Below are 72,089 nucleotides of genomic sequence, written 5' to 3' on the forward strand. Positions count from 1 at the left end.
ATACAAGTTCATATTAAGACACTTGAAAAAAAAAAACAGAAAATATGCAAGAACAATTTAAAGAAAAGGCCATTAGTCTAGCCAATAAAATAAACAATATAAAAAACAGTGAACATCTTAAACAAGCATTAAAACAATTAAACTCTTTAGAAGCATTCATTGATGCAACATCAAATAATGACGAGACACATGAAGATTTTAGTAAGATAGTAAATGAACCACCAAATAAAAAACTTAAAACTCAAGACACATTCTCTACATAAAAAAAAAAAAACAGGAAAAACCTAACGAATTAATAAAACCAACGAGAGTTGAAACTGAACAGCTCAATACTATACTACTAAAAAAAAAAAAAATATATTTTAAGTTGTGACGAAACTGAACATTCTTATTTTAAGAAGTAAAATTAATAGATGTTTTTTGATTTTTTTTTAGCACTTTAAATATTATTATTATACTTTATACATTTGACATGTTTTTTAACAACTAAAATGAAATGACAAACTGTAAATTATTTTAACACTTAAATTGTTATTATTATATTATTTATACAACATGTAGTAAACGGAAACAAATTCAAAATAATTAACTTTTCAAATATAATACGTGGTATGTATTGATAACAGCCTAACAATGATAGTGGTGAATAAATTACGCGCATGCGCAGAGTGCATAAGGTGCATTCCTGTGTTTATACGCTCCTCCGGTGCGTGCGTGCGGCCGTTATCTCGTTTTCGTTTAAAATGTTTTTCGTTATTTCGTGTCATGTGTGTGCGGTTGAAATAAATTCGGTTATGTTTTGTGTATTTTTTCAAGTCATTCACCTCAGTGTCACCGACAGTTCCATAAGTTCGCGTGTTTTCATTTGTGTAGATGGCACTGAGCTTTCGTTTCGTACTTCTTTTGTCTTCGAGACCGGTTCGTTAAAACCGTGTGACAGACCGGCTCGTTCTCTTTTCTTTTCGTCGTTTTGCTGTGGTGAAGAGCTCCGTGTTGTCCATTGTCCGCTGTCGAAAACCACGTTGTCTGTGATTTCGTGAATTGGTTGTTGGTAAATATCGTTCGAACAATTTATATTGTCAACATTTTCATATTTTATTTCCCCAGTCTAGGGTAGTCATTATTGTTACCAACAGTCATTGTGAGTCGTGGTTTTCGTATTCTTCTACTCCTGCTGTGTGCACGTCTGTGCTTTGTGTTTGAATTCATCGTTGGTGGCTGTGGCTAGCTAATCGCGCACGCGGTTGTCATTTTTTTATTGTATTAAATTATTATTACGTAACCGGTGCGCGCATTACCTGACATAGCCACATGTGAGTATTGGTCGACCATTAATTGTGTTATATTATATATTTAATTTTTCTTTATAGCCGACGGGCTGTTACTTATTATTCACCATTAAAAAATTGTATTGTTCCTCATTACCTGAGCCATTGTGAGGCCTGATATTATTATTGTTTACAGTATTTACATTTATTTAATTAATTATACACTTTCACTGTCAAAACTCAATTATTATACATACTACGTTATTCATTTTTTTTAACAATTTACATCTGTTTAATTATACACTACTGTTTGCATAAAAATCAATTATTATTATACATACTATATTATATTATTACTTTTCACTATTCCTTATTATTTATCTGGTTGGTAGTGCAGCACCTTGGGTGGCCTACCTTCCTGCCGTAAAGGCGCCTTAATATTCACTACTATTTAATATTAAAGCCGAGTGCGGCTACAGTTGGTACAGGCAGTAAGGCCTTGGGCTGGGGCTATATATGGCATATTCCGCCGCGTTTTCCGTCGAATTCAAGATTCATTGTCTTATATCGGAGTAACTATTATACACGATGGGCGTAATACGCCGCGTTTTCATCCGAATACGCCATGTATAACCCCGGCCTAATGTACATCATAAAAAATTTGAGTACTGTAGAACACATTCTGTGATGTTAGTGTAAATTAGAGTATAGTTAATATTAGAGTAAATTTACCTATTATCAAATTTATAGGCAAGAATATTAGAAAATGACATAGGCTGCTTTTATTGATATTATAATTTTAAAGTGAATTATAGCTATGTAAAATACTACAACTTTTAAATTTTCATAATCTAGTAGGTTTCCTGATAGTTACCTAGTAGGCATGTACCTTTATGTGTCCATGTATAAATAACTAATTTTATAATTTATTGTATTATTAAATTTACATTAATTAATTAATTATTGTTGTGTTGCATTACATCATTGCTGATAGAAACCTATTCACTAATATATTGGATTAAATATAAATTCTTTCTATCTATTTTTTTAGATGAATAATCAATATAATAATAAGATAGGTGATATCACCGATCATCTAAACTTTAAGCACAATTTACTAACAATAATAACAATAGGTACTCGATGACAGTGTATGACGATAATGTCAGATGTACAAATAGAAATAAATACATCGTTTAAATTAATTAATTATTAAAAATCTACAAAAAAAGTTTTATGTATTTTAAAACAACTGGAAATAGTACATTTTATGTTACTTTAATTTCGTTTGTTATTATGTATATATATTTATAATATAGTGCAAACTGAAATAATATGAATATAGTTCGCTTTGTCAAAATATTAGGAGTTGGTGCGTTTTATCTCATTTTTATTATAGGAAATAGTACGATTTGAAATGTCACCTTTCATTTTTCATATACGCCGCCAATGATTTACTTTTATTTATACGTATTAACGTAAATACTTAACCAAATACCTACAAATTTTTTTTTATGTATAATTTACGAATAAAACACACTGTCACATTAATATTTAAGTACTATTATATTAGTGAAAAATTATTTGTTTTTAAAAGTTATTTGGTTAAGTTGGTGAACTATTAAAAGTCCTATATACCTAATATAATTCAAAGTGAATTTTTAAATATAGTTAATGGTAAATATTTTACTAAACTTAGAAGTAGGTACTATATTATATTTCTTTATAAAATGTGTTGTGAGTTTATAAATAAAAGATATACCTTGATTTTTTTATTTTATCTGAGTGTTATACTGCTGGGTAATTATTCTTTTTTTTCATCACTCATGTCTTTATATTGTAACTGTTATTACAGATTATATATTTGTCTTATAAATGTTAAAAAAAAATTTAATGACATTATTTGCAATTGAAAAGTAAATGTGACAATTATTTTTCGTAGAAATTCTAAGTTCAAATTTGTACTAAATTACTTATTTAAACGATAAATAACGATGTTTATTATATCGTTATAATTTAAAAACAGTATTCGTGGAAACTTAAAACTTTTACGTATATTATATTTTTATTTTTCAACTTATTTTTGCTGTGTTAAGGTACCTACTCGTACATAAGTTGATATTTTATAGTTTAAATATTATAATATATAAATATATAATAATAATGATAATAATAATATATTTATAAATGTAACACGATAAAAATAATAATATGTAATTTAGTATTCATACTGTAAGCAAACCATGTACTATTATATTAATTATCCTGTGTACGCATGCACTTAGCGTTGCTAAAATGTGCCCGTATTCTTTTACGGAACTTAAATTTCTATTAGACGACGTTTATATATAAGCGACTATATATTTATACACGCGTTATTATTTCTTGGGTATCCTTATCGAGCAAAACTTACTATTATATTTACATTAAATTCGTCTAGACAGCTAATGTAATGTGTATTTGACACACCCATGGAAACGTGATGGCAGTAAAACAGGAATTTTAAACAATTAAATTTAATTTCCAGTGAAAAACGCAATATATAAGTATGTTGTCCTCACGAATAAAATGTACAAAAATATTTCATTAAAACCGTATCTACGCCAAAAAAATATTTTATCCAAAAAGAATACAATAATGAACACAGTTGGCTATTTTTTCCTCTGATTGATTATCTATATGGGCACCGTTAAACAATATATTAGTCCTCGGTTATTATAAATCAAAAAACAATTTTTTAAAGCTGAAAGAATATTTAACTAAACGATAAATTCTTAAAAAAGATAAATTGAAGTAAAATATTAATATTTTAATATTAATAAAAACACGAGCTTAATCTTTTTATAAGTTGTACAGTTTATTATTTTAGTTATTATTATTTCTGTATATATATTAGTCATAGTGTAATTTTAAGTACTATCTACCACTGGGCCTAGGCCCGTTTTATTCAATTATTTAATTATTTGAATAAACATAATTATTATTATTATTATTATTATATTACTAAGAAGACGCTAAGTATACCCGCATATGTTGTCCCCGTCTTACAAATGTAAGACATGGCAAAAACTGTTTTGAGAAAAAACCGAGAAGGCTACAGTAATAACTAATAACTAATAACTAAAAAAAAAAAAACTTGCATCACATAAAAAGGAGAACTTTGGCTGTAAAATATCGTTTTTATTTTTTAAATATTGTAACTAAAAAAAAAGTTATACAAGTTCAAGAATAATGGATTTTGAAACAAGAAGACATTTTTTCGTATAAGTAATATTAAAAAAATAAAAACGATATTTCACAGATAATATTCTTAACTATATTATATATCAATTTGGCGGCTCGTAGTAGTTTAGCACAGGAGTGTGATGAAAAAATTTAAGAACTATAATACATCACACAAAAAATTAAAATGATAAAATAATAATTTAAAATTAAACACGTCGCGCGTCGTTGCCGTCCGATTTGAGCGACAAAATTCACCACACATCATAAGCTTCTATAGTCGCCGCGTCATCGTGATAATCTTATTATTACTTTATTACTCGTATATTAATATTATATCTATAGTTTATACGGGAAACCGATATTTTTATGTGCGATTCAAAATGTCGCACAAGCTGCAGCGTTGCATAGGCCTATATAGCTATCCAGTATGGCAGTATCCATATACACGTATAATAACATCGCGAGTTCGTAACGATATTCTAATAAATTATGAAAATAATTTTAATAATAATTAAAAATATATTTAAGGGGATCGGTGGCGGACATTTATTTTAGCCAAAACATCCAATTGTTAATGTATAATATACTATGTACTAAAATATGTACCTATTTATTTTGTAAATAATATATTTGTACTATAAATTCTTAATTTTTGTAGGGAGTGCGACATATGTACGAGCCGCCACTGCTTTCACTACAGTCTGAGTGCACACTTAGAAAATTGCAGTCGATTCAATACTAAATGGTGTTAACTGTTAATATTATACACATTTGCACGTTATTTTCCAGCTTAGACGAGTTTGGTGTTGATACAACACCAACACGTCTGCACTTAAACGTCAAGTGTAGAATAAACACTTAATTAATTCGTTTTGACCATAGTCATAGTATATTGTTAAAATAACAACAACTTATGTTAAAATATAGTATTATAACAGTCACATTAACTTTGAAACAATTAGTTACTACTATAGTTAAGAGGACGCCACACCCGTCTTTTTGCATCAAAAATAATGCATTCGTATTTCAAATGCTACGAAGTAAATAATGGTCGTAGACCCATAAGTAATACACTGTTTAAAAGGTGACAGTTTTTACTATGTTTTGTTGGAATCAGATATTTAAAATATAATTTATTTTCTAAAATACAAGCAAATTCGTTTTTATAAAACGATATTTTGTTATGCTGTTACGCTCGCTTGTTAATGCAAATTCCAGAAATCGGTTTCCAACAAAACATAGAAAAAATTATAGCCTTTCTAACAGTATATTTTTTATGAGTCTACGATCATTGAAGACTTCGTAGCATTTGAAGTACGTAGAAGGGTTTCCATTGTTTCCAAAAAAAATGTATAATTCCTTACACCGTCCACTGGCGCACCTAGCGGCTGCTTCATTGCAGTGAATTCTAGCGGCGGCGGCGCTGCCCCACTCTATGACACAACCAGACCAGTCCGTTCTGTGTAGTGTGTACTAATAAAAATAGCACTGCCGCCTGCCGGAATATAAATTAGCGATAACGTCGTCTACTCGTCTCTACGATCCCGTATTGGGTCGAGCAATAATAATAATAATAATAATATAATATACCTAATTATTTATTATTATAATTTGGTTTTGGACTCCTGCGTCTGAGTATCTGTGGTAACTCTATGTCTATACGCCCGGTGGTTTGCGTTGAATTATGAAAATACGTATACATAATACATACTACATCTACAATAATACAATTAAATTTTCGTTGTATGGGTTATAAAAATTATACAGTATACACATAGAGATCTATGGTATCACCATCAGTTATATCTGTCTTATATACGACAAATTCTAAGAATCGTCTACTACTAATATAATATATAAATTATAATATTTTGAATCAAAATAGTTTTGTTAGACTGCGGGCGCTGCGCCGGGGGGAACACTTAATCCAGACTTCAGTAATCAATTTACTATTTAATTTCAATCGGTCATCAGCGTTTATTAGCTATATCCGAAAATTATTACTTATTTGATTTTTGTGCATTTAATAAAAATGGATGACCGTCGGAATGACAAAAAGAAGCGTCTAGCACCGTCGAGATGTACAAGTATAAAAAAAAAAAATTTAGGTAGACTTAATAATTTTAAGAAAAAAACAGTGACATGGTAAGTATAATTATTTAATTATCATATTTTAGTACAGTTGAAATACGTAGGTATACTTTAAACAGGGAAGCGGAACCTAGCACATCATCGATTCACTTATTAGGAACTGATGAAATAGGATCTTTACCATCGTTATCGTTTATGCAAGTTAAAATAGATTAACTACATATATTTTTATTTAAAAAAATAAAAAACCATAACGTTTTATTATTTTATCTATAGAGAACCGATGCTAACTAGTACGCCAAAATTCGATTCTATGACACATTGCCCTAAAACGTCTTCATTGGATACAGAAATAGGAAGTAGTTTAGTAAACGGTATACCCTTTCATGTGTCTGGTGTCGAAAATCATCAATTATCTGTAGATTTGTCATCTGATGCTGATACAGTGATTTCTAAGTATATAAAATTTATGTTGTGTACTGTGTAGACTGTAGAGTGTGCACTATTGTCACTATTTACCTTTAATCAATTTATAAATATAAAATAACATAATATTATTTATTAAATTAAATGATTATTATATTAATATTTTTTTTACCTATAGAGAACCTATTAGATCTTCATTAGATATTACAGAAACAGGAAATAGTTTAATGTTCGGTGTACCCTTATGTAATGTGACTGATGTTGAAAATCATGAATTATGTGTAGATTCGTCATCTGATGCCGATACAGTGATTTCTAAGTATATTAAATTTATGTTATGTACACTATCATCACTATATTTTATAATAAATAAAAAAATATATAATATTATTTACTAAATTTATATTTTCTTTTTATTTATTATTAACGTAACAACGTATAATTAATTAATTACGTAGAATTATATTAATTATTTTATAGCACTCTTGAAGGCAGAAGAATAGTAGACATATCTCACTTATTCGATCAAATTAAAAACACCGTTCACGATTCAGCATTTGGCTGTACTTTTATAGATATGCAATTTCAGTCGGAATGTAGAAGAGGATATAAATCGGTTTTTATATTTAAATGTAAAATGTGTTGTAAAAGTAGTTCAATTACTACGGAAAAAGATGTACCAGAAAATAATTACTTACCAATAAATAAAGCGGTAGTTAGTGGAAGTTTATCTATTGGTATGTAAAGAAAAGCAATAAATAATAATCTGTAGAGTGACATTTTTAAATTATTTAAATATTATTACAAGGGTAAAGAACTTTTAGTATTTGTATTTTTGTTTTGCCAATCACAAAAAAGCAAAGTATGAAACAAATGTGTTTCATGCTTTCACAAAGCTATTTTTGAAATTTTATTTTGTATTTTTTTTTTTTTTTTTTTATTTTATATTTCGAATTATTTTTGATTTTAGGGCGTATTTCTTTCATTTTATACTATTAGATGCATATTTTAAAAAGTTTATAATTTTATCAATATTTTTGGTTACGGGACTTATTGATTCGGGGACATTTTGATCCGCTGGGGACAATTTAGTCCTTTTGAATCCGTTTTCTACAAAACATCAAAGCTTAACTGCAAATATTTATTGTTTAGTATTTGGAACGTAGTACATAGTATTTGAATAATTTTACTAAAATTTAAAAAAAAAATAGGGATTGGATTTACTCAATTAAATGAACTTTCGGCTTCCCTCGAAATACCTTGCCTCTCAGCTACTTCTTTTTCAAAATATCAAGTAAAAGTTGGAAATGCTGTTCAGGATACAGCATGGGATGAAATGATTAAAGCTGGGAACGAAGAGAGACAATTAGCTTTAGAATGCGGAAATACTGACGTTGATGGTACACCAATGTGCACTGTAGTTGCGGATGGCCAGTGGTCTAAACGCAGCTACAAAACTAAGTACGATGCATTATCAGGAGCGGTAAGATAATAACCATAATTTGTGCAATGATATGTAGGAATAATATATTATACAAAATTCAATTTTAGGCTACAATAATTGGGTACAAAACTGGTAAAGTTTTATTTGTCGGCATTAAAAATCGGTACTGTGCAGTGTGCCAGAGATCGAAATCTCTAAGCCAAGAAATTCCAAAACATAATTGTTTTCTTAATTGGAAACAAGCGTCCACTGCAATGGAGGCCGGTGGTATAGTGGAAGGTTTTTCAAAAAGCGTTGAAATGCATGGACTCAAATTTAATAAGCTTATTGGTAATATTATATATTATTTTAACTTACCATGTAATGAATTACAATTATTTTCCTAAGCTTTTGAATTCTGAGCTTAGCAATTGGTTTTCCAATTATATATGTGTTTTTATTTATAATTATTATTACTAGTTTATGTGTGGAGGGCAGACCATCAAAATAAGTTGCTATTAATTTTATAAATATTCGGGAAAAATAAAATAAACAAGAAAATTTATGCAAAACCCGTTTTTGATATAAATTAACAATATTTTAAAATATATAAGAGACAGTTTTTTTATTTGTGAGTAAAAAAGCTTGAAAATGCGTTATTCTGCAAGGTTTGCTGTAACTCAAAAGTGAAAAACTGTTTGTACTTGACATTTTTACTAAATGTTAATATTAGCTTTATATATATAATATATATACAATATACACGATAAAGTTTTCAAAATATTTCGATTTTTTTTTTATCTAGACAGTCTAGATAAGCGTTTAGAGTTCAAATTAATAATTATTAAAAACTAAGTCAAAATCGCAAACATTTTTACAAACGTATAGGCTCAGTCTCCGCTCAGAAATCGTTTTTGATTTTATACAATAAGTATGGTTTAGTTTTAGTATACTGACATTTTAAACAATATTCTTATGATTTTTGTAATAGGGGACGGAGACAGTAGTGTTGTGAAACGACTAAATGAGATTTTACCATATGGCCCTAGATTCATGATACAAAAGATCGAGTGTCGAAATCACTTGCTGCGCAATTATATAAGTAAACTTAAAATGCTGGCTACAAAAACTGAATATCCAGTAACAATACGAAAGTTTATCGTGACTAATATCCTAAGATTTCGATCTGATGTTACTAAAGCAATTAGTTATCAAAAAGATATATTGGATAAATCAAAGAATCAAAAAATTGCAGGTAATTCGTATATAATATAGTTGTGTGCGTTTTAAAATTAATCATACTAACGTTATAAAAATGTTTTCAGATCTTAAAAACGATTTGAAGAATGCACCTTATCATAGATTTGGACAGCACCAAGAATGTAATTCTTATTTTTGTAAAGGGTCAAAAATAGGTGAAATCAACATGGTACCAGAAGCATTACGATGTGGTATTTTACTAGAAATAGACAAAATTACATCTCGTTTAGTAAATAATAGCTCCAGCTTAATTGAAGATCTAGATAACAATATATGCGAGCAATTTAACTCAATTATCAATAAATACGTGGGTGGAAAAAGAATAAATTTTTCGCAAAGTAATAATTATTCGACCAGAATAAAAGCAGCTATTATTTCCTTTAATTCTAAAGCATATTTAAGCACAATCCATAAGAAAATTATGAATTTTAGTCCAGGTAATTAACCAATAACCATATATATACATTCTTTTATGCTATTGTACCTATTTATGTGAAAGTATTTAAATTTAAATGCATTATAAATAAACATATTTTATATTATTTATCATTCAATAATAACTATTTTATTTTAGATTCTGAAATCTGAAGGAATGATGAATGTATTGATTTTAAATGATTTGTGTTTTTTTTTTTATTATTTTTATTTTATTTTACATTTACATTACGGGACGAACCCTTTAAAACATTACAATATACAATAAATATTAATTTGTTTTATGGAAACGAGGCTCGATTTTAGAAGGAGAATGAAGAGTCAGTGTTATAATTTTTATTTTTCGTCTGACGCCTGACGGCACATTTTTGAGCGGTAAAACTGTAAAAGTGCTTCGATTTTTAGACTTTTCTCTACAGTAACTTTATGATACTATATAGTATACCTATGATAATATAAATAATATTATGATAACTACATGCAATATTTTTGGGAAAAAATTGATTAACCATATGCCATATTATGCAATCGCCAAACCGTCCTAATTGAAAAATAAATTACTTTTAATAAAATAAAATATATAACAATATTTAATTTAAATATAATATATACTAGACTGACAAATCATCTCCGTTCATAATCGTTTTTCGTATACAATGATACCTATCATTTCATTAAAATTTAATACACACATTATAGTGACCTATATACTCCATTTTATTTTGGTTTTATGATAACACTTTGGAGAGTAAAATAAATTGTACACAATTTAATATTTATTATACAAAACACTAATTATAGTCTTCATACTTATATATATTTGTATTACATAAATTTTAGGAACAATTGGTAAAAAGTTCATGAAAAATACTGATCGAATAAGACTAAATACTATAAACCGACGGAAATTGTACAATAGTAAAAAAATCCATAGGAAGAAAATGGTTAGTGCCCGATCAAAAGGTCCTGACAGTCATTATGGGTTAGCTGAACCTCTAATGGATACTTTAGATGAAGATGAACTACGAAAAAAGAAAAATTCATTTATTCAATATCTACATACAGTTGACTTAAAAAAAATTGAAATCGATACGAGGGATCAAAACTTGAATCCCAATTGGTTTCAAGAACGAAAAATTAGGTTGACAGCTTCACGATTTGGTGAAATTTGCAAAATGCGACCAAACACCAGCTGCAAGACCAAAGTCCATAACATACTGTATAAGCCTCCTGTTACATCTAAACAAATGAGTTATGGGCATAATATGGAACATGAAGCTAGAAAAAAACTAGAGGAGATCATTAAGCTGGACGTTCAATTAAGCGGGCTTGTTATAGATACTAATTTTCCATATTTAGCAGCAAGTCCAGGTTATTTTTTGTTATTAAAAATGTCGTAAATTAATTAAGTATTCATTTAGTACCGATAAAAATTACACATTTACCTATATAATTAATAATAATATCAATAATGAATAACATTATATTATAATATTTTTCATTTGTTTGTTTTAGATGGTTTGGTTGGGGATCATGCTATTGTAGAAATAAAATGCCCATACACAGCAAAAGATAGCGAAAACAGTGTTGATGCCGTAAATAATAAACTTGTAAGCTATATCTATGTGTTTTAATTATAGTACTATACTATTATATTTATACATATAAAATCGTGTAAATATTTATATGTAATATGTATCATAAGAATGAACCCTTTTTTATTTAGTTGTCATATTGTAATATAACACAAGAAAATAAACTTCAGTTAAAAAATGATCATCAGTATTATTATCAAGTTATGGGTCAACTTCATATAACACGTAGAAATGTATGTTATTTTGTTGTTTACGCCAAAAAATGGATAAGTGTGGAACATATTTATTACGACAAAACATTTTGGGAAGAAAAAATGATCAAAAAGTTAAATTTGTAAGGAATTTCAAATTTTATCGAGTTAAATGTATTTGTATCATGAAAAAATTATAAATGTATGTTTTTAGGTTTTACACTGAATGTATTTTACCCGAAATTGTTGATCCACTGTATGGGAAAAGACTTCTTATATCAGACATAAGAGAACCCACTTATATAAAAGAAAAAATAAACGAGCGACTAACAATTAAATAAAATATAAATGTACCACCTATATACCTGCAATAAGTAGACTAGCGACTAGGTATACTAATATACTATACTATAGTATAATATATTATTATATTATATTGTAAATATCTATACTATTATACTACTAATCTTTATACATATTAATTTCTTATTGTAATCTTGAATTTGGTGGGCTAATCTTTTTATGTTTTTAGTTTTAGATCGTTTTAACTCTTTATACCTACCTACATAACTACATAAAATAATGTATTTAATTTTTAAGTGTGTGTAAGTAAGTAGGTACAGGTTATTGTGCTCAATAGTCAATATTCTATTTTTCTTTGAATTACCAAAAAAATATGTTAGTGGCAACAGGTTCATGAACTAAAGTATAACGTAAAATGTATACGCAATAGGTACATTTACCTAAGTATATAACTATACTACAAAATTAATATTTATAGATATTTAGATAATATTAGTTTAGATTATTGTTATAAATTAGGTATTATTTAATGAATAAATATTTTATGAAGTAAGTATCTAATAACGTATTAAATACAAATCACGTAGGTACCCGCGGATATTAAAAATATTACAGCTGCATAATATACCCATTTACGTGTATATTTACGCGCGATCCGTCATAGACGAAGGTTCATATAATAATAAATATCGCTCCCGTATAAACACAATCGTAACCAGGCCGCCGACTACTAGTAGTGGGCGTGGTTAAAACGTCGCGTGCATGCGGATCGCGAAAACACTTAACAGCGCATTCTCTCGGCCGTTGTATACGTTTCACTTTTAGTGTGGCGTCCTCTTAAATGTAGAAATAGCAACTATTAAATGTTAAAAATAGTCCATAAGGTGTAAATTTGAAATTTGAAGATTGTTGTAGAAATAACACTAATAAATAGTTATGTAATTTGTATCAACAAAAGCTAAATTAACTCTAGAATTTATTATCAAATTGTTAAAATAACAACAACCTGATGATAAATCAAATCCATCATTAGTGTAGTCCCAGTATAATTATAATTATAATATATGTGCACTGATATATATAGAAAAAAGGATTTAGTCCATTCAACCAGTATACAGCATATCTCCATTATATAATATTATACATATTACATTTAGTATAGGTATATAATATATATTATATATTCATAATATGAATACTTGCATTTTTGACAACACAAATCAAGCCATAAATAAAAAATTAACAGTTTACTTTATTCCATATAGATAAATAAGTACATAAGCATATATAATTTTTCAAATTAACATTTTACTCATACAATATTAATGTAAATTTTAAAAATATAATATAATAAAAACGTAATACATAATAAACAAATAGGTACCTACCTAATAAAGCTAGTTTGTAGCCTTAAAGCAACCTACCTGCCTGCATAGATAATAAGAATCATAAATAATTATTTATAATGCATATTATCTTAAACTTGCAAATAACTTACCATTTCCAAGAACACGAAGAATAGTTGGGGTAGAATATTTTAAATCTTTTAAATAACAACCAATAAGGTTAGATTCTCTTTCATTATATTTTTTAATTTCATAAGCATAAAAATGGCTATCAAAACCCACTGTTAAAAATAATTTACACACTAAATATGGCATCCTAGACTTGTTAACAAGTATATTAAGTATCTCATCAAAAATACAACCGTTTAAATCAATATCAATTATTAATAACATTCCAGGTTTATACTTAACTCCTTTAAAATTGACCCATGAAACTTAAAATGTATCACTTTTTAATTCATTAGGGAATGAATTAAAAAAATCGATATTGAAATCTTCAGAAGTAATCATTTTTAAATCTAGTTCCAGCCCTTTTTGAACTAGAAAACGATGAATCATTGCTATTTGAAGTTTGTGTGATAATGTATGTTCTAAATTTATTCTACATGGTATAGTGTTGGCATATACCTTTAAAACTTTGTGTTTTGCTTCATATCTTAATGAGGAAATAAGTGAAATAGGACCATTTTTAAGAAGTAAGCGACCATAATGTGTTAAAATGTGAAATTTAGGTTTAAGGGAGCTATTAGAAAAAAACAAATACAATGTAGAACACATTTGGGTACATAAAGCCATAAATGTATAACACGTTTGAGTACATGCGCAAATTACCAATCGCAATAAAACAGAAATGAATAACGATTATCTGTATTTATAAGATATGGTTTGTGAAAATAACTAAGTGTTTCATATTTAAACGTTTAGTTTCGATGATTTTAATTTTGACTCCAATAATAGGTATATATCATACTTAAAAAAATGTATACATAGTATACACATTATATTTATATGTACATCTATACAAATTTAAAATGTCAAGTTACACTAATAATTCTTAGCATTATACTATATACAGTTATTCGTAATATTATGTACATAGTTTGATAGTTGATAATATATATTTACAGAAGCATCAGATAATGATTAAACACAATTATAAGTTATAACACGATATCTGTTGAAAATACGTTTGGAAAAGTCAAATATGGGATAAATTCCATAATTTTTGTTATAATATATTGTAACAAATATAATTAAAATAATTACATTTTAAACTGTATAATTTATTTGAACGGATTAGGTACATTAAATTTTACAGTTATTATTGGTTAGTGATAATAATATTCAACATAATAATTATTTCCAAGTATCAATAATTATTTATTATCTAAATAATTTCCGTCTTCCGACATGGGATATTGTTATCCATAATATGAGTAATTGACTGTACAATATTATTTAGTTTTATTTTATTTTTTCTTAAATAGCACAATAAGTGTTTTATTAATTATTACAATGCTATTATATAGATATACTCATGGAGATTCAGTTATACGTTTTAATCATATTATTATTTTTATTTATAGGTAATAAATAATAATATAGAGTAATTAAAAATAATATTATGTCTCTCTTTTCACGAGTAAAAAGTATTATGTTTATGTATCGTAGTATCCTGTATATTTATACAGAATAGATGATAGTCTGGGTACAGGTTGTAGTTCCATAATATTTATAGGTGACTTGAGACCTGAATACCCACTCAAATCATGGTAACAATAAAAAATTGTGATTTGAGATTTAGTGTCAAGACAAAAAATAATCAATTATTAAATTTAAAAAATACTTATATACAGAGATACTATAACATTTAAAGATAAAGACTGTATAGTGAGTTGTTCCAAATACTCTCTCTCGAGTATATCTCCACGTGGCACGTTGTTCTTAATTATGGTCTAAACCGGTGGAGAACGATTCCGCATAACTTTAAATGCAACGTTGCCATTCCGAAAACAAAATCTATATTATTGTAAGGGCCGAGCCACACTTGAGTGATTTTGGCGCGCGGTACGCATACGATGGTGGCACCTGGTACGCGCGTTAAAATGACGCGTGGTACTCAGGCGATACCTTGGAAAGTGGTTAAAACATTTTTTTGGTTTACCATTTCTATCAAGCAATGATGTTGAAGATGCATTTGCAGATTTAATAAGTACATGTCCTGATGAGTCTGGTTTTGTATTTTCTGATTATGTTTTAAACAATTATATTGACAAAGACTGTCCTTTTCCACCACTAATTTGGGCTGAAGAACCATCAAAAAACCCAAGGTAGGTTCTATAATTATTATTTAAACTGTATAATTTTTATAATATTATTAATTATTATAATGTTATCACAGAACAACAAATGCAGCCGAAAGTTTTCATCGAACATACAATGGCCAATTTTACTATACTCACATCCACCCATTTTATTCAGTGCTAACAGTCTTATTAGAAACACAGTCCGAAACAGATGTAAAAATATATTCAATTATTTCTAATAATGAAAAAAAGAAAATGACTCTTAGAGAAACAGAACGTATTGAAACTATTATTAGGGCATACGATAGGTATAAATCTTGTAAATCCCAAGATCATTTATTATATTATTTATCACTAACTGGCCATACTTATCAAGGTAAATCATTATAATTCATATTACATATATTTTTAAAATTATTATACTCATTATTATTTTTAACTTACATATTAAAATTTTTATTTACATACATCATATATTTTATATATTATTATAACTTTTATTTTTATAACTTTTTTGACTACATTGATAATTTTAATATTTTTTTGTATGAAGTGAATAGCAAATCTAATATATTATTACCCCATATCATTTTGATAACTATAATATTTTTATATGTTTTATAATAACAAATGTTTTAAATTGTATAATTAATAGCTGATAATTTTTATAACTTTTTTTGACTATATTTATTGCTAAAAAAAAATTACAATTTATATAACAAGAGTAATTAATTATATATTTGTATGGCAACGTTGCATTTAAAATTATGCGAAATCGTGTATATAATATATATAGATATTAAATTTGCGAAGTCATGTATGTATATCAGTGGCTATTAAAATCAACACGATTTCGTAAAATTTGCGGAATCGTGTTATAGCCGTCTAAACATGTTGCTTAGGTTAGGTACGAATCGATTATTTAACACACGAGCGAAGCCGGGTTATTTAGCTAGTGTATATAATATAAGTATATTTATGACAATTTGTATACCTACTTACACGGAAAAAATTCAAATTACATCTAATGCATACAAATGTGAGTAATAGTTGTTAGATTGTTAATGCATGTTTTAAAGAAAAAATAAAAATCCAAGTAAAAGTTAATTCGTCCCGGATATTCAATGAAAATAATAGAGGTTTTTTTTTTATTAATTTACGAGTTTTATTTCGAAAATGGTTTAAGCCAGAAACTCTTAAATGTACATCTAATTTCTAAAATGTAAAAACTATTATTATACTATTAGCAGATTCGTAAAATGTAAAATAAAATTGATTAAATAATTCATTGATATTTGAACTCAAATAACTGAAAATGTGCAGATTATGAAAAAATAGTGACCATTGTGCTAATCGTGGTGTTAGTAAAAATAATGATAAATTTATAAATCATTAATAAATCATTGATTGGAATACCAAGTTTTTTGTATTAATAAGTTGATATACGATAAGTCGATAACTATTATATTTTCTATATAATAAAAAGTGTATCTACTTTGACGCGTGTTTGTGTAAGGTCGGTCTTTGGCCGATCAGATATACGAGCTGCGAACCGACGACGAGATTGCGGCGTTGCTCATCATCAGTATCTTATTTACTAAATAGCCCATATTTGTACAGCTGCAATGATTGTGATTATTTCTAAGTCTAAGGGTAATTTAATTAATTGTAATTTTATCTTATTGTTGATTAATTTAGTTCACAATAATATGTATTTGCTTAGTCTATGTTTGTGCAGCTGCACTGATATTTTATGAAAATTTAAATAATGATAGGTATATAATGATGTATTACACAATTCAGACCAATTATTTGCAGGAAATGTAGCATCAGTGTAAGTGTCTATTATATATTCGCAAAATATCTGTATTTGCTCGTCATTTTGTTGTACGCTATTAAATCTTCTACAAAACAATCGTCATCGTGCGTCATTCACCAACTTCTTCAAGTGCTACTGTCAGTGCCGTCTTAAGGCATGGGCCCGTAGGGCCCGGGCCCGGGGCCCCGAAATTTTAAGGGCCCCAAATTCACATAGATTACATTATTTACCGAATATCATAATTTTACATTTTTTTGAATGTTTTTAATATAAATCTCGAACGAAAAAATATTTAAATTAGCTTTGTATCAAAATAATACAATTTGATTAATTTCTAAATTTTATTGTTATTTCTGGTCCACATTACACGTACATTATTTTTACGTGCGCTATGTTATCGGTTATTTCGATTTGTTTTACGTAGAAGCATATAGAAGTATTGCGAGTGCTATTTATAAAATAATATGAAATATCTTATCTTATAAGCTGTAGCGTCGACGCCGTCGTCAATCGTCATTGTTGACTGTACAGCTGCAGTTCATAGAACATTACACACACATATAATCGGATAATCCACATAAATATCTACATTTTGGCTCGTGTGCGTTTAATTTTTAATTCAAAAAAAATTTGTCTTACGTAAGTAAACTTTATACTAACCTTAATATTTATTATTTTCTTTATTATTATAATTATAAATTAATAAATTACACACTCAACTAAATAGAAAATAACAATTTAAGAACGGTTCTTAATTATGCGTTTATGACGAAGAAAATAATCAATGTGTAACTGTGTAAGAATGATTGTCGAAATGGAGGTGCTGAACCTCAATAATTAAATCTGTTTGTGTGAAAAATATTAGGTTTTTAACGATTGTTTTTCTTTCTATTATTTCTACATCACCAGTGATTGACAATTTGCGACCGTGAATCGTATTCAGTTCCTGTGTACCTATTATTTTATCTATGATATATTCGATACGCTCAAGACGAGAGTTTATTTAAAATTATTATTTAATTTATTAAAAATGTTGCGAATTTGATACAAACTGTTTCCTTAGTATTATTATAAAATAGGTATTTAATTTGTCATATGACGTAGTCATGTAGGTCTAGTAGTTACTGTTTAAAATTGATAGAGCAGAATCGAATATTTGTAGAAGACGACTGTATTTTTTCCAGATGTTCTAACTATCGACAAAAATATTGTCATTTCAAAATGTCAAAGCGTTCATATCCTAGTGGTGCTTCAAAAAGGCAGAGAGCAATCGTAAAAGAAATCAACGAAAAAAAAATCATAAATTCTTTACCTAAGCTTACAGATTTTTTTTCTTCTGTTCCTCCCAAAGAAGAAACTAATTTAGTTTTACCAATATCCCAAGAAACGATAACAATTAACCAACAATCACAAGTATCTCAAAATCCTACTTTAAGCCCTAATAAATATTTCGTTGATTCTCCAGAAACAGTTGAGGACAATTCATTAGTATCAAATGATCCCGGAAATTGGAATACATTAACTGAGGAAAAACGAAATATGTATATTAAAAAAGGTTCCAAATTTTTTCAAAATAAAGATAGTGACTTTTTAAATTCCACACGAAATTATACAGAATCAAATGGTAAAATTAAAGTGAGACACTTAACCAAGTCAATATTCACTCGTCAACTAAAAAATGGTGAAAATGTCGATAGATCGTGGCTTTTATATTCTCCCTCGAAAAAAGCTTTGTTTTGTTTTGTATGTCGTCTCTTTTCTTCTACAAAAACTGGATTTAGTTGTGAACAAGGATTTAATGACTGGAAACATGTTCATACGGTTGTCTTGGAGCATGAAAATAGCTTAATGCACAGAGAATCTGTCATGACTTTTTCTGTTAGGACCAAAAATAATGGTCGCATAGATCAAGAAATATCTTATCAAATAAACTTAGAAGTAAATTATTGGAAAGAAGTATTAAAGAGAATTGTTGCTGTAATAAAATTTTTGTCGTCACGAGGAATTGCGTTTCGCGGAGAAAATCAAATAATTGGATCTCAACACAATGGGAACTATTTGGGCTGTTTAGAGTTAATAAGCCAATTTGATCCATTTCTTTTAGAACATTTAAATAAATATGGAAATCAAGGCAAAGGAAATTCTTCATATTTGTCAGCTAATATTTGTAATGAATTTATTAACATAATGGGGAGACAAGTGCTAAATGCAATTCTTTCGGAATTAAAAGTGGCTAATATTATTCAATTAGTGTTGATTCCACTCCTGATCTTTCTCATATTGATCAAATGACATTCATTATTCGGTATGTTAATGATGATACTCCAGTTGAACGTTTTTTGGAATTTATTCCTATTGATGAACATGGATCTGAGTATTTATTTAAAGTTATTTTATCTTTTCTTGAAAAAAAATCAGATTAGTTTGAATAACTGTCGTGGCCAGTCGTATGACAATGCTGCAAATATGTCAGGACAATATGCTGGTCTACAAGCTAGAATAAAAGAAAAGTGTAATTTTGCTATTTTTATTCCATGTGCAGCTCATTCTTTGAACTTAGTAGGGGTTCGTGCAGCAGAATGTGTTATGGAAGCAATAAGTTATTTTCAATTTGTACAAAATTTGTATAATTTTTTTTCAAATTCTATCTATCGTTGGAGTATCATGAAAAAGTGCCTAGACTCACATCATGTTTTAAAGTCACTATCAGAAACTAGATGGTCTGCTCGAGCTGATGCTGTTACTACTTTGTGTAATGGTTACAAGGAAATTTTAGATGCTCTAAAAACAATTGAAATAGATGATAAGACTTCACCAAATGTTAAAAACGAAACCCATGGCTTAATTAAGAAAATGAAAAAGTTGGAAAATATTGTTCTTACTGAAATTTGGAGTAAAATCTTATCAAGAATAAATGAAACAAACAAAAATTTACAAAAAGAAAACCTTACTATTGACGTTGGTTCAAAATTATTTGATTCTCTTGCTGGTTTTCTAAGTGAGATTAGAGATAACTTTTATAGTTATGAAAGTTCCGCTAGAGAAAAATTTCCAGATTCTGACTATAAAGATTTACACCAACGAACTAAGAAGAGGAGTATTCATTTAACATTACCCGGTGAACTGACAAACAAAAGTACATCGTTTTCAGGTAGTGAAAAATTCAAAATAGAAACTTACTTCCCAATAATAGATACATTAATAACTCAGTTAAAAATTCGTGGTAAATCATACAAATCAATAAATAAACTGTTTGGATTTTTCTCTAATTTAAAAAATTTAGAGACAAAAAAAGTACAAGTCCATTGTAAAACATTTGCGGAATTTTATCACGTAGATATTAATGAAAATGAATTAATTTTAGAATGTATACACTTAAAAGCGTATCTATCGGAACTTGATATTTCTGAATTCAGTATTTCTAGTACATACAAATGTTTAAAATCAAATAGACTAGAAGAAACATTTCCAAACATAATAATATCTTTCCGAATTTTTTTATCAATGATGATTACCAACTGCAGTGGGGAACGTTCATTTTCTAAGTTAAATTTAATTAAAGAAGAGCTTAGAAGTACAATGAGCCAGAAACGGTTAAACTCCCTATCTTTAATGAGTATTGAACATGAACTACTATCAAGTTTAGATTATGAAAATGTTATTGAAGACTTTGCGAATGAAAAAGCTAGGAAGAAACCATTAAAGAGTATTTAATAATTGACAAATTTATATCATGTTTTTTTTTAAATTATATTAGTTTTTGTTTAATGAATTACATTTATTTTTTAACTATAAAACATATTGATGTATGAATAATTAATATCTTGACGTTATAATTAATAGGAAAGTATTTTTTGACCGTTTATTTTGAAAGTAAAATAAAGAATAATGTAACAGAGATTTAAACAAAAATTCACTTTTTACTAATAAAGTGTAATATTTAATAAATAATAATACATTATGTGTTAAAAAATGTATATATTATAATTTAGTATTATAAGGCCTCCGAAATATGTTTGGCCCAGGGCCCCATAAAACCTTAAGACGGCTCTGGCTACTGTGCTAGAAATGGCAAACCATAAAAAAATATTTAAAAAAATTGTTTTTTCTATGTTTAAACTGTTGTATAAATATAAAATATTACAATTTAAGGTTTTAACAATTATATCTAGTTGCACCAAGACGGGCTATAAGCGCAAATCGATTTTATAATAACGTGTATTTAATTAAAATTGTAGTTATTACTAATATTAAATTAAACATTTACAGTGATATCAAAATTAGTGATATTTTATAATTTAGTTAAACATATCATGTTAAATGATATTCGTATCATGAATAAACAAATAAATATATTTAACTAATATAAGTGAGCATGAATAATATAATGAGTAGGCACCTTAAAATTAAATTTGAAATATAGTTATCTTTAATGCACAGATAAATGCAATAACCGTCGCGACATGTTGCTGCTATCTGTCGTGACTCGTGGAACGGGTAAGGCCACGCGTACATGGAAGCGTCGCGCGTTAGGTCTGTAAAATATTGTATAAGGTAATACAATTTATTTTTACGCTTTTATCCCACTACCAAGGTACAAAAGCGCAAACCATACAATCTTAAAAAGTGGCGCAAATTACCAAAATTCATTTTTAGATTTGGCGCAAATGCCTTTTTCTTCCGTGTAAGAACTTATAAATCACATATGTAAGACTTAACGTATGTAATTTTAGTAATTTTACCCTTTTACTATATTTCATACGGGCGATTGTAAACTATCCCGATGGTAAACTCTCCCGGGTCTACTCCAGTACTACCTGACGGAAACATGTAAACTCTCCCGTTTCTTCAATACTACTTATTTAATTTAATAAAAATCATAAAATAAATCTAATATAAATTAATGATTTAAAAATAGTCAATCATATAATAATAATAATAATATAAATTAATGCCTTTAGCTGCTATGAGCTATAATATTATAGTCAAAATACAATAAAAAATTAAAATTAAAAAACTTATAGTATCTAATCCTAAATCCTAATCTAATATTTTTTGAGATGTAGTTTTTTCATTATTTTTGGTATTACAGTTTTACTTGTTTTGTTTAATTTATTGCAACTTTGAATTTTAATATATATTTCAGTTTGAAAATGTTGACCCGAGAGACTGAGAGAGTTTACACATTTACTTCAGGTAAACATAATGTTGACCCGGGAGAGCTTAACATCGGGAGAGTACTATTTTTAAAAATCGGAAGAGTTTAACATAAAATCGGGAGAGTTTACCACCGTCCTTTCAAACATTATAAATTATAATAATATAATAATACAATGCTCAAGGTCTTATTGGGTGCTTACTGCTTAGGGGTTTAACCCCTCCACCTTCCTTCCTCAGATTAAATAACCTAAAATAAATTTAACATGGTATGATTTTTTTTTTTGTTTCAATAATTCTATTTTTTAAAACTATTTTTATTTTAAGAGGATGCCAGCGTAGTATTTGTTATCTCTCTCTAACCCACGCGAAACATAGCAAATTTTACGTTCACAAAAATGACTATAATCATTATGATGAGTGAAATGACAAAATATAGAATTTATAGTTAAGAACATTATCTAGGGCATCTCATAAGCGTTTTATTAAATTTTTATTTTAAAGCGAGTTATGAGTTTTTGAAGATGTATAAACAATTTACAATTTTAAAATACTCATTACTCACTTTAAATTTTATAATAGGTCATTTCACTCTAATTTGAGAAATTAATATGGTTATAGTCATTTTTGTGAACGTAAAATTTGTCATGTTACGCATGGGTTAGAGAGAGATAACAAATACTACGCTGGCGTCCTGTTAACAGTCCATTTATTATTAACGAGATTCACTTTCATATAAGAAAATATATTGAAATATTTTTTACGTAAAAATATTTTAAACATGTAAAAAATGTTCCTCCCCGGCGGGAAATCGAACCCCGGTCTCCCGCGTGACAGGCGGGGATACTTACCACTATACTACCGAGGATTGTGTCTATGTGACCGAATTTAATGTCTTTTCATTGTATTCGTTGTATTTTTAACATTATATAATACTAGCTGAATTACCCGTCGTTGCCGGGTTTAAGTATAAAAAATGTCTACAGCCCAACTTTAACCGGACGGCCGCAGACCAAGACAGACGATTAATTTTAATAGGTATATAATAAAAAATAATAATGTATGACAACAATCTTATTACAAAATTTCTCTATTAACTACATTTGATGTTTTTTCTGGTGGTGCCAAAATAACTAAATTTGTGGGCATACTTACTCTGGAGCATGCCACATAAAATTGTCCATGTGAAAAACAATCTTCTCTTACATCGTTCCCTGCAATTTTCAAGGTTTGTCCTTGTGATTTATTTATTGTCATAGCAAAACATACTTTTTCTGAATTTTATCTGTATATCTAGCACGGCGACGCTTCTTACTTTTTTATTAATTTTATTTTTCTTACTATTTTCTGTGACACTTATCATATATTATTTATTAATATTATATAATATTATTATGTACAAGGCATATTTTGTTGTCTACTTTAGTAGTTATAAGTGTTAGGTATGATATATTGAACCACTTTTCGCTATAAGTTTTTTGAATTTCTAAGCAGTATTATTTGATAGTAAATGATTTTAAAATAATATGATACATTGTAGAATTAATATAATCATCACTTCGCTCAGTAAGTATCGAAGACTTAGTATACGAATTCTGAATCCATTACTCATCATTTCGATTTCATATAGATAATACAATAACATAACAGAAAGCAAAAATACTGATCTATTGTTTTGTATAATCAAGACCATGAAATTTAGGAGATAAAAAAATTAAAAAAAGGTAGGTAAGTGGGTACCGCTCTGCTGTACATTGTACATAAGGTGTCGAATGAGTCATAACTATATAGGCGTGTTAAATTTGAATAGGTACAAACAATTGTAAAACGATTAAATAAATAACAACTCCAAACGAAAACGATCTATCAGCCTATAATATCACAATGTGATACGTTTTTCTGATATAACTATTAGTCATTTATTTTACTTTTAGTATCTATTATAATGGAAGGTTGATATCATTTTTTTTAAAACTATTGCATTTATCATATTTTTAGTATGTATTTAATTATTAAAATAATATATATTTATTCCATAGGATATATCAACCAATATACCTCAAAATAGTCAAAATATAACACCTTTCTGTAAATATCATAAAACAATAAAAATAGATATATTTTAAATTTAATCAAAAATATTATTGCTTAAAGTAAAATTCATAATACCTAATATAAAATACGTAAAGGTTTAAGTTCCCTAGAATAACTTTTTTAAGTAATAACAAAATAATTAAAATCGTTATTTATCGTTTCAATAAGTACTTATGTCCAAATTAGAACTTTAAATATCTATACAAATAATTGTTTGAAATATTTTCAAATGTATGATTCCATTATAAGAGGAATCTTCTACTACATTTTCAAAACTTACATATAAAAAGAAAAATTTTTACGAATTTTTAACTACATAACAGTTGATAATACTTTGCGATTTTGACGAATTTCGTCAAATGCATTACTCAGTTGTTTAAAAACAGGAATGAACACGGTGGACTAAATTTTGTCTCAACTTTTTAAAATACGATACGTCTAGAAATTATTTTTTGTGGTATTTTTTTTTTCTCACAATATCTCAACTAAAATCATTAATCATTGATCATTAATAATGATTCATTATTATTCGTTTAATGTTTAATGCATAACTTATAAAAAGGAATTCAATCACATTAACTACGTAGGTATACTTAATTTTCAATTAGACATTAAGACTGGAATTTAAGCATTTATATTATTAAATACTTTTAACACACTATTATATTATTATAAATGTGAAATAAGTACCATCAAATCAAATCACCAAGTCGTTATATTGTTAATATACGAAAAGAATGTATACCCGTATAATAACATCGTGAGTTCGTAACGATATTCTAATAAATTATGAAAATAATTTTAATAATGATTAAAAATATATTTAATTGTTAATTTTTTAATGTATAATATACCATGTACTAAAATATGTACCTATTTATTTTGTAAATAATATATTTGTACTATAAATTGTTAATTATTGTAGGGAGTGCGACCGCACCATCGCAAATATGTACGAGTCGCCACTGCTATCACTTCAGTCTGAGTGGCTCTATTCCGTGCAAAACAGCTTTTGCTATGTTTTACATGTGTAAGACGGAGACAACACACACGGGTTTAGTGTCCTCTTAAAATAATAAATATAGTAGTTAACTATTGTTATGTATGTAATTTGAAAATATATCACAAATATTAAAAACATTTAAATTATATGAATAATAACTTAATTACTAAACACAAAACATACGTCATCTCGTTAACAAAAATAGTACACAAATCGAAATCATCTATCTAGAGAAACATAAAATAGTGTACCTAATAAAATTATAATAGTTTTAATTTAAACTTTATCTCGTATAAGTCTTATAATATATTGTATTTTATGAAAATTATCTATTTATCTACTATTTATCTATGATCTACAAAATTGAATTTGATCTTTGTAAATAAATATAAAAATAATATATTATTGTAGATTACAGCCATTGATTGGTATTTCACAATATAATAATATTCTTATTCAGAATAGCAAACTAAGTTGTTAATTTAGTATACAGGTTAGTTAAGCTATCGACGAGTTGACCAAATTATTACTATTGCCAAATCAACACAATAATATTGAGCAAGGGGTCTACTATATTGTCGGTTGTTGGCAAAAGTGTAAACATTTTTCAAGTACTTATACTTTTATATTAAACATGTTAAATTATTAAAGGATTTTATGTACATTTATTTTTTTTCTGCTTATTTTTGAGTAGTAGTATATAAATGGAGAAGAAAATAAACAACAGTATTAAGCATTAATATGTTATAAAGCTGTGAAAAATAATATTATTACATCTACAGACTACAGCTAATCTCATAATAATAAATATTTAGGTACCGGGTATTCCCAATTTTTTTATGTGCCATATTACATCTGTTTAAAACTTCTTTTCAACTGTATGGTAGTAGTAGAATGAATAACAGTATCTTGTTGCATTGAAGGAAGTAGGGACTAGGTTAGATGGTGGAGACGGTTTATTTAAAAAATAATTAGTGCAAGAATCACTGTTGTTTTAAAAGCCATAGCGTTTATTTTTGGATTAAATTTTCAATTTTACAACTTGCCCCTGTAATTTAATTAGAAAAATTATGTTGTAATACAATTAACATAAGTACAGATGTATAGACAAATATAATATAATCAAACAAATCTTTATAATTATTATTATTTTTTTTTAATTGACGGGTTTTATCCGTAAAAAATAGGGTAACATTTTATAAAATTATGAGATTTTATAAATAATATATTTATAAGTACTTAAAAATTATGATATTTTTCCAGTACATAATAAAACACTGTTACAGTGTAACTTTCAATTGTAGTTTAGACACATTTTTAAAGTATTATTTTCTTGATTTATCTCACCATCGATTAAAGCCATATACGAGTGTAACATTACAAAAAAACAACACACCATAGACACATGTAGGTACCTAATAATATTATAATAATATGTCAAAGGCACTTAATGAATATGAAATTATAAATTATAAAGAATTTACAGCTCTAGCCAATAATATATGCCATCGATAATCAAGGCTTAAATGGACGGTCAGGTAACCGGAAATGTAATACTGGTCCTTAGTAGGTAATCCTTTAAAAGGCCTTTCTGGTAGCAAAATTCGACCGTAAAAACATGCTTTCGTAGCTCCCATAATTCCAACAGTAGGGCGAATGGGTTAAGGTGTCATTTAAAGAGTGGTGAACCCGCCCAAGGTATCAAAACTTTTTTGCAGTTTTTTTTTAAGAGTATTTTCTTTTTGACAAAACAACGTTTGCCGGGTCAGCTAGTTTATTCTAATGAATTAAAAATAAGGTATAATGTTCTAATTTAATATTAGTATATGAAAATTAATATATTGTATATATCATTACATCTTACAAAACATTTATCTATGTGACCTTTGATAGTATATTATTTATTTACTTAATCCTAAATGTAAATGTTAAATTAAATTATATATAATTGGTACACTTAAATTGTTAAATGTTAAAATAAATAACATTTAATTAATTGACTATCAGTATTAAAAATTTACTGAAGAAATATTTTTTAAAAAAAATGGTAACAAATTACTTGTACGGCAAATTTAACTTTCATTTTTGAGAAGTTGTTAAGTTCAAAATGATTCTTAGTCAATCTTGGACATACTCTAGTTATATTTTTGGAATCATGTATATAAAGATCTTCATAAACTTTCCATTTTATAAATGACTTTGTTGGGTGAATCTAAAACAAACAAATAAAAAGTGTATTTAACTAATTTTATTAATTAAGTATTATTATAATAGGTTTAAAGGTACCTTTAATGCTTTTTTTGTATACAACCTATTTCTGATGGTCTTCATCAAATGAGGGGCATCTGAAAATACATAGACACTGCGTTGGTTATCGAAAGGATTTTCAAAACTATTTTTAAAGTTGTGGCTTTTTGCACTTATGCCCAACCAGCTCCACATATTCCTATTTGTAGTTGCTCCATCACTTGAATTCCAGCATTCTCAAGTAATAAAGTTGATTTTAAAACTATTTTAGCCAAATCTACACCTACAAAAAAAAAAAAACCAAATAAATTAAAAAAAAATATATATAATATCTAACCTGTTTTTCTTAAATATAAACCTTTTATTGAACCATTTGAAGCAAACACTGCTATTGACATATGGACATTATCTGCTAAACTTTGAATCATTAGTACTAACTCATGGTTAGCCTTCTTATATTCTCTAGACTCAAAGCCTTCACCAAAATCTTGTAGTCCGAGATATGTTAGTGTTCTAGTGTTGACACTAATGCTCTCCCTAAAAAATATCTCGTCGAACACATTACCTTTTTTTGATGATCAGTTTTATTGGAAAATTTTTTCTTGAGCAATCCAAAGAACCAACTTTAATAGCCAATAAGTGATTTCTCAGTGTATTTACACAAGGTAATGGCAAAATCTTTTGTTCTAACAAAAATGTATAGCAGCAAGGAGATCTACGAAAGAAATTTACAAATTAAAAATAAATACCTATTTAAAAAACTTTATTTCTCCTGATATCTTATTTGAAATAGCAAACACAGCATCATCCAGTTTTTAATATAATGTCGATTTTTAGGGTTTTTAACTTTAACAACAGCAACTATTTCTTTAATTAATTCAGATTGTTCATTTGATATATTTAACCTCTCAAAAATTGCATTTAACTCTTTGTCTCCATTCTCCAAATGCACTCATTTCATTTTTTACTTTATTTAATTGATTTTCTAGTTGAATGATTTTTCTAATAGCCTGAAAATGTCTTTTTTTTATGATTGCTTTGGCCTTTTGAAGTGTTTGAACAATTTTTTTTTATTTGGTGAAAAATATACTCTGGTATTTTCTTCTTTTTTAATTTTTGTACACTTTCTTTGAACAGAAAATGTCAAACGCTTACACCATGAACATACATATATAAATATAAAAACATTGTTGGAATAATGATTTGTGATAATCAATGAGTTCAATCTAAAGAAAAATTTGATACATTTTATTTTTAAAATAGGTACCTATCTTATTATATTGCAATTTGGCTTATATTATATTGTTTTTACTATATGCTTGAAATTTACATACTTTTTGTCTCTTTGACAATTGTAATGGTAAATCACTAAAATATGGATCAATTGGATCATCCTGTTATATAAACAATACACCAAACATATTCAATTAAATAATATTACATAGGTACTACTATTAATTATTACATTACAAATTAACAAACCTCTATATTATCAATTTCTATTTTTTTTATAGGATATATAAATGGTAATGCCCCTTTTTTTAGTTGCCATCTCATCAAGCAAACCTAAAAATAAGAAACTAATATTAACCATATCAATTTTTTATTGTTTTATTATTAAAATAAATTTTGATTGTATTATAGAATAAACATAATCTTTATTGATATTTTATTAGGTGGGTACCTATAAACAAAAAAAATATTTAAATTAGACATAATATACTCGCCGCGGAATAAGAACGTACCTGGGCGGCGGACCAAAACAGGTTCGTCGCGCGCAGGTCGTCGCTAATTGGCTAACAAGAACGAAATGAAATTGATATACAGCGCTGTGTCAAATATGCACCTTGTACACAGCTTAATGCATATTAATAATAATATATAAATAAATTCATATAATAATTGTTATTAAGTTATTATTTTACAAATAGTAAAAATTTTAAATAACGGTCATGTCTTACACTCGTACGCGTCGTCACTTGAGCGCGGTGTATAATAATTAATAGTTAATTAATATCGACGTTCTGTATGCAATATTAGTGGTGCCTAACTATGACAAGGTTGCGGTGGGGAACTGGTCTGCCGCCGGCGCGACGAGGTACGTTCTTATTCCGCGGCGAGTATAGCTTAGGTACTGTTAAAGGGTTTGTGGAACCTGACGTCCGTGCACTATTTATGTCTTCTTTATAAAAGTGATTTGAACAAACCCGATTTGATTTTTAAACACTACACCTAAAGCTACATCCCATTATTTTTCTTCTTCATCTTTAGGTATGCCAAATGTTATTTTGGAAACTTCGTGGGGCCTTTTTATATAACAATTCATTGTGTTGTTTATTGACTTAAAGTGTCTTAAAGTTATTGAGTAATACTGTTTTAATATTAATAGTAAATAGTAGATACTAATTACTAATTATAGTACTTAGTAGATACTAAGTTTTTATAGTTGATAAATTTACGCGGTTAAAATAAGTTGAGAAGACCACTAGATAGTGCTACTAGTCAGTACATTTACAATCGCGCATTTCGAGTCGCGTTTTACAATTTCGATGTGTAACCAGTATTATCTTTAATCGTGGGATATACCAATAGTAAAATATGGCCCTTATTACTACTAGCGCTGAACGCTTGTGGTGAAAATATGAACTACCGAACCGTACACAATCTGTTCGGGTGATGGGCCGCCGATAGCTAACCAATATATCTTAAACCGTGGCTACACTCTCTCTATCAAGGCACTCTAACAAACGTATGCGTAGCGCTCCTAGCGGGATATTAATGAACTGGCGACAATAAGCGAATCACACCAGTCCTTAATAGTAATAATATGTTCATATCAATCCCGATAACGAAAACGTGGCAGTGCGGTACGGAACACCGATCGATGTTGCCCATCAAGGCAAGGCTTGATAAAAAATTTAATTTTCTGATTGGACGAGCTTACGGTACACCGGCAAGATAGCAAGCAGTGCTGCCAGTGTCAGAATAACAAAGAGCATGATTTTAACTATTCTAAGGCGAACGAAATTATGTGCGACGTTGCCAGTGTTTTGTTTTGGTGTTGACCAATAGACGAAGACGATCGTCGGAACGGCACTAGAGCAACTGACAAAACGCGCATCTCTAGATCAGTCAATTTAGACATCCCTTACGAACAACACGAACAAGGTTCACCAACACTTGTCGATATTCAATATAACATTATATTCATACAAAGATGGACGTAGTTGCGCATGACATAGCCAAGACTACTGGTGAGTAAAAAATACAATATATTTAAAGTTTTTTTAAAATAATATTCTCCTTCTTTCATAGTTAAAAAATGTAATAATTATTCGTAGTGACGATCATTTTTATTTAAAAAAAAACATTTATACTTTACATTTTTTAAATAAATATTTCAAAAAAATAATTTCAAATATTTAGAAAGAAATTTTATAGTTAAAAATTTATTAGGTTATTCTTGTTGAAAAACTAAGTGTTTATAATTTAAAGCTTGGTACTACATAAATTTTGTTTTAAAATATATGTATAAAAATATAAATAATTCGTGCATATCATTTGATTTTATATAATAATTATACTTTTATTTTTTTGTTAAAGATTAATAATTTATTAGATTTGAGTATGGCTAAGGATTATTAATTTATGTATGGCCTAGTACCACATAAGTGTCGGTTTTAAAAATATATAAAAATATTTATTATGAGTAAGTGACATTTTATTTGAAAAAAAAAAATTGAATCTATTAAATTCCAATTCCATCGTTTTGATCGTTGAATATCTGATCAATCTAGTTCATCCTTGTGACTGTGCCAGGTTATACTTAGGTATTATTATTATATTAAATATACTAAGTATAATTTATAAAGAAAACATTTATTAATGTTTAAATAATACACGCATAATATGGAGCATGAGTCGATCTCATAATAAGCACCAAAAGCACATTAGTTTTTAATATTAGTTTGAAAATAACCTACAAATGTCACATAAACGTAATAATAATAATATATATATATATATATATATTATCATAACATTATCATTATCATTCCCCTTTGCTAATCATAATATTAAGTTATAAACACTTTTTTTTTTAAACAAATGGCAATAAAAATGAAATACAATTTTTATAACTTAACTAATAACTAATTTAAAATAAAATACATATCATATTCATTATACATTAACCTCTCAGGTTTTTTCCTGGTCCTCCCTTCTTTACTCTTTACTTCTTCCTCATCAAACTAAACTTACCGTTTTCATTTTCCTAATAAATATTATATTTCTTCTCAACTCTCTTCCTTTCTAATCCTTTACTAAATAATATCTTAACCGTTTCAATTTATTCAATAATGTCGCCTCTCTCGATGTTTTTTTTTTATCCTATAACCATACCATTTCTTTTTCCTCAAATACTATTTCTTTTATAGGTAGTCCCTTTATTGTCATAATATATTTTTTTTATGTTTAGACAATTGTTTTGTTTTTTCCACACGATGACTTTCATGAATTCTCTTTAATATTTCATCTCTCAAAGCTCTTGGTATATTTTCAATATATACTATTCATCTTTAACTACTAATTCTGACTTTATTTGATAAAAATGATTTTTATTTAATTTTCTTCCTTTATTTTGTTCGGCCATTTCAATATTAAATCTTTATTAGTTTCTGAATTCTGTCTTTCATTCACTCAGTTTTTCTACACTTGTTTCAGCTATCTTAACTATGTGTATTAAATCCCTCAATGACTTGTCATCTTTTTCTTTTTAAATATAAAAATAATTATAATTCATTAATTTCATTTTATTTTAAAAATAATGTATTATATAAAATAATATATTTATACATTGATTTTTTTTTTTTTTTTTGATAAATTTAATGAAAATCTTGAACAGTTGAAGATTTTTTTTAGTTATTAAATTATAAGTTTTAATTCTATCAATATATAATGTTACATATTTTAAGATTTAATGCATATCAATGCATATTATATTAATAATGAATCATTGATTTAAATAATTTAACAATAAAGATTGTATTTTAATTTATAGACATTTGTGGTCATATTATTTTAATACGTTTTTTTTATTTGTCTAGATACACCCACAGAAGATCTTTTTGAATCAAAAAAATGGATAAATAACAAATCAATATTGTAAGCATAAATTATATTTGTTTTCTTTCGACTATTATTAGTCCATTGTAAATTAGAATTTATTTTATATTATAGAAAATTATTATAAATATTATAAAACTTAATAATAACACAATGATTTTATGTTACAGTGACAAAATTAAATTTATCATTGTGGATTTTGAATTCACAATGATACATCGAATAGATCTACTTCTAGTATCGGGGTCTATGGCAGACAACAAAGAGAATTGTATTCCAATAAAATTAGCAGGAAGACCACTAGTTTTAACAAAGAATAAAATTGAAATATTAAAAAATCATGAAGTTGCTCCACTAAAAACACATTTAAAAAAAATTTTTAAAAATAAAACAAATGTTTTAAATCCAATATTGGAGCAACTTCAATTAAGTTTAGAAATTAAGAAGGGGTCAAATTTATCACCTACATTTATAAATAATTATTTGCAATCTGATAATAGAGAACCTATTATTGTATTATGGAACGGCACAACGGATAAAGAAATAATAAATCGGTTAAAATTAAATATGAAGAAAATATTAAATATCACGTCCTATAGTGATAACAATGATAGTTATTTTAATTTAAAATTATTTGACATGACAGAAAATACACATAAATTATTATATTCGTCGAGCATTGGGTACCATGAAAAAAATGGGCGAATGTTAAATTTGATGGAAACTCATGACGCAATATGTAATATAAAACACAAAATAACACATAGTCATGACCCGGTAGCAGATGTTATAATTACAAAATGTATTTTTAATAATATTATTAAAAAAATGGGCCTTATACAATTAATCAAAGCGTGCCAAACAAGTTTATAATAAAAACTAAATATTTTAAAATTGTTTTGCATGTCTTATAAACTTATATTTGTCTCATTTTTACCAATAATATGATTGAATATATATATATTTATTGATATAATTAGACTGCTACCGGATCATGTATTGGCTATGTATTATTTTATGGTCTGTTATGCATATTAAATTGTGCGTTTCATTAAGGTTCAGCATCATCTCATTTGTTTCATGGTAACAATATGTTCCTGCAAAGTATAACAATTTGTTTGTTTTTTCTGTCACATCATAAGCTTTTAAATTGAATTTACTGTCGTTGTTATCACTATAAGATGTGATGCTCAACATTAAGTATATAAAAAAAGTGAATCATGTTACATATTATTTCTTTATCTGTTGTCCCGTTCCAGAAGATTCTAATATATATAGTTATGTAAATATTTGTAAACTTTTTTTTGTAATTATAACTTTACTAATGTATTGTGTATATTGTATTTTGTATAATATATTAAACTTTGTTTGTTTACCTTTAACATTATTAATATGCATTATGTATAGATTATATGATATTTTGTTAAAAATTTGATAATTTTATAAATTAAAACCTCACATATTCTTTTATACTAATGAGCAGGTGGACAATATGAGTACTATAATAATTTTAAAACTTTTACTTTTTATCTGATCAGATTGAAACCTATTCTATTAACATCAGTGAGTAACTTTCAGTAAGCTTAACTGCACACAGTGTCGATTTTCTTAAAATTTAAGTTATTATAAATCTAAAAAATCACATATTATACTGTATACATACGGGTCTCTGGAGAAAATCTGTATCACAACAAATATCAAACATTTAATTATTATCTGATTAGTTTGTTACCCATGCCACTGGATTTAGCAAGTAAATTTCAGTATGTATTACTGTACAAATTGTTGAGTTTATCAAAATTTGAATAGTCATAAATTTAATACCTCACATATATTGTGATACATATGGGTTGTAGGATAAAATTTGCATTATAACACGTATGAAACAATTTTTTTGTGATCTGTTTGCATTTGTTTATTACACATACTTGTGTAGTCAATTTCATATTTTTTAGGTCATGTCAAATTATGATTTGCTTCTAAATTACCAATGTACAAACAAATTAAAAACATTAAATAATAACTAAAACCAATGAATACTTACATATTCAAATGACCATTTTCAATGCTTTTGCTATTTATTCATTATTTCATGCCTCTAAAATTTCTTTACTCAAATTGTCATGTATGTCACAAATTTTAGCAATGTTAAGTCGTACAATTTTCTTGTTAACACTCCATAAAATTCTTACAATTCTTTTAGATGAGATCATACAGTATACCACTTAACACTATTTTCAAAACTGAAATAATAATAATAATAAATAACAGGTAATGATTATGATGGAAAGGTAATATTTCACTATATTAACATATATTACATATTTATATATATATATATATATATATGTAGGAATAATGGTATGAAACACCATTACAGTGTTTGTATTTTATTATTATAATATACATATCTATCGTAGACGCGATCATCTTTTTACATACCTATTTTAGTCTGTATTATCACTAGATAATTTTGCACACAACAAGTTATATAATTTGATTTAATTAATAAAATCGAAAATATTAAGTAGTTATGTTCTTCATAGGTATCATAATATAATATTTTATAATGCATATACCTAACTGTTAAATTTATAAAAAATAAAATTAAGAAATGCATATTATAAAATAATATTAATAATTCAAACTAAAGAAAAAAACAGAATGAAATAATATATGATATAATTTAAAATATATTTTATGCATTGATTAATTTAAAATATACCTATATTACTATGAATGTACGCAATTGGTGAATGCTGACCGGATAAATAATGTATTTTTAATAATAGTATTTGCATTATTAACACTAATCTACTAACTAATCCTTGTTATTCATATAAAGTATAAACACTTGCATATGTATTATTTTAAATCAGAAAAAGCATACAACAGAAACAATTTTAAATTCATCAACAAAGGACAAGTTGCAAGGGACAGAGTAAAAAAAAAGTTGGTCAACAACAAAAATCCTGAGTTCAAACCAAATTTTACACTAAACCCAGAACAAAGATAAGACTGCTCCACAATAAAATAATAACACAAAATATTGTAAGTAGGTAATTTAAGCATTATAAATGTTTTCGACACACATTTAAAGTAAATTTCAGACAAAGTATAAATTACATACTTAGGTATGATGTTTAACGAAACCAAATCAACTCACGTAACATTCACTTTACGAAACTCTGACTGCCCCCCAGTTATGCTCAACAACAAAGTCCTTCCAACAGCAAATGAAGTTAAGTACTTAGGGCTCACATTTGACAAACGTCTAACGTGGGGCCCTCACCTGAAACTAAAGCGTAAACAAGTCAACTCCAGGCTGCACCTCCTTAGACCTCTTTTAAAATCCAAACTATCCCTAACAAACAAGGTGACAATATATAAAGTGATAATCCGTCCGGTCTGGCTCTATGGCATCCAGTTATGGGGGTCTTCAAAGCCTTCAAACACTAGAACACTACAAGCACTTCAATCAATATGCTTACGCCTAATCACCTCCTCCCCCTGGTACGTAACAAATAAAAATCTCCACAAAGATTTAAAACTACCCACTCTTAACGAATTGGCCAAGTCCCATTATACCAAATTCTTTTCTAAGCTACACTCTCATTATAATCCTTTAATCCAAAAATTATCCTCTGCAACACACGTCCCTAAAAGACTAAAAAGGCTATGGCCCCGAGACTTGCTCAAAGCATAAAATTATAATGATACGAGTCATAACTTATGACCTAACTAAACAATAACTTAATGTAATCTCTGGTCAGGTGACACTACTGAGGGTCTTCCTATTCGAATATTTTATAATGTTATATAAACTTTGTCATCATACTTACTGATTATTGTAAAATAGATTGTAAATATATTTTTCTTAATAAAAAAAAAAAAAAAAGGTATGATGTTTTTAATTTGGAATTAAGGAGGTACACATATTTAAAAAGTCACAATAAATAAATATTACAATTAAATTATTCGGTGGATGATTTTTTTCACATTACTCTAATAATATATAATTTTGTTTACAGTCAAAGTTTATATGGTTTACTGTACCCGTTGAATCAAGAAAAGAAAATAACAGAAAATAATTAATTTGAATTCGATTTTATAGCAGGCTTAATTAACGAACAAAATGGTTTTACTCACCAATTCCACTCATACGTACGGGGGCTTGAACATGACAAATCTCCTTCAAAGTTCAACAATCACAGTAGTCAACCACGAACGACAATATTTATTACGGTGGGTAAAATATTATTTTATAAAATAGCTAACAAGTTTCATTGTTGTGTTAAATCACTGACAAAACTTAATTTTTCTTAAATAATATAGTTGTTACTAGTTTAATGTTTATCTGATTATCTCACATGTATCGTCTTATTTAAAGTCACTCTCTCACGTCATCTCAATGCTCTATGGATATATAGGTACCTTAGTACACCACTCGTAACTGCCACCTGGAGCGCTCACTACCCGATGAGGGCTCAAACATAATAAAGTTTGTATGGCACATATTATATACATAGGTATAATGCATTTTAGCATTTATTCTTACTTTAAGCTCATGTCTTCTGCAGTTTTATTCCCTGCTGTTTCTATTATATTTTATTTTATTTGCATAACTCAGAATTACACCCAGGCACAAAACACTTAAGAGGTGCATAGGTACCTACTACCTAGTACCTATATAAGAAAAAATAAATAAATATCACACTACATTTGTACAAAAAGAGTATGTTGTGGTTGTGTTGGTACTTAAATTAATAACTATACTGCAAAAATGAAAAGAGTACACTAAGATAATATGATGTAAATACTGTTATTGTACACATAAATTTGATATTTCCATAGAGTAAATTGTAATAATATTTTAAATATAAATAATAGTATTTTCAATATAATATTCTTAGAATAACTGCAATATGTATTTACAAAAATAAACATAATATTATCATGACAAGCAGAAGTTGCAATGCAAATCAAGGAAATAATAGTGTTCAGACCGGGAACGTACAATGATAGGCCGTGAGAGCAAGAAAACGAACTGTAATATTTTTAGAAGAACAAAAAAATGTTATCCAAATGATAGAGTTCTCAGAATAAAGAATTTTTCTTCAACATGTTGGACATCACATGATCACATGATAAAGCCATTTTAGTTATTGAAAAAAAATATGATGCTGTAATAAACACTTTAGAAATATTGTCAAAATCTATGGATCGTGAATGTTCATCTACAGCTAAAAACTTGTTAGAAATCATGTCTTCTTTTATATTTGTTACAAATCTTTTGTAAAATATTTTTGCATTTACCTTTCCTTTATCAAAATACCTTCAATCACCATCTATTGACTTTATACAAGCACTATGCATTGTTGATTCAACTACAAAAAAAATAAAAAATATCAGAACAGTTAAGTGTGCAGATGATCTATTGATGGAAGCTAAACAATTCGCTATAAGTAAAGGTCTTACTGAAATTGGTTTTCTTCAAGAACGAGTTCGAAGAAAAAAAGGATGCCAGGTGAAAATACAACTGATCAATGTGTTACAAAACCGGACGATAAGTTTAGAACTGAAGTGTATTTTGTCGCATTAGATCAAATTTTATCGTCAATAAATAGTAGATTTGAAGGTTCTCGGACAATTATACGATTTATCTCTTTTATCTTTTGATCGGATATCTAATGTTAATAAAAGAGTCATAGTGCCAGATACTGCATTTTCTTCACTAGTCAAATGGATACCTAATCTCAAACTTGTTGAATTAAAAAATGAATATTTTTCATTTTCTTCGTGTATAATGGAACTTCTAAAAAGCATGACATTGGATCAATCAAATACATATCCAGATACTGAATCAAACCATTCCTGTAATGAAAATAGTACTTCCGAAAATTCTGAAAATGAAGATAGTACAACTAATAAAAACAAACTCAATTCACTACAAATATTAAAACTTTTAAATTCTTATAACTTAATTGCAGCATTTCCCAATTTATATACAGCTTATAAATATTTGTGTACCATTCCATCCACTTCAGTGTCAAATGAGCGATCTTTCTCCAAACTTAAATTAATTAAAACCAGATTAAGGTCAACTATGCATCAAACTTGCTTGGAATGTTTAATTTTATTATCATGTGAAAAGGATATTCCAATTGATTTATAAGAAGCATTAGATAAATATGTATCAACATCGACATTATTACAAAAATCATTATTATTTAAATAAAATAATAGTTTTTATGTCTTTATATTTTTTTTATTAAATTTATATTTAAAAATCTACAAAATAAACAGCAATAAATATTATTTATTTTGTACCGGGTACGTGGAAAAAACTTCTACGTGGTGTACCCGAGGCAACGTTTTTAACGGCTAATTTTTCCAAACACAGACACGCACACTTGTCTATGTATGTATCCTCTTATGCCTTTCATAGTATAGTATATTACTTAAACAATAAAATATAAAGAATGATGAACAACAAACGGCCCTTATCAGGGCCAACTATGACGATCGCTTCGATAAATATCGAAGGTATATCACAAGAAAAAGAAACTCTACTAGCGCAATTGTGTAAAGATGCTTAATGTGACGTACTGTGTGTACAAGAAACACACGGAGACCAGAATATGAACACACCCAAGATTGATGGAATGAAGCTCGTCAACATCATCCACCACAAAAAACATGGAAGTGCCGTGTTTATAAAGAACACGATAGCTATCAAATCAACGCAAATACATGGAGCAGGGGATATGGAAGTATTAACAATTGATTTGGGAACCATTTCAATTTCATCTATATATAAACCTCCAAATACAACATTCAATTCAACCACGATATCTAATCAAGACGTAAAACAGAAGATCAGAGTAGTAATTGGCGATTTCAATAGTCACAGCCCGATTGGGGTTACGGAAATATGAACCATGATGGACAAAAGGTGGAAGAATGGGCTGAAGGTGAAAATTTATCTTTAATTTATGACCCCAAATTACCGGCATCCTTCAACAGTGGAAGATGGAAAAGAGGCTATAATCCTGACCTCATTTTCACAAGTGACACTATAAGTCACTATTGTACAAAATAAATCGGACAGCCAATTATATAATACTTCAATAATTAGGCTTTGACCAAAATGACAAATCTGAACAGGAGTATAATATTTTAAAGTCAACCCCAACTAAAACATATATACGCTCAAAATCAGACATGGTAGAGTTAGTTTTTCCAAGCCCCCATCAATGTTTTCTACTCCTCAAAAAATAAAAATAACAAATATAATAGACATGCCTAGTCCAAATTTAAAAAGGAAATCTGATTTGATTGAAATAGATACACCTAGAAAAATAAACCTAAGACAAAAATGAAAACTAAAAAAACAAATTAATTCATAATAAAATATCTCACATTTCAAAATTAAAAAAAAAAAGTGAATACTTTTAACACCCATAATAATGTTAAGAACTCAATAAATATGCATAACTTTCCATCAATTAATTCCAAGGCAATCGTAACAATGCAATTAAAAGATAGGCGTCGTCAATGGACATTAAATGAAAAAAATTTGGCTTTAAATTTATATTATAATCGCCAACAGCATATAAATTTTTACGTACACAAAAAGTCAATTTACCCGGGCCATCAACTATTCGTCGTTGGATTGGTCAATCAAAATTCTTACCAGGTTTTAGTAAATTATTTTTCAGTCATATACAAAAAAGATTTGAGTCTTTATATAGCAATAATCCATATCTCTGTGCATTAACTGATGTAGGTACTGTAAAAACTTTTTTAACGGGAGCTTCACAATATTTCATAAATTTGGAAAAATTAAAAAAAGGAAAATTAACACAACCTCCCTGTTTTAAAGGTTTTACGCAGACCATTAATGGTATATTGCAATTTTTTGAAGCAGAGAAATCTAATAATATTGTATTTTTAATCACTAATCGTTTAAATCAGGATAAGTTAGAAAATCTTTTTAGTATTTTTCGACAAAATGGTGGTTATAACAAAAACCCAACAGCGAGAACGATTAGAACTTCAATAAGAAGTAATTGTATTTTTTCTTTATGTACATCTAAAGGGACAAATTGTGAGGTAACCCAATAAGATGATAATCCAGTTATAATTGATCCAGTTAGACCACTAAATAAAATAAATTTTAACATTTCAACATTATCTTCAGATTCAAATAAAGAATCTAATTCTAATTTATCTCTCTGTTTTTCATCATCTGATGAGGACTCAGTTAATATTGATAAAAATACTGATGTTACTTTAGAAGACTGCTCTGTTACATATTTTGCAGGATATTTGGGCTATAAATGTATGAAAAAATTTAATTGTAACCATTGTCAACTTGAATTATTCACAGATAAAAACTTAAACGATAAAAAACAATTACTTTTACTTAATAAAAATTATACTTCTATTTATAATGAAAGTGGACTTAAGGCACCATCAAATAATTTCAATAATATCATAAATAAAGTTTTAAATATTTTTGAAAACAACTATGAAAACTATTTAAATAAAAAGAAAATTAGATTTCAATTAACCGAGCGGGTAAAAAATAATGAAACAGTTATAAAATGGTTAGAAGAATCAATTAAAAATTGTATAGAGCATAAAATGTATATAATTGATCAACTTTTAATTTGTAAAATATTTAATAAAACAAAAATGTTTTCAACCACATCAAAATTAGCTAAACTTTCAAAATTAAAAATATTAAACCACATTTAAATAATAATAATATTTTCATTAATTATTCTTGGTTCTGACAATGTACCTACCTATGAGAATTGCAACCAGTGTCTACATGCTACAGGAGTCACTAGGAGACTCAAGATATATATTTTATTTTTTTTTTTTTTTTTTTATTTAAATTAAGCCTCGGCAACAATGGCCATTAGCAACAATGAGTTTAACTCTAAATTATTAACATATTATATTATTTACATATTAAAGACTATTTATAAGGTTTGACTTAGTAATAAATGTTATTATGGGTCTTATGTTGTCTGGGTGGAGGGCTTCTGATAAGATGTTTGAAATGCCAGCTTCCCGTCTATCCGTTTCGTATGAAAGACATTCAGTTAAGATGTGTTTGATTGAGAGTGGAGTACCGCAGGTGTCGCATATGGGTGGGTCTTCTTTCTTCATCAGATACTGGTGTGTTAGTGATGTATGACCTATACGGATTCTGTTAACTGAGGTTTCCATTTTCCTTGTAAAATCTGGTGGAGAAGGCCATGTGTGTATGGTATTTTTAATTTCGTTTAATTTGGATGTACCTTGTTTCCATGCCCGAAGCCATATATTGTTGGTTATTATACTAGTTATGGATTTGGCGTCGTGTAGGGTGAAATGATTAAGTCTAATGGCATCTGTTGATGTAGTTGCTTGGCGTGCTTTTTGGTCAGCTCTTTCATTTCCCTGAATTTGATTGTGACTGGGTATCCATAATAAGGTAATTGAGTAGCCGGTGTGTGTAAGGTTATATATCTGGTTCTGGATTTTCCTGGAGATCTCATTTGGATTGTAGACATTTTCAATACTCCTCAGGGTACTAAGTGAGTCACTGAGGATTACAGCTTTGTGTATGTGGTTAGTTTTAATGAGGTCTAAGGCAAATGAGATTGCAATTGCTTCGGCTGTGTATATTGAGCAAAAGTTGGGGAGTCTCAGCATGGATACGTGGTCCTGGACTACTACAGCTGCTCCAACACCGTTTTCCATTTTGGAACCGTCCGTGTAAATTTCGGTAAAATCGTGGAACCCGGAGATGATTGAACGTAGGTGTTGTTTGTAAATTATGGGGGCGGTGTCGTTCTTTGAATATTTACTTAGTTCTCTGTTGATTGGGATATTTAATAGCCAAGGGGGTGTCTGTATGGTTTCGTTCTTGATAACGTCCCGGTGGGAGAATGGTATGTCTTTAAGGGTGTCATTGATTTGATTCATTACCTTGAGGTTATTTTGAGTGCGTCTGGTTGCTAGTAATATGGAGCTATGAACTCTCCTGATGTCGAGTGGTGCTACTCCAGCTGTATTGAGCAGGCTGGGAATCGGGCTGGAGCGGTAGGCTCCGGTAACGAGTCTTAACCCTGCGTTGTGTATGGTATCAATCATTTTGAGTGCTGTTGCCTTAGCTTTTATGAACAGGAATGAGTTATATTCGAGTTTGGATAGGATGATTGCTTTATAAATTTGTAAAAGACTAGAGGAATGACTTCCCCATGACCTGTGGGCGAGGTATTTTAGCGTATTCATTCTTAGAAGGGAGTCCTTTCGGATGGTCTTGAGATGTGGTATCCACGTGTTTCTTGAATCAAAGAGTATGCCTAATATTTTGATGGAGTTTTTTATTGGTAGGGGAATGTTGTTCATATATATGGTGGTGTTATCAATATTTCTTTTGTTGGTGAAGAAGGTACATTGTGATTTTTCGACTGAAAAGGAGAAACCCGAGACAAGAGACCAGTCTTGTAGTGCAGTTATTGCATTCTGCAGGTAATTTATAGTTCTGTTTGTATTGATGCCTCTGCAGAATATATTGAAGTCGTCGGCAAATAGAGTGCACATAACCGGAGGTTGTATAACTAGTGGTATGTCATTAATCGCTAATAAGAATAGCGATACCGAAAGTGTGGATCCTTGTGGTACGCCGTTCTTTTGAGAGTATAGTTTTGACAGTTTTCCGTTGCACTTCACCTGGAAAGTTCTGTCGGTAAGGAAATTCTGTATAAAGTTGAATAAATTACCTTTACAGATAATGTTTGACAATATTTTTACAATACGGGGGCGCCAGGTGGTATCATACGCTTTTGATATGTCAAGAGCTATGAGGCCCATCATTTGTTTAGCTTCGAGTGTTGAATGTATTTCTTCTTGAATGTCATGTAATGAATTTGTGGTACTTCTATGTCTTCGGAAACCGTTCTGGCGAGGATCCAAGAAATTGTTTTTTTCAAGAAACCATCTAAGTCTATAATCTATAATTTTTTCCAATATTTTTGCCAAGGTATTCAAGAGTGATATTGGTCTGTATGATTTAGTATCAAATTTGTTTTTTCCCGGTTTAAGAATTGGAATGATTATAGAGTGCTTCCAATTTTGAGGTATATGTCCGGAAGACCATATTTTGTTGTATACTTGAATAATTGAATTTATGGCGGTCATGGGGAGGTTGTGGATAAATTTATAAGGTATCCCGTCAGGTCCTGGGGCAAGACTATTACATTTTGATAAAACTCTGAACATATCAGTTACCATAATTGGGGAGTTGAGTTTTGTCTGTTCATCAAGGTGTGGGTTGATGTTAGAAATAAAATTCTGGTTCCTCGTGTGTACGTTTTTTTCAAGGAAAGTCGTATTGTAGTTTTCATCCGAACTGTTATGATAGAAAAAATCTCCTAGGAGATTGGATATTTCGTTGGGATCGGTGCATAATTTTGTGTCTTTCATGATGTGAATGTTGTGGTGCTTGGAGAAGCCTCGAAGTGATCCAACTCTACGCCATATCAGAGCGGAGTCAGCTTTGGGTCCCAAACAGGACGTGAAGGTTTTCCAAGAGTCAGTCTTGCTTCTTTTGACTAGGTATCGCGTTTTCGCTCTCAGTTGTTTAAGTTTTATGAGATCGGACATGTTTTTTGAGCCTTGGAAAGTTTTGAGTGCTTTGTTTTTTTGTTTGATTGACTCTTTTATTTGGTCATTCCACCAAGGGACTAGATTTCTTTTTAAAGAGTTAGTTGTTTTTCCTATGGCAACTTCTGCAGCTCTGATAATGGACTCTGAGATGAAGGTGATATCGTCCTCTATTGTGCTGGTGTCAGATTGAGGATTTACTTGCATAAAGGAGTCAACTAGGGTATTAAAAAAGACCCAGTCCGGGTTTTTTAACTTCCATCTGTATGAGAGGTGGGGTGCCAGTGTTTTTGTGGATAGGAGTGTCATTAGAATAGGCAAGTGGTCACTGTCATATATTTCGTGTAGAATTGACCAAGATATTCTTTGAGCTAGCGATACACTTGAGAAGGATAGGTCGATATTGGAAAAGTGGCCGTTTGACGGATTAAGTCTGGTAGGTTCGCCGTTGTTGAGTAGTGTAATCGAGTCGTCATCTAGGATTTTTTCAATCGATTTGCCTCGAGCGTCTGTTCTGTCTGATCCCCAATATTCGCTATGGCTATTGAAGTCGCCTAGTAGAATAAATGGTTTGGGAAGTTGTTTGATAATGTTGTCTATATCATATGTGTTAAAAGATGTTTGGTTTGGGACGTATATGTTACATATAGAAATTTTTGATTCTAGAGTTATCTGGACTGCGATGACTTCTAGATTGGAAACGATAGGAATCTGTTCACAGGGATAGTCAATGTGTATTAGAGAGGCGACGCCGCCGCTAGCCCTAATACAGTTTTGTCGGTTGGTGTAGAATATATTGTAGTTTTTTATATTGGGTATGAGATTGTTTTTAAGATTTGTTTCTTGAAGGCTAATACACATGGGTGAATATTTTTGTATTATTAATTGTAGATCCGGCCGTTTTTTGGTGAGGCTATTTATATTCCATTGTATTATATTCAGGTTCTTCATAGTAGGTTACTTTATTTAAAATGCAATGTATACAATGAATGGGAATTATTATTGTTGTGTTGTAGTGAGTTAGTTGAAGTCGGAAAGGGGGGTCAATTCGAGCAGTAAATTGGCTAGACTCGAGAGTCTGTTCTTGATGCAGATGCTTTTGATTTTGGGGCGGACTGTCTCCAAGATCTCGATCATTTCTATGGATGATATATTGAATGGTGTTAAAACGCCGGAGGGATCTTGTCCAGTGAGTGTGTTTTCAATAATATGTTTTAGTTGGTTAAAGTCAATTTTTAGGTTTGGTATATTCTCAAAAGCAGTTTTTGCTGGTAATAATGCTTCATCCAGTTTGAGTATAATTTGTTCAATTGAGTTTGAGCGCCTTGGTTTTTTTTGCTGAGGTTGAGGGATTTTGACAGATTCTTTTAATTTGGTTGCGAGTGAATCGGTGTTTTTCCGTATATTTGTAGTTTCTGTTGGTGGTGGTGTGGGGTTATTTGGTGTTGGGATAGGGGTGTTCTCATGGGAGCTACTATTCGAGGTTGATGGTGCGGGTCTTTTTTCTTGAGTGGTAGCTTTTTGTGTGGAGCGGGTGATGGTATTCGTTTCCTTGATAATATTTTCGACGCTTGTCTCTGTGTGTGTGCTGTCGCCAACGGTATCTTGTATTATCTGTTCATTGTGGTCCGTGTCGTTTCTAACTTGGTTGTCGTTTGTGTTATTGAAGTGTTCTGATTCGGCTTTATTTTCTATTATATTTTTGCAGTGGTTAGAAGTGTGTCACAAAAAGTGTGCGGACAACGCGTTTATTGTGCTTCAAGTCGTTGTGCCGTTTTGCCGACTTACGTACGCGTTATACCAAGCCGTTGTCGCTGGCGGTACGTCGTGTACACCTACTATCGTTCTGATAATAAATTATTATTCACGTGCCGCCCAAAACTGCTTATCCGGACGACGCGTTGTATAATATTAATTCGTTCGTTCTGCAGAGGCCAGATAACGCGTCGCGCTCATTGGCATTGGTATGCCGTCATTGTTCAATGCGCGATAGAACCCGACGAAACTATTCGCAACTGTTCTCGTTGCGCTGCCCGACGGGCTGTCAACATATTATAGCATAAAATTAATAATATAGCTGTAATTTAGATTGAACAGGGGAAAAGTGAAAATTGATTTAATTTTATATTGTTAGGTATTATTATTAAAATTGTGCAAATATAATTGAATTGAACTGAAATATTATTATGTGCAATGTTATTAGACGATGGTGGGTAAAATATCGTTCTTTCTGTTTTTGTTCCATTATTATTTATAAATCTACAAATTATTATTATTATTGATGGAGATCATCAAAATCTTATGTTCAAGGTGGATATATAGAGGTGTAAATTGATTGAAAATCAATCCTACAATCCATATGTATCGCAGTATACGTATGTATTAGGTTTTAAATTTATGATAATTCAACTTTTAATAACATTTTATACAGTCATACTTACTTAAAACTACTTGCTGAATTTGGTGGTATAGGTTTTGAACTGATTAGATAAATACTGACTGTTCTATAGATGTGTTACCATGCAAAATTTGTCCTATGACCCGTATATTTTACAAAATATGAGAGGTTTTAAATGTATAATAATTCAAATTTTGACAAACTCAGCATTATGTCTAGTTACACTTATTGAAATTGACTTGCTGAATCCAGTGGCATAGGTTTCAAATTGATTAGATAAAATTTGAATGTTTTATGTGTGTTATGATGCAGATTTTGTTCTATGACTCATACGTATTACAGTATAATATGTGAGGTTTTTGATTTTTATTAATTCAAATTTCCTTAAACATAACATAATGTACAGTCATACTTACTGAAAATAATTCACTGAATCTAATGGAATTAGTATCAAACTGATCAGATAAAAATTCAATGTTTGATATGTGTTATGATGCAGATTTTCCCCAAAGACCTGTATGTATACAGTATATATTAGTGATGGGAACAATCGAGTGATTTCAATAATCGAGAAGTTATAACAATCGAGAGATTCACTCGAAAAAACCTCTCGGTCAATTAAGTATTTTATTAATTTAGTATTATTACACTCAATCCACTCACTTACTCAGTACTCGAAAAAATCACTCGGTTACTACAAATACTAAATAGATGGTAGGTACTAGCCTACTAGGTAGTGTGGGATTTCGCTCGCTCACTTATCTCATTAATAAAGCAAACCAAACTTACCAAACATTGTATACTACTTATTTATTTTTATTTTTTATTATTATATTAGTATAGTCATATTTCCTGGACATATTTAAAGTTTATTATTAGCAATAACTCATAATTTTAACATGATTACTTTATTAATTATTATGATACAACTTAATATTTTATATAATAATGAAATCTAAAAAAAAAAATTATAATATCCAAATTTTTCGGTGAAAGTCTATTTCGGCGGTCATTTGTGATTTGTCCAGTTATAGAAAAGACACGTTCTGAAGGTACTGAAGTTGCTGGAATAGATAAATATTTTAAACTTAACTTGTACATTTCTGGAAACGTTTGTTTATATTGTTGCCAATATTCCAATGGATTTTTTGTTCTTTCCAAGTGTGGAATGTCTAAGTACTGGCGTAACATCAGTGTGCTCATCACACTTGGAGTGATTGTAGTTTTTACTTGTAATACTTTTGAGTCAAATTGTTGCCATAGTGAATTCGATTGTTCTTGTTTATGAGCATTAATATTAGCACTTACAGTTGTAGTATTTAAATTATCTGGTTCGGAAGTTATGGCACATAGTTCATCACATATCCATTTTTGGACGTTGCTCGCATTTTCAGTCAGACCAAAAGCATTTTTTTTTAAATCTAGGATCAATAAATGTAGATTTGGCAATTATTTTATTGCCTTCCAAAGACCCCAAACGTCTGGAAACTGCATTTGATAGTGTTGTTTTTAATATTTGACCTGTGGCAGTCTTTGGCGTTCTCTTTCCAATAGTATACTGCAGGCCTCGTACAAGTGGTATTACCATAGATAAAGTTGGATAAGTTTGTCCAGATAGTTCAGTGGTCATGCTCTCAAATGGTTTCAATAGTGGAATACAATCTTCAATTAATTCCCATTCTATAGCAGTTAAGCCGTTTGGAGCACGTGGAAGTGATGTTAATGCAACAGATAAAGGAGCTTTAATCTCGAGGAGTTTTTCCATCATAATTAAACTCGAGTTCCATCTTGTAGGTACGTCTTGTTTGACTTTTAGTTATGGTAAACCCGTTTGGATTTGGTAATTTTTTAATTTTTCATCAGCAAAAGTACTATGTTTAAAGTGCCATACTATTATTTTACATGATTTTACCACTCGACTTAGCTCTGTATTGTTTGTGATCGCTTCATTAACACTTAAATTTATTGTGTGTGCTACGCAAGAATGGTGATACTTTTGAAGATGTGTGTTGATAGCGTTTTTAATATTTGAGCCGTTATCAGACACTATAGTTACAATTTTATTATTTATTTCCCACTCATTAAATATCTCCGAAAGCACAGCCGCAATATTCTCTCCGGTATGTGCTCCATGTACTTCTCTAGTGGCCAAAACTGGCGAGTATAATTTGTCGTCGAATATAAAATGTCATGTTACAGTAATATAGCCTTTATTAGAATCTGAAGTCCACATATCGGTTGTAATTGACACATAATCAATGGTTACAAGCATACGTTTTAATTTAGAGACTATTGTATTATACTCGTCCGGTATAATAATTTTATTGTAAGCAATTTCCTACTCGGGGGAGAATATAAAGGTTGCAACATTTTGGAGTATTCTAAAAAACCGATATTTTCTACTATAGACAGAGGTTGATAGTCAACAATAATCAATTTTATTAAAGCCTTGTCAATAGATTTATTTTCTGTGTCACTAAGTTGTTTTTTTTTTCGTTGAACCAAATAATTTAAGTTGTCGTTGACGCTTAGCAGGGGGAATACAATTTTGTTCTAAAGTTAGAGATGATGTTGGAAAAGTAATTGATGCAGATGTACTTGCTAAAGTTTGGACATTTTGCACTTCAGAGTCGGGATCATCTTCATTAGTAAGTGTAACATTTAGTGCAGTTGGGTGTTTTCATTTTAGATGGTCTTGGGAAGGTATAACAAATTAAAATTAAAAATAGATCGTTGATAGTTATACTAAAATTATAATATTATATATTTGCTCTAAGCTTTGAAAAATAATGTTATATAAGATAAACAATTATATATTTATATTGTTATTAATTATTATTCATTATTTTGCAAAATAATATTTAATTTTTAATTTTTATCTATAGAAATACATCGAAAAATATTTTGCCTTAGATATAAAATTCAAAATTCAAAAAAGTAAAAACTCAAATATTTAACGATAAAAAAAATGAAAATATAATGATTATTTTAAAAAAATTATGTTTTATAATGACCTGAAATTATCTAAGATAATATTTTCGAAATATTTTAACTTTGAAAAAATAAGTGCATGTCTTATATTGATCAATGATCAGTGATCACCTTGTATGTATTTGCTTAAATAAATGTTCTATTTTAAAATAAATTGTAAGAACTTACTATTGAAATGAATACTTAATAATGTACTTCTTTTATATATTAAAAATTACTATTTTTTTTAAAAAAAACACCATTATTTAATTTTTAATTATTTATAGGTATTATTTTATTGATTTTATATAGGCGCTAAAATAAAACTGGTAGCTCTTGTAACAATATACAATACGTATTAGCTAATAGTTAAAGTATAGAACTATTTTTCAAAGTCCAGAAGATTAATTTAAGCTTACCTTTTAAATTAGTTGTATTTCCATAATAATTGAAACTTTTTTTGCATATCTGGCAAATAACAGTTTTATTTGTATATTTTTTTAAATGTTCCCACACTACAGATCGCTGCCTATTACCTGGTCGCATTTAAAAAAAATACTATTAGGCAAGAAAATGTTTATATATACGAAAGTGTAAAAACCTGCAGTGAAAATATGGAGAATATAGACTATAGAATAATAATATTTAAAATTACAAATCCAAGAAATCATATTTAAACAATTTATTTTATTACTTACCTATTAAAATATATGCGATATTTAGGTATGCAATGCAATAAAAATGTTAGTATACCTATATTGTATGTAATCACTAATTATACTCTTTCAATTTAAAGTTGAAAAAAATCAAAATTATATTATAATGTAACAAAAACTGGCACGTGCATATCAGACCACATCAGGGAAAGAAATAAGAAACTAAAATAATTCTTTATTAGTTTTCTTATTGTGTATGTATTATTATTATTTGTATGTTTAAATATGTGTACCAATAAAATATTAAATGTAAACTATAAATAATTATATCGAAATAGATATGAATAATAAATATTAAATACTAAAATATAGTATAGAATAGTTCTTATTTTAGATAATCCTGAATAGTATGTATTTGTATGTTCTGAGCACTTTTGGGCAGGGAGATTTTAAAAATTCAAGGAAGAGTTTCCCGCTCAAGCCATTTTTTTTCCCTGTAACACGAAAAAAATACTGTTTTTCAAAAACCATAATGTATGTTCTGAGCACTTTTAGGCAGGGAGATTTTAAAAGTTTAAGCAGGAGTTTCCCCCTCAAGCCATTTTTTTCCATGTATATCATACATATTGGTTACACTGTATTTTTAAAAAAAGTTATAAATTGTTTATTTATCCACTTTAGTTCAGTTAGTAATAAACCTTCGTTTGATCAAGTTCTGTTATTTTTTGTTAATCATCTTAGGAGATATATGATGGTTTTGTTTGTATTGGTAATAACTATGTAAAATAAAATGATTAGATCATAATATATATTTATTTATTTTGTAATTATATATAATATTTCTTTAAGTTTAAAAAATACATTTTATTACAATACTCTTATTTGATTTAAATTTTAAATTTTAATGTTATAAAAAAATGTAGCGAGCACATTTAAGAAATATTTCAGTTATTATATTACATTTTTAAACATCGAATAATGTTATTATGACGTAAAAATTATAATATTTTAAATATAACCAAGTATAAGGCACCTACTACAATTTTAATAATATTAATGTTAAGTAATTGATTTATGGGATAACTATAAAAAATTAAATTAATACAACAACAATTTTAACTGAATAAGTTAAAAACAAAAATAAATGACTAGGTAAGTTAAAAAGTTAAAAAAAAATAACTATTGAAGTATTGAACAAGTTAATGCCTCGACCTTTGCATATAATATTATTATCGTCGCCTGTAAAAATAATCGTATTTTTCAATTATGTATACGAATAAAAAAAAATAGCTTACATCGCGTGTAAAAATAATATTCTGAAACTTAGGTATTTTGGGAGATGGTAAACTGCGACAAAATTACACCTTTTCTAAAAGCCGATATGTAAACTGCGCCAAAAAAATTGACATTATGTCATTATACAAACTGCGACATTTATTTTATATGTATAATGTATATAAATACTATGTACATAACCGATACTATCACATATAAGTTAATAATTTAACTAAATACATAATATATATGTTATAGTATTGCCAATACTGAGTAATGTTTTCGTTGTTTAAGACCAATTTGGCTCTGCATGTTTTCTTTGAGCAAATTCATGTCGAATTACCGCTTATTTTGGAATTATATTTAAATTTAAATTTAAAAGTTGTTTAGCACCAATAATTGTTTGCCGTTTTGGCTAAACATTTGTGGAAGTTCCATTTTAAATACAATATTACACGACACAGCACATACTAACTTAACTTGTTATAATCTTGTATTTGCAAAGGAGCCGACAACGGCGGCTCGCGCTACATTTTCAAATTACATCATACAATTTCAAAGTCAATCGTCTAATTCTATGCTAAATTAAAATGCGTATTTTGAATGACTTTTTTTTTGCTCTCTATATACTCTGACCCGCTGAATATTAATTTTTTAAAAATTGACCCTCTAATAACTTTCAGTTGCTCAGTTTCCCATCCCTGGTATACCTATATATGTTATGGTATCGGTGTGTAAATAGTATCTATATATATTTTTATATATAAATTACATTGTCGCAGTTTGTATAATGTATCTTATCGGTTTTAACGCAGTTTATATACGACCGGTATTTTATGATACGTTGAATATCACCGACTGGTGCGTCGAAAATGTTCGTTGGGTTTTCTATACATTTTATTATTATCTATAGCTATTTAGTATATAACTAGGGTTCGGATTTGAAGGCTATATAATCAATAAAAAAAGCATTTAAAATGTAAAAAAAGGCATTTCATTTATATAAAAAGGCAATTCATAAAATATAAATATACTACAAAATAAAATAGTGAACATTTTTTAAACACTTTTAAATGCACACATTTTGAGAAAAATACAAATTACAAACAATTTTAAATATTAACTTACTTGAGTTATACCAGTTAATTTAATGCAAAATAAACTAGTTGGTATTAAAAATAAATTGACTACCATGTATTTTGATAAGCTGTCTTCAGAAAAACGGTTACGGTTAGGACTCAAAATATTTTTGTACATCGAAAAGGATCTTTCTACGTCCATCGAAGTTATCGGGGCGTATTTCATACTTAAATAATTATCTAAATTAAGATTGCTACTAAAATAGGCATTTATAAGTACAAAAGGTAAAAAGGCAAAAAAAAAAGATCCATCGTCTAAGAAATTAAATGAAACACATTTTTGTATAAAAATTATTTTTCTATTATTATTAATAAAAGAAAGGCATTTGCCTTCAAATCCGAACCCTATATATAACCAATATTGTAAGCACTTGAAATTGAAACTAATGTATAGAATGCTCGTTCTGGACCTGACAGTACTAGGTATGAGTGAATATTGGGTTTTTAATAATAATAGACGGTTCAGTTAAATGTGTACATTTACAAGAAATTAAAAACCAGATTTACGTATTTTATAATACAATTACTTATATTTATAAAATCAGAACAAATATAATTATAATTTATTTAAGTTAAAAAAAAAAAAAATTATATATTAAAAAAAAAGTGATCAAATTGACGTAGGAAGATACAGTTATATATTATGGCGTAATAAATCAAATATTTGTTCAACAATAGGGATAGAAATAGTATTAGAAATTTCCCCGCTGAGAATAACTGATACTAATATCAATATATGAAACTAATTTCATGTCTTTTTCGCCAGTTCAAATCTATAAATTATAAATATCTCTGCTATTATTTGTCTAATCTAATGGAATTATTGTCGTATTTATCCGTGTGTTATTGATACCCGTTTATAGACTATGATATATATATATTTTTGAACATATTTTAAAATCTACACTTCCACAATTCCACATACAAAAAGTTCAGCTTATCCAATACTGATTAAATCATTAGATAAAACTCGTGAAAATAACCCGCCCATACAATAAATATTAAAGTATAGATATAATATTATTTTAAACTACATAAAACTTACTACTCTAATGACAATAATTATATAAATGAGTATGGCACTGTACAGTGTACACAGCGGTCGCCGGTTCAAAGTACAGGTACTGCAGCGACCGGTCTCAGCTGTCATAACCGCCGCCGTGCGAAAGGACGCAACACCGTCGACTCTCCCACCACCGCCACAAAGGCATAAGGCGGAACGGAAAGACAAATCGGGCCGGATGAGTACCGGCCGCCGGCAATCTCGCACACTTGCGACAACTGTGACACCGTTAACTTGGGTTTCTTCGTTTTTGTTAAATACCACGGCACTTGTCGTTTTTCGCGTTACGTAGGTGGTATCCGTCGTGAACACACAATTACGTCTTTTTCGTGTTTTTATTCTCTAGTGAACTTTTTTACCACCGAAATAAAGTACATTTTAACGTTTTAAACGTCGGACATAAACTTGTGACATTGTATATTTTGTTTCGCAACACACTACAATCATACATTCATACATTGTAACCGGCTCACCGCGGTTCATCTCAACAACCACACCGGCGGGTAGTCGCGTCATGTAATGACTGATGTGTACGGATAGTCTGAAAGTTATTTACGACTAATTACTAGTGATATTTGGATACAGAAATACATTGATCAATGTTCGTTAAATGATAAGTCTGAAATTCTGAACTATGAACAACAGGCGATCGTGACAGGATGCTAAATAATTTTCGACATCACATTGTTACGAATTTATGATATATGATTAGAAAAATAAATGACCAAAATCGAAAGAATTAGTTTTCCGTTGGTTCTGCATGATAAAAAATAAATGTTGTTAACAGTCAACTTACTGCACTATAATGATAATTAACTATAAAAAGTTAAAAGTTAAAAACATACATATTAATCAAGGTAAATTGAGTTTAAAAAAAATTAATTTTTTAACAAGTTATTGCATTTAATATCATTATATTAGTGAATTCTCGATGAAATATGTCCCATACACAAATATTAAGACTTACAGTTTTTTCACAGTAGGTATTCATTAATTTACCTAACTGTGTCATTTTTCTGATTTTAAACTGTATTATTCTATTGTCTTGTCCAAGAACTTTAAATGTTATTCGTTCAGAAGGTACCTAAATACAATAAACATTTTGAATTATTAATTGTGGTTTAAAAATGAACAAAATTACATTTTGTACCAAAATAATTCATAATCAAACATTCTAATTTAGCCTATAGATTTTATGAATGTTAAACGATATAAACATAATGTCAAGACACTGTATTGCATACAATATATAATTGATTTGTATGAATCAGATGATTATGAACTATAAAAATCTACTTGTCGTTAAAAGCTAGTTGACTTATCGTGCTAAATATAATCAATGTAAATGATAATAATTTTCAACTGTATACAGGTAGGTCGATGATGGTTGTAAATTTCAGGTCTATAGATGACTATCACCACTTTTAGGGCTATAAACATAATGACTTTCAATAAGACAAGACGCCATGGTACTAAATAATCATAATTTTTTATACTATTTAACATATATGAAATAAACAAGCATTCACAAGAATCAAATAGAACATGTTGATAAGCCGGGTGGAATCCAACGGCATTCCGAATTTATGATATATGATTAGAAAAATAAATGACCAAAATCGAAAGAATTAGTTTTCCGTTGGTTCTGCATGATAAAAAATAAATGTTGTTAACAGTCAACTTACTGCACTACAATGATAATTAACTATAAAAAGTTAAAAGTTAAAAACATACATAATAAACAAGGTAAATTGAAGTTTAAAAAAAATTAATTTTTTAACAAGTTATTGCATTTAATATTATTATCGTCGCCCGTAATAATAATCGTATTTTTCAAGTACGAAATACCTTAATATAATATACAATGCCAACTATTGTTTTTTAATAAGTAAATGTATTAATTTCCAAAATACCAACCATATGTTAACTAAGTTAAAATAACTGAAAATAATTTGAATAATTATGTTTGAAAATTAGTCAAATATTTTTTTTATTCGAATAATTCCTAAGTGAATTCTCGATGAAATATATCCCATACACAAATAGCTTTTAAATTAAAATATTTTGAGGTGATTTAATCTTAAATTTAGTCAGTGGAACTATAACTGTTACAATTGGAATAAAATACTTTTTAATAATATTAAGACTTACAGTTTTTTCACAGTAGGTATTCATTAATTTACCTATGTAATGATTGAGAAAGAATAATAGTAAGTTGATTGGGGACTATTATATATTTCTAAATTATTACTTGCTAAATAATTATATTTTAATGATATTACCTCTCTGCTTCCTGTGTCGACTTGCTTGTTGAAATCGTGGTTCGCGTTCAAGATGTAATATGAGGTGATCGATTTATATTTTGAAATAATTAGACCTTTTTTCTTTGAATCACAATTGTAATTTTATTTAACTTATTTTTAACACTTTTTAATATATATATTTTAATCAATTACAAACTTATTATTATGTCTTATTGTATGAACGATCTGCGTAGTCTCTTACACTCGCTTTTGACCATCCGCACAATAAGATGATAAAGACTCCCGAGCTTAGCGACTACTAGTCCCCTTATATATCTAATTCTTTTACATATAAGAGTGTGTGCGTGTGTATATGTACATATGTGTGAGTTTTATCTTATATTTAAAGCTATCAATTATTATAATTATTATAAATATGTTATTACTATAATTATTATATATTATTGTATTTTATTGAATATTACTTATCATACAATTAAAAATTTAAGATATATGATGGCTAAGTGCACATCATTACATCCACCCTAGCCTTTTTTTTTTGATGCGTCCTCGCATAAGAATGTAAGCATATCATATAAAACTAAATTAGTAGAAAAAAGTTATACAGTGAAGATTACAAATTATATACTGTAATTTTTTTTTTTTTTTTTTTTTTTTTTTTTTTTATTACATTTAGAACATTAATATAACTTATATTAATATTATATAAGTTAATATGAAATTATGATAATAATAAAAATTATAATTGTAGTTATTGTAATTATATATATATATATATACAAGATAAAATGGTACTATATTAATATTACAAATGACAATGCATACATGTTTTCAAAATAATAATGAATATACAATATAACTAGGAAATAATTACATTTTTTTATATTGTGACCTGGTAATTATGTTCAATGTTGACTATATTTTTTTTTTTTTTTTTTGAAATTATATTGCATATCGACGGTGTTTTGTAGAAAGGGCGTAACCCTCATAATTGAAATTGTTGAAGAGGAACATATAACTGCATGAAAAATACAATTTTTAACATACAGTTAGCGAAATTATAATTTTAGAAAATTGAAAGAATATCGATTTCATAGATCATTATTAATTTGCAATACTTACCTGAAATAATTATGTAATTAGTATTTAAAACACATGATTCGAGGGTTAAGCCCATATTGCATTATGTATTATACAGAAGCCCTTTTGATTAAAATAATTTTTAGTGGTAAAAGCCCTTTATGTATTTTTTTTTTCACAAGCCCTTTTTAACTTATCATAAAATATTATTATTTAAGTGGTATGTGCCCTTCTTACATAATATTATTTTTCAATAGTCTTTTTTTATTCAAATCATCACATATTAAAATATTATAAACTAAAATATAAACTTGAATAAAATAGTTTTTATTAATAATAATAGGAATTATAAAAATTAACATGAATAAAATAGTTTATAATATAACAACAAACTTAATTATCAACATTTTATAATAAAAAATTAAACAATAACTTGGTTTGTAATATTAAAGGTATTCTTCTTACATAATATTATTTTTCAATAGTCTTTTTTTTATTCAAATCATCACATATTAAAATATTATAAACTTGAATAAAATAGTTTTTATTAATAATAATAGGAATTATAAAAATTAACATGAATAAAATAGTTTATAATATAACAACAAACTTAATTATCAACATTTTATAATAAAAAATTAAACAATAACTTGGTTTGTAATATTAAAGGTATTAGGTAGGTATAATAATAATAGTGATCTAAAAAATAATTTTTGATTTCAGTCTTCTTCGTCAGTTTCAGCTAACTCATCTCTAATTATTGATTTAAATGGGATTTCCAAGTATTCACTATGAAATTTATCTGGGATTGTTTTTTTGGTACATAATTGTTTAAGGTCATTGTATTTGGTTTCGGTTATTGGAAGTTTGGAGAAATATAACTGTTTTGGTTCAACATTTTGTAGTTTGGATCTTAATCTATTCTTAGTAATACTTACATTTTTGTAATCTAAAATAATATTATTGTCATCATTGTGTTTAAAAGAGTAAGCTATCTTAAAATTATTAAGATACTCTTTATTAAAATATACTGTTCTAATCTTTTTAAATTTAACATCACAGCCATCTGTATCTGTTAATTTTGGTCGATTAAACATTGTTTTACATACTTCAGACCAATCTAAAAAGTCTGAATGATTTAATTCAACAGTATTATATGGACCAAATTTAGTTCTTGAATTTCTGATTATAGTAGGCCATTCAGAAGGAGCCCATACAGTTTTTCTTTTTAAATGTTTCTCAATACATGCATGCACAGAATCAACTGGCATGTATGTATGTCCTGGCAATAAATAATTAATCGTTAAACTGATAATATTTTTTGAAATTAATAAGAAATATCGCAACATAGACAAAACAACATGATTTTTATTTTGTCCAGGACAGCTATCACAATAAAGTGCTATTTCTTGAAAAGTACCTGTTTCATCAATAGTTTTTAAATATTTAAATATAATGGAAGCAATTTCATTTGAGCCCCTTTTGCCATCAGGCTCAGACCACAGATAACAATGTCCATTTTTTGTATTACTTTCATAAATACTTAAGTTATAATATGCTAATTTTCTTGAATAAAATAATAGCATACTGTTGCCACATGGAGTGTTCAACACTTTTTGCAGATCAAAGCTGCAGCACAAAAATCCATTTTTTCCACTTCTCAGTTGGTCTTGCTTAAATACTTCATGTGTGAATTTTTTTTCTGCTATGTGATGTTCATAATTAAGTATATCTTCAGCTGTTTTAGTTTCATTATTTGTAAATCCTTCACAAAAAGTGCATTTATCTTTTTTTGGTACATGAATACCTATGTTATATTCAGTATTCCATCTTTTTTTAAATACACCACAGGATACTGATGGCTTGTTATTCAACTTACAGTCTTCAATATAAACTCTGTACACATGTTCCAAGCTATTAAAATCATTAGTAATATATTTTTTACTAGAGGAGCCTTTACAGTAGTGGGATGGGACAGCTGGTAACATTTGTATAAATCTGTCAACATTCCCAATTATGACATTAGCAGTTTTATTTTTTGATGGTTGCTTACCTCTATTGTCATGTTTAGAAACATAGAGATCAATTTTGTTATCACGAGTATATCTTAGTAATTTTTCTGAAATGTCCAATGTACTAAGAATAAATTTCCTACATACTTCTTTTTCAACATTATCAACAGAGACAAAATAACGATAAGTACTAGAACGATTACTTGTATGTAAAACATAAGTCCTTTTAATGGGGACTTTTTCCATACAACTTAATAAATAGTCTCTTTTTCTATTATAATCATTAAGTTCATACCAATATTTATTAAATATAGCTAATCTTTCAGTTTCACTGATGGTTGCACATTGATTTTTACATTTTTTTTTAACCAAACAATCATTTTCCTTCATTTTTTTCTTTCTGACAACTTCAAAACTATTATCTTTCTTCATTTTTTTATAGCTTTCACCTATGGCACGGTTTTGTTTTTTATTTAAACGAATATCAATCTTTCTTTTTTTTTTACCAGACACTCCAACAATCAGATCTTCAAAAGATGGGACATTTATATCAACACCAGATATAATATTATTATTGTCTATAGCATTATTAATATTTACATTCATTTCTGTCTCAGTAGTATTTATACTAATATTATGATCAATTTTATTTTCTAAAACAACCAACTCATCAATGTTTTCAATATTAAGGTTTATATCAGACTCTCTAACAATTATATCTTCATCAGCTTCAGAAAAAGATGGGAGTGGGACATTTATATTATTAATATTAGAAGTAATAATATTATTATTAGTATTATTTCCAATACCATTATTAATATTATTTAAATTAGTTTTTGTCCCATAAATAGTATTTATATCAATTCCATCTTCTAATAAAACAAACTCGTTAATATTATTGATATCTAGGTCGAATGTATAATTGTCGAGTTCGTTTAGAAAAGATTCATTGGCATTATTAACAGAATTATTAAGATTTATATTCTTATTATTAGGTTCCTCATTAACAGTAATAATATCATTAGCTTGTTCATTGACAGTAATAATATTATTACTATGTTTTGCATTATGGCCATATTGTGTACTAATACTAGTGTTACCTTTTAATGCCATTCGCATCAGCTTTAGGGTTCTTGAAGTCATGATGAAATTAATTAAAATATAACAAACACGAAACTGACCAAAACGTAGTGCAACTATGCAACAATGACAAATCTATTTTGTCATGTGTTCTGTGCAGTTCACTGTGTATACTGTATTGTGTAACATTAATTAATACGACCATTACGACCATTGATTATAAATACTAGGTTAGGTTAGATATTTTAATATTTATAATCAATGACAGGGAGTATACATGATTATTAAGAACTTATTATAAGTTATTAATAATCGTGAACGTAAACAACAACTGTCCGACAAACGGACAAACCGACAGACGAAGTGATAAATTATATTTATCATAATAATATTATTTAAGCGGGAACTCCTATGATAACAGAATAACAACAGACTGCCATGATAATAATGGGATCAATTGACGTTTAGATAATATAAATAATATATTATTATTGTATATTGATAATAAATTAATTACACAACATAAACAGTTGAATACTAACAAGTAAAAGTATAAATACTGTAAATTCTAAATTGTTACCCAATAAATATATAATATTTGTGTGGAGAACGCCCTTTTTACAAAATCATATTTTACTTTTATTTTATTAAAAGGGCGCCTCCAATCAGTATAATTGTTATCAGTTAGACACATTTCTTATCCAATGAACGACGTTTTTACAGTTTATGCGTATAATTTTTCTGAAATTTTGATACCAAAAAGTCGGTTTTCGATTTTTTGAGGGTTACGCCCTTTTTACAAAACACCGTCGATATGACTGTTAAATTGGATTTTGAAATATTTTAATATGTATTCATATAGATAATTTTCTGATATTTGGGTATAAGCTTTTTTGCTTTGAGTTTGTGATTGATTTATTGACTTTGTCTCGTGAGTTGGGATTTCGATTTAAAGTCAGTAGTGGTTGATTTTGTTGCTTTTTCTGTTGTTGTTGTTGATTTTGATTTGCGTTGTGCATAATGAAATGAGTAATGCTTGTAAATACTCCTGCTACTAATTTTATGCTTAATCCAAAAGTTTGGTATAAAAGAGAAATGTTAAGTCCTGTGTTAATGCAGGTTAGAATTATTTTCCATATAAAGAATATTCCTAATAATCCGGAAATAAATTCACCAAAAATGGTAAACCACCCCCACATTTTTCTTAGTTTATTGTCAACCATATTACTAATGGTGTTTTCGTCAATTAACGTGTTTAGATTTATCCTGTGATCCATTATTGTGAAACCCATGGTTTGTCTTGCTAAATTTTTTTGCGATGCTTCTATTTCTTGAGGTAGTATTAAATATTGTTGAAAATTTTTCATAGTGTCATAATTATAAATTCCTGCTGTCATTAAATTTTCCATACTTTTGTATGTCCATGTCCATTTCGTGGAAGGCTTAAGAGTCTGTGGTTTTTTTATTTCTCTAATATTTTGCGATGTAGTATACCATTCTCCATCAAGTAAAAATGCAGGTGGTAAAAAGTGATTACAATCTAATTCTGTGCCAAATTTTTGTAGGGTTCTTGTTTTAGGAGCCATGAAGTATGATTTATTATTGTAAATAACTGGTAATTCATCATAACATATTGCATTTTTTTTTTTGATGATATTTCCACTTCTACTGGTTTACATTTTAGTAGATAAATGATTTCCCCAGCCTTTAATGCCGTATAACCGGGTCCTTCGCCCATATGGTATGCGAATTCGGATAAACTGTATGTGGCTAATGATAGTTTGTGTAACAGCACTTTACGTTCTAATTCGCATTGTTTTTGTATTAGATCTGTGTATAAAGTTGTTATCGATGCTTTGAAACGGTTGTCAATGTATACCAATTTAGTATTTATATAAGCCACTAAATCTATGTTTTGTGGATGTATGTCTTTGTTTTTAAAATAATTAAAAAATAATGAATCTGTAATTATGGTTAATTGAGAATGATCAGTTTGTATAGCTGGTATATTACATATATATGTTGATCTTATGTGTTGTAACGCAAAAACGATTTGGTCCGATTCCACTAGGTATGTTCGAGTGGTTTTGTCATTGTTCGAAGTTATTAATGAAACAGGTCCGTCATATAAAATAATGAACTCATGAGTTTCACAATCATAAGTATTTGCGTTCCACACTACCTCTCCTTTATAAATATCCAAACCGTATTGGTCGGATAATTTTAAGGTTGAACCAGTTGGGAGAGTTAACGTATTTTGTTTGTGGTTTACTATGGCTAATCCTTCGGTAAGAGTGATTTTATAATTAGCTTGAACTATAACCTCTTGCCATGTGCCTTTCTCAGATGAAAATTCTTCCAAGAACATCATTGTATTCTTTTCTTGCACTAACGCTCTTGACCTCTCTAGATATGTCTTGCACCCAAATCCTCGATATAGCTCTTTGAGCTCCTTTTCCTTTGGGACAATCCGAATAATAAGATGATAAAGACTCCCGAGCTTAGCGACTACTAGTCCCCTTATATATCTAATTCTTTTACATATAAGAGTGTGTGCGTGTGTATATGTACATATGTGTGAGTTTTATCTTATATTTAAAGCTATCAATTATTATAATTATTATAAATATGTTATTACTATAATTATTATATATTATTGTATTTTATTGAATATTACTTATCATACAATTAAAAATTTAAGATATATGATGGCTAAGTGCACATCATTACACCTAACTGTGTCATTTTTCTGATTTTAAACTGTATTATTCTATTGTCTTGTCCAAGAACTTTTAATGTTATTCGTTCAGAAGGTACCTAAATACAATAAACATTTTGAATTATTAATTGTGGTTTAAAAATGAACAAAATTACATTTTGTACCAAAATAATTCATAATCAAACATTCCAATTTAGCCTATAGATTTTATGAATGTTAAACGATATAAACATAATGTCAAGACACTGTATTGCATACAATATATAATTGATTTGTATGAATCAGATGATTATGAACTATAAAAATCTACTTGTCGTTAAAAGCTAGTTGACTTATCGTGCTAAATATAATCAATGTAAATGATAATAATTTTCAACTGTATACAGGTAGGTGATGGTTGTAAATTGCAGGTCTATAGATGACTATCACCACTTTTAGGGCTATAAACATAATGACTTTCAATAAGACAAGACGCCATGGTACTAAATAATCATAATTTTTTATACTATTTAACATATATGAAATAAACAAGCATTCACAAGAATCAAATAGAACATGTTGATAAGCCGGGTAGAATCCAACGCCATGAAATACTAAATTTAAGACGGAAATGCGGCGAGAATAACGACTTATGAAGCAGAAGGTAACAAAAAATCAGTCGTTGGCGTGTGGAAGGCATGAACACATGTCGTATACGGTAAGCAACAAACACGACCGGTCGTCTGGTGAATAGAAAGTCGCGTCATACTAGCGCTCTCTATAGCCTCTATTATTGTTATTAGTTATGGTAACATCACAAACTAAATGTAGTCTGTGGTAACATGGTACAAGATTTCTATAATAATGACTGTAGAGGGCACTAATAGTACGCGACTTTTTGTCAGATTTGATAAGAACATTCTGCGCCGCTCAATGCCGTGATCCAATATGGGCCGTCGTGCAACCATAGTATCTATATCCGTGCTGGTGGCGTAGCCAACGTTGTTAAGATGGTTAATGAATTTAATAGAAACACTCCATCGCATTTAGGCAAAAGACTATATCTCACTCCATATAAAGGCAACTCATACAAAATCGGATCTGGTGTAGCACCACAAAAAAGTGGTGGGGCTGTAAAAGCGAAACAATATAGAAAATCAAAAAACTAATTGCCACGTTACCCAGTAGAGCGTTGTACGATACGAACTTTTAAAATTCGCTCGTGATATACCTCATTTCATCGGTGTGTTTACCAGAGATATGTTGCCAGTTCGTCCTAAGCACATGGAATCTGGGATTATCAACTTGGATACGGCGAATAGTACAGGAACTCATTGGGTAGCGTATAAAAAAATCGGAAAAAAAGTAGAATATTACGACAGTTTTGGAAATTTATCACCACCGCTCGAGGTACAAAAATATTTTCACGGATGCGCTATTAATTATAATTATAACAGAGAACAAAAATATATTACTACAAACTGAGGGCACTTGTGTTTAAAATTTTTATCATGTACACGATAACGTTAAACGGAGAATCTAATGATTTGTCTTTTGAGTTTACAGACGAATAATTCAATTCCAAACATAGAACCTGGTTGTAACGCAATAGGTTTTCGTAATTTTATTGGTCAAAATGAAAACGTAATTATACCTACTGGTTCGTACGAGTTGGAGGATTTAGAATCTGTTATAAACAAATTCATGCCCGACGATGTTACTTATTTTAAATTAAAAGCAAACAGTAATACATTAAAGTGTATGATATCCTGTAGCTATGAGATTGACTTTTCAGTCGAAAACAGCGTTGCTGAATTGTTGGGTTTTAGAAACGTCGTATACACTACTGGTGTTACTCACGAATCTGAAAATACAGTCAATATAATGAGAGTAAACTGTATAAAAGTAGAGTGCAATTTGATTGTTGGTTCATTTTTTGACGGAGCGCCGAGTCAGACCATACATGAGCTTTACCCGACTGTGCTTGCAGGATATAAAATCGTTGAGGTACCTAGACACCCAGTGTTTAACAGACTCAACACAACTTCAATAAGTAAAGTAAATATCGTACTAAAAGATCAAAACGATTTTCTAATAAATCTAAGGGGAGAACCGATTACAATTCGTTTACAAATAACGCGGTGATATGGCACTCAAATTTAATATAAATACTGCTACCATCAAAAAACCCGTTAGTGTAGTACCGACAGTGAAGAAATCTACATCTAAACCACCACTGAAAAAGTCTACGTCCAAATCGAAAAAAAACAAAACCAAACTCACGAAAAATAATTTAAATTTTCTTCGTTCGTTACAATGATGGATGACTCATATTTAGATGTGACTGCCGGCTATGTCGATGATTGTAAAATAACACAAAAGCAATATCATTCGTTTACACCGTATTCAAACACGGCTTTTTCATATAACGATGAAATTAGAATAAATATCCAGAATATGGATTCTTACACTTTACAGTGTGAGAGTTTTATTTACATTGAAAGAAAGGTACAAAAACCTCCCGATGCTGCTGGAGACGTACGTTTTTCAAATAATGGATTGGCATTTTTATTCTCTGAGATGCGATATGAAATAAATGGAATAGAGATACAAAAATTAAAATCACCCGGAGTGTCGTCTTGCTTGAAAGCGTTCTGCTCCTATACTCCAAATGAAATGAAAACAGACAACTGTGCTTGGGACTCGGCAATGGACGGCGAAGATAATAAAAATTTTATGACCGACAATGTGTTTACCGGATGCATTCCTCTAAAACATTTATTCGGATTTTGTGAAGATTATAAAAAAATTTTACTCAATTGCAATCAACAACTAATTTTAAATCGTTCGTCTACTGATTTGGATGCAATACGTGTTGTGGGTGCCAGAGCCACCGAACACGTTGAGAAAAATAAAAAAATTACGATTGAACTGACTAAGGTGGCGTGGAAGATGCCTATTATCAAAGTCACTGATAAAGAAAAATTAAAACTGTTGAAAGTATTGGATTCGCGGAAAACGTTATCATGTGCGTTCAGAACCTGGAATCTGTGTGAATATCCGGTACTCCCTCGAAATACTTCACATTCATGGACGATAAAGTCTAGCAGCTTGCTTGAAAAACCTAGATTTATTTTGTTTGGATTACAAACCGATCGAAAAAAAAATTTAGAAAACGACGCTGGACGGTTCGATCACTGTCAATTAAAAAATCTTAAGGTACACTTAAATTCTGAAGTGTTTCCATATGAAGACTTTCGAGCCGATTTTGTAAAAAATACTACCAGTTTATTGTATAAAGCTTATACAGACTTTCAAAAATCATACTACGAGCGAGATTATTGTGAGCCATTATTATCAAAACATGTTTTTCAAACCTATACTCCAATCATCGTCGTCGATTTATCACATCAGAATGATAACGTTAAATCGTCGACCATACACTTACGAATAGAATTTGAAACAGATACATTTATTCCGGACAAGACTGCAGCTTATTGTTTAATACTACATGACCAGATTATAACTTATAATCCGTTTAGTGGAGATGTTAGAAAATTGTAAAATATTTTTATATTATTTTTTCTTATTTTGTCACCTTATATAAATAAAAAACTATTTTCAATCTATCTATGATAGAAAATTGTAATTTTTATATTTTTTTTCTTATTTGTTACCTTATAATTAATAAATAAAAAACTTTTTTTTTTAGTATTACGCTTGTTTTTATTTTACATAAATCACTATATTATAAAATATAAATTAAAGAGTGTTTTACATTTATCTGAGTAAAATTTTTGCATAAATCATTATATTATACAAAATTAATTTAAGAGTTTGCGTTTTACATTTTTCTGAGTATAAATTTCTGTGGTATCGTCCATATAGTCAAACAGAGATGGCGGAGATGATGGTTGTTTGTTGAAACGTATTGGACCGTCGTTCTCATCAACTGCATGACTCGTTGACGAAGGCTCGATATATCGGGGTCCTGTATACCGTTGATGGTACTGTGCACAATTGTCTGAATTAAATCCCTGATATGTGGGTCCATCGTTCTCATCGATAGGCTAAACAAAATAATACTTTATTAATATATATCATCGAAATAAAATAATACTTTATCAATATATATCGAAATAATAATTACTTTCGGTTTGGATTCCCGATTTTGTGCACAATATGTTGCCTGCGTAAGATTTATCTGTGAACATTCACCATCGAAAAAAGACGGTGAGAATAATTGTTGCGGCGTTATATCCCATGGTTTGGTCGGCGGCGGCTGCGCATCGGTGTCATCAGCATATTGAGGGGACGGTGATGAATATTTTTTTATCGGAGCCATAATTATATGATTAGACATGGACAGTGAATATGATGGTGATGATGTCATCGGCGACAATGGCGAAATGGGGTCAACGGTTAACTAAAAATAATAAAAAATAATAAAAATTAAATACCTATTTTATAGAGCTAGTATTAAGATTTAATTATCTCTGGTGACATCCCCCCGCTTCAACGTCGCGCCCAATGATCTGCTAATTGAGTAGTTGAATTTATTTTGAGCTGACTGATGAAATTCATATCTTCTTTGGGAGCGGATTCAATAATTTTAACGTCACTTAAATTTTTGATAAAAATAATCATTTCTCCATTTGTTTTTGGTGGTGAAATCACATTGGTAAATTCTTGGTCCAAATATTTACAAATAATCTCAAACTGTTTTAAGACAACTGGTCGTATGACGGTTGTCTTTCGAACGACTGTTTCGGTAATACACCATTATTATAGCTATAGGCGATAGGTATATTAGGTGATGAATATTTTTTCGGAGCAATAATTATGTGATTGGACATGGACGGTGAATACGATGACGATGTCATCGGCGACAATGGCGAAATGGGGTCAACGATTAACTAAAAATAATAAAAATTAAATAACTATATTTTAATAGAGCTAGTATTAAGATTTAATTACCTCTGGTGACATTCCTCCGCTCCATCGTTGAGACCATTGTTCAGCTAATTTTCGTGCTGCACACATTTTCAGCTGACTAACAAAATTTAAATCGATATTCGTGATGATTTGATCGGTCTGAAGGTTTTTAATAAAAATTATCATTTCTTCAACTGTTTTCAGTGGCGATTGCACATTGGTAAATTCCCGGTCTATATAATTTCCAATAATTTCAAATTGCCTTAATACAACTGGAAGTATGATGGTTGACTTTCGTGCGAACGTTTCGAAAATACTCTCCTCTATATATTGTAATTTCAACAAGTTTTTTCGATCGAGCAATACACAACATCCTTCCTTTTTCTTCGACTCTACGACTAGCACATTTTCTCCTCGATACACCATGTTCGATACAACAGTAAATTCATCCTCCAAAAAAATCTGTTTTCTACTTTTTTTGTGGAACATCTAATATGAATGACAGTATATAAGTATATTCCCCATCAGAGAGAATGTTCGTCTTAAAAAACCCTCGTATATGCTTACATAGCGTGACAGTGTTATTATATGAATAACAATATTGAACTTGTCTTCCGAATCAAATCCAACATTTAAAAACTTACGATCAGCGAAGTCGAGTATGAAATTATCACAGTCGATGAGCCCTGCATGCGGTGTTGGTGGTACATATGTAAAACTTTTCTGATTGTAGTGTTTTTTCATGTTAGCGATTGAACCGACCATGATTAAAAGTATACGAGAAATGAAGAACACTGAATAAAAACGTTTTAAACACGGAGCGCGAGAACGGTTGTGGTGCGAAGAACTATAAGGCTGGAGAAACACTGAAGAGCTGTCGGCTCTTTTGGTCAGGCTCTTAAATTGGTTCATTATAAATAATATTCATGCTATTAAGTATCAATACATTAAATCTAATACATTCTTTACATTTTCTGTGGAATAAATGCATTTTTTTCTGATTCTATTACAAATAAAATATTACATACTTAATTATTTCTGATAACTTAATCTACGTCTTGCTCTTTCACGCGCTACGAATGCCCTTGTCCTTGGTCGGTTGACTTCAGACTATAAAAAAATGTTTGCTTTAGTATACAATATTATGTAAAAATATAATCGTATTACCTCGGTTTCGGACGAAGAAGATAACCAGCCTCTTGCCAATTGATTGAGTGCTTTAATCTTCAAATCTGCTATTAAGCAAGTATCTGCGACTGGAATATGTTCTTTCAATTTCTTTATCTCGATGTGGTCCAAATAATCTTCAACATCGTTTATGTTTGTGTCTTTGGGTAACGGCATTTCTTTCCCAAGAAACATTGAAATCTTACAGACCTGGAGAAACGAAGCGGGTCGGACGTGCATAATTTTCTTCTGTATATCTTCTTCACCTCGCATCCCTCAATCGTAAAATAATTTTGATATTTTCCTTAGTCAACTTAACATCCTGGTCTTGCTGCAAACATTTGGTTGACAGAATATTGACACCGTTGCATTGCTCAATTCTTATCAATTTAAGTTCCCTTAACATTACGTGCGACGGAAGTGAAAAGTTTATGATATTAAGAACCGCATTTAAAGAACCACAACAGAAATTATTTGTTTTGCTACACTATCATTTTGAGTTACTTGTTCCTGTTATAATGATTTATAATAATTATTTTAATATAATATGTACTACTACAAGAATATTATAAATTAAATTATATATTCGTAAGTGACTTGTGAGATTTAAAGAAAATGGAGCACAAAACATTTTAGACGTTAGTATAAAGTGTAATAGTAATACCGTAGTAGGTAGTGTAGTTTTAGTGTACCCAATATCGTAATATTACAAATTATTAAAATATTTATACGAGGAGTCAATGATAACAATATTATATTATGACAATAGACCGGCGAATATTACAGTTTTCTAGCAAAAAAAAAAAGAAAAAGACTAAAATAATTTTATTGGTGTATGCTCGCGTAGTCGTATAACTTCTTCCTAATCGATATAATAAATTGAAAATTGTTAAAACTATTAACTACGTAATACGTTTGTAGTACATAAAATAATATAATAGTAGTATAATAATAATTTTTTGTGGTATAATATTTGTAAATTGTAATTCATTAATATAATAATATTATATAGAATTTTGAACCATATAAACTTTGACTGTAAACAAAATTATATATTATTAGATTAATGTGAAAAAAATCATCCACCGAATAATTTAATTGTAATATTTATTTATTGTGACTTTTTAAATATGTGTACCTCCTTAATTCCAAATTAAAAACATCATACCTAAGTATGTAATTTATACTTTGTCTGAAATTTACTTTAAATGTGTGTCAAAAACATTTACAATGCTTAAATTACCTACTTACAATATTTTGTGTTATTATTTTATTGTGGAGCAGTCTTATCTTTATTCTGGGTTTAGAGTAAAATTTGGTTTGAACTCAGGATATTTGTTGTTGACCAACTATTTTTTTACTCTGTCCCTTGCAACTTGTCCTTTGTTGATGAATTTAAAATTGTTTCTGTTGTATGCTTTTTCTGATTTGAAAATAATACATATGCAAGTGTTTATACTTTATATGAATAACAAGGATTTGTTAGTAGATAAGTGTTAATAATGCAAATACTATTATTAAAAAAACATTATTTATCCGGTCAGCATTCACCAATTGCGTACATTCATAGTAATATATATTTTAAATTAATCAATGCATAAAATATATTTTAAATTATATCATATATTATTTCATTCTGTTTTTTTCTTTAGTTTGAATTATTAATATTATTTTATAATATGCATTTCTTAATTTTATTTTTTATAAATTTAACAGTTGGGTATATGCATTATAAAATATTATATTATGATACCTATGAAGAACATAACTACTTAATATTTTCGATTTTATTAATTAAATCAAATTATATAACTTGTTGTGTGCAAAATTATCTAGTGATAATACAGACTAAAATAGGTATGTAAAAAGATGATCGCGTCTACGATAGATATGTATATTATAATAATAAAATACAAACACTGTAATAGTGTTTCATACCATTATTCCTACATATATATATATATATATATAAATATGTAACATATGTTAATATAGTGAAATATTACCTTTCCATCATAATCATTACCTGTTATTTATTATTATTATTATTTCAGTTTTGAAAATAGTGTAAAATGGTATACTGTATGATCTCATCTAAAAGAATTGTAAGAATTTTATGGAGTGTTAACAAGAAAATTGTACGACTTAACATTGCTAAAATTTGTGACATACATGACAATTTGAGTAAAGAAATTTTAGAGGCATGAAATAATGAATAAGTAGCAAAAGCATTAAAAATGGTCATTTGAATATGTAACTATTTATTGGTTTTAGTTATTATTTAATGTTTTTATTTGTTTGTACATTGGTAATTTAGAAGCAAATCATATGTGATTTTTTAGATTTATAATAACTTAAATTTTAAGAAAATC

The 72,089-nt window shown here is 28.6% G+C and overlaps 5 protein-coding genes, 1 long non-coding RNA gene and 1 pseudogene across 6 annotated transcripts; 4 read left to right on the plus strand and 3 right to left on the minus strand.

The window, feature by feature from the left end:
• The first annotated feature begins 6,525 nt into the window (after positions 1-6,525).
• LOC132925687 (uncharacterized) lies at positions 6,526-12,541 on the plus strand. The gene is made up of 13 exons (XM_060990059.1): positions 6,526-6,580; positions 6,676-6,781; positions 6,861-7,040; positions 7,189-7,318; positions 7,480-7,747; positions 8,222-8,493; positions 8,562-8,784; positions 9,425-9,688; positions 9,759-10,130; positions 10,969-11,499; positions 11,644-11,738; positions 11,855-12,057; positions 12,129-12,541. Exons 1-13 carry the CDS (start codon positions 6,526-6,528, stop codon positions 12,253-12,255), a joined length of 2,826 nt encoding a protein of 941 aa, XP_060846042.1. The 3' UTR covers positions 12,256-12,541.
• Positions 12,542-18,909: 6,368 nt separating this feature from the next.
• Positions 18,910-19,980, plus strand: LOC132925688 (zinc finger MYM-type protein 5-like). Its single transcript, XM_060990060.1, has one exon. The coding sequence runs from the start codon at positions 18,910-18,912 to the stop codon at positions 19,978-19,980; it is 1,071 nt and encodes a 356-aa protein (XP_060846043.1).
• A 372-nt stretch (positions 19,981-20,352) lies between these two features.
• Positions 20,353-21,402, plus strand: LOC132925689 (uncharacterized). The gene has a single exon (XM_060990061.1). The coding sequence runs from the start codon at positions 20,353-20,355 to the stop codon at positions 21,400-21,402; it is 1,050 nt and encodes a 349-aa protein (XP_060846044.1).
• A 5,561-nt stretch (positions 21,403-26,963) lies between these two features.
• On the minus strand, positions 26,964-29,253 carry LOC132925690 (uncharacterized; annotated as a pseudogene).
• A 448-nt stretch (positions 29,254-29,701) lies between these two features.
• On the minus strand, positions 29,702-37,746 carry LOC132926927 (uncharacterized). Its single transcript, XR_009661559.1, has 3 exons — positions 37,463-37,746; positions 35,358-35,556; positions 29,702-29,755 (listed from the first exon to the last, which is right to left on the minus strand). It is a non-coding gene; the product is annotated as an uncharacterized LOC132926927 (long non-coding RNA).
• A 28,188-nt stretch (positions 37,747-65,934) lies between these two features.
• On the plus strand, positions 65,935-67,179 carry LOC132925692 (uncharacterized). Its single transcript, XM_060990062.1, has one exon. It carries the CDS (start codon positions 65,935-65,937, stop codon positions 67,177-67,179), a length of 1,245 nt encoding a protein of 414 aa, XP_060846045.1.
• Positions 67,180-69,582: 2,403 nt separating this feature from the next.
• On the minus strand, positions 69,583-71,740 carry LOC132925693 (uncharacterized). The gene is given in 4 exon segments (XM_060990063.1): positions 69,583-69,660; positions 69,718-69,981; positions 69,983-70,199; positions 71,724-71,740. Coding segments are annotated over 4 exon segments (576 nt in total).
• Positions 71,741-72,089: the final 349 nt, after the last annotated feature.

The sequence above is a fragment of the Rhopalosiphum padi genome, chromosome 3 (assembly GCF_020882245.1).
Source record: "Rhopalosiphum padi isolate XX-2018 chromosome 3, ASM2088224v1, whole genome shotgun sequence".
NCBI lineage: Eukaryota > Metazoa > Arthropoda > Insecta > Hemiptera > Aphididae > Rhopalosiphum > Rhopalosiphum padi.

What these genes read in the sequence shown, in the direction of transcription:
- LOC132925687 (XM_060990059.1), top strand. Translation starts at nt 6,526, where the DNA reads ATGGATGACCGTCGGAATGACAAAAAGAAGCGTCTAGCACCGTCGAGA. An exon ending in CAAATTTAATAAGCTTATTG is followed by an intron (nt 8,785 to 9,424) that starts GTAATATTATAT and finishes TTTTTGTAATAG; the next exon opens with GGGACGGAGACAGTAGTGTT. An exon ending in ATGCCGTAAATAATAAACTT is followed by an intron (nt 11,739 to 11,854) that starts GTAAGCTATATC and finishes TTTTTTATTTAG; the next exon opens with TTGTCATATTGTAATATAAC.
- LOC132925688 (XM_060990060.1), top strand. Translation starts at nt 18,910, where the DNA reads ATGTCAAAGCGTTCATATCCTAGTGGTGCTTCAAAAAGGCAGAGAGCA.
- LOC132925689 (XM_060990061.1), top strand. Translation starts at nt 20,353, where the DNA reads ATGAAAAAGTGCCTAGACTCACATCATGTTTTAAAGTCACTATCAGAA.
- LOC132925692 (XM_060990062.1), top strand. Translation starts at nt 65,935, where the DNA reads ATGGATGACTCATATTTAGATGTGACTGCCGGCTATGTCGATGATTGT.